The sequence below is a fragment of the Sycon ciliatum genome, chromosome 8 (genome assembly GCF_964019385.1).
Source record: "Sycon ciliatum chromosome 8, ocSycCili1.1, whole genome shotgun sequence".
Lineage (NCBI taxonomy): Eukaryota > Metazoa > Porifera > Calcarea > Leucosolenida > Sycettidae > Sycon > Sycon ciliatum.
Genome location: NC_088650.1, coordinates 27,229,104 through 27,300,504, shown reverse-complemented (window position 1 = coordinate 27,300,504; position 71,401 = coordinate 27,229,104). Strand labels below are relative to the sequence as shown.

At 46.8% G+C, this 71,401-nt stretch overlaps 3 protein-coding genes and 1 non-coding gene across 8 annotated transcripts in view; 2 read left to right on the top strand and 2 right to left on the bottom strand.

Annotated features, from left to right (window-relative positions):
• LOC135822548 (bifunctional glutamate/proline--tRNA ligase-like) overlaps nt 1–19,397 on the bottom strand; it is a 25,423-nt gene extending 6,026 nt beyond the window's left edge. Inside the window, exons 1-31 of one of the 2 annotated variants that reach the window (XM_065335347.1) lie at nt 19,206–19,397; nt 17,358–17,445; nt 16,906–17,005; nt 15,841–15,982; nt 15,379–15,521; nt 14,679–14,770; nt 13,984–14,110; nt 13,344–13,448; nt 12,922–13,009; nt 12,346–12,517; nt 11,622–11,746; nt 11,176–11,284; nt 10,503–10,898; nt 10,186–10,237; nt 9,209–9,361; nt 8,916–9,028; nt 8,622–8,727; nt 7,888–7,923; nt 7,326–7,358; nt 7,094–7,144; nt 6,442–6,570; nt 5,581–5,622; nt 4,192–4,220; nt 3,291–3,342; nt 2,882–2,975; nt 2,603–2,718; nt 2,202–2,274; nt 1,722–1,801; nt 826–927; nt 471–626; nt 195–266 (exon numbers count right to left, since the gene is read on the bottom strand). In XM_065335347.1, the coding sequence (XP_065191419.1) occupies nt 195–266; nt 471–626; nt 826–927; nt 1,722–1,801; nt 2,202–2,274; nt 2,603–2,718; nt 2,882–2,975; nt 3,291–3,342; nt 4,192–4,220; nt 5,581–5,622; nt 6,442–6,570; nt 7,094–7,144; nt 7,326–7,358; nt 7,888–7,923; nt 8,622–8,727; nt 8,916–9,028; nt 9,209–9,361; nt 10,186–10,237; nt 10,503–10,898; nt 11,176–11,284; nt 11,622–11,746; nt 12,346–12,517; nt 12,922–13,009; nt 13,344–13,448; nt 13,984–14,110; nt 14,679–14,770; nt 15,379–15,521; nt 15,841–15,982; nt 16,906–17,005; nt 17,358–17,445; nt 19,206–19,245 (3,216 nt within the window). In that variant the 5' untranslated portion in view covers nt 19,246–19,397. The remainder of the gene's footprint in view (nt 1–194; nt 267–470; nt 627–825; nt 928–1,721; nt 1,802–2,201; nt 2,275–2,602; nt 2,719–2,881; nt 2,976–3,290; nt 3,343–4,191; nt 4,221–5,580; nt 5,623–6,441; nt 6,571–7,093; nt 7,145–7,325; nt 7,359–7,887; nt 7,924–8,621; nt 8,728–8,915; nt 9,029–9,208; nt 9,362–10,185; nt 10,238–10,502; nt 10,899–11,175; nt 11,285–11,621; nt 11,747–12,345; nt 12,518–12,921; nt 13,010–13,343; nt 13,449–13,983; nt 14,111–14,678; nt 14,771–15,378; nt 15,522–15,840; nt 15,983–16,905; nt 17,006–17,357; nt 17,446–19,205) is intronic. The other variant, XM_065335350.1, reaches the window with a different exon arrangement.
• A 371-nt stretch (nt 19,398–19,768) lies between these two features.
• Nucleotides 19,769–19,840, top strand: Trnaq-cug (transfer RNA glutamine (anticodon CUG)). The gene has a single exon. It is a non-coding gene; the product is annotated as a tRNA-Gln (tRNA).
• Nucleotides 19,841–39,896: 20,056 nt separating this feature from the next.
• On the top strand, nt 39,897–49,433 carry LOC135822547 (calumenin-A-like). Its single transcript, XM_065335346.1, has 8 exons — nt 39,897–40,239; nt 41,918–42,004; nt 42,199–42,314; nt 42,742–42,902; nt 45,913–45,973; nt 46,501–46,607; nt 46,842–46,931; nt 49,044–49,433. Exons 1-8 carry the CDS (start codon nt 40,019–40,021, stop codon nt 49,140–49,142), a joined length of 942 nt encoding a protein of 313 aa, XP_065191418.1. The 5' UTR covers nt 39,897–40,018; the 3' UTR covers nt 49,143–49,433.
• A 1,322-nt stretch (nt 49,434–50,755) lies between these two features.
• LOC135822546 (uncharacterized) lies at nt 50,756–62,268 on the bottom strand. Of its 4 annotated transcripts, none has more exons than XM_065335342.1 (14): nt 61,924–62,268; nt 59,926–60,062; nt 59,286–59,366; nt 58,902–59,001; nt 58,211–58,452; nt 57,151–57,304; nt 56,632–56,687; nt 56,056–56,136; nt 55,557–55,683; nt 54,628–54,903; nt 53,620–53,810; nt 53,146–53,248; nt 52,795–52,978; nt 50,756–51,995 (listed from the first exon to the last, which is right to left on the bottom strand). In XM_065335342.1, the coding sequence occupies exons 1-14, from the start codon at nt 62,144–62,146 to the stop codon at nt 51,839–51,841; spliced, it is 2,112 nt and encodes a 703-aa protein (XP_065191414.1). In that variant the 5' UTR covers nt 62,147–62,268; the 3' UTR covers nt 50,756–51,838. The 4 variants fall into 4 exon arrangements, with proteins under 4 accessions (XP_065191414.1, XP_065191415.1, XP_065191416.1 ...); XM_065335343.1 differs by having other exon boundaries at nt 58,211–58,449; XM_065335344.1 differs by having other exon boundaries at nt 54,628–54,777; nt 61,924–62,267.
• Nucleotides 62,269–71,401: the final 9,133 nt, after the last annotated feature.

The window sequence follows — 71,401 nt, the reverse complement described above, 5'->3', positions numbered from 1 at the left end:
ATCACTCCTAACACTTTCGAACATTCAACACAAGCAGGACATGCACGCACGCACACGCACGCACACGCACACACGCACACACAAACGCAGTCGCACACTTAGAGGATGCCAACTAACGAGCTAAACTGCGAGGGTAGATTCACAAAGTGAGCCCCATCAGACCATAGTGGGTGAGCAAGGAATAAGATGCATACCTTCTTCGGGTCCTCGATGATAATGTCAAACATCTTGGCAAAGTTCTGTCCCAGGTGATGTGAAGTTGCGCCCTACAACAGTGGGAGTAGAGATTTTCACGGAGAAAAGCATACCATTGGAAACGTCTCTCTACACAGACGAATGATACCAAGCACACACACACATGCATACCACATACAAGCTCATACTCAGTCATGTGCCAGGAGAGACAGAGAGGCAGTCAGAAACACGCACGCACAACACACACACACACACACACACACACACACACCTACCTGGATGCCTCTGCCGCTGGTGGGAATGAACGCCTCGACGGTAGTGGTGAAGTCACCACCGGCGAACTTCTCCTTCTCACTCTTGCGTCCTTTGACGACTGGCACGGCCATCAACTCTTCATACACACGAGCATACAGATCGAGGATGGTGAACACCTGTACAAATAGAAGCAAAGCACACACACACACACACACACACACACACACATGTTCACAAACGCTGGGAAAGAGCACGCTCAACGTCTGCTCAACTCTCAACTGGCCTAACGGGATGCATGCAAACCTAGTGCAATGAATGCCGGCCAGAGCAACAACATCAGAGAGAAGTGCTTTGTGACACGCCGCTCTGACTCACCTCCTCTTCGGCATCCGACTTCTCTGCATAGACCGTGTGTCCTTCTTGCCAGAGGAACTCACGAGTTCTCAGGAACGGCTGTGGGTGCTTGAACTCCCAGCGCTACATGGCAGCACCATAGAACAAGAGCAGAGTACATTCGAGTGTGTCAGCATGCAGCATGCACATAGAAACCATGAGCAGCAGACAAGACATGACCAGTGTGAACCCTGGACATGCAGCATGCGTCTAGAAACCATGAGCAGCAGACACGGCATGACCAGCGTGAACCCTGAACATACGCACAGTGCAATCTTACACCGGGTGGTCCTGTTTCTTGTTGCCGAGGCTCCAAACTTGCATATACGGGTCTGTTTTCCTGTTGGCCTTCCCTAACTTTATTAATTTTTCAATCGTTCTACAGCTAAGCGAAATTAATTCGTTTGCTACCATCAAAAGACCATACATGGTCATGACAGACAGCACATGTACTACTTTGGTAGTCGTGCCCAATACAACTCTGGCCCATGAAATAGGCTGGACCCTGCACCAACACGCAGCACAGTGTTTGCAGACCGGCGGCTGCTGCACAGTGCACAGTGCACGACGGCACACAAGGTGTCTAGCGATGCTTGGATTTCATTGAGCAGCTGTGTACCTACTGTTTTTCCCTTAGTCATCATGACAAGTAAAAGACCTTTACAATGTAGATTTGGGAGTAATAAAGTACCTAAAATAATGGGTATTTACTAAACAGTGAAAAAATAACTTAACGCGAAAAGAAAAAAAGGAAAAAGATATCCCCAGAAAGCGCTACATACAAAAGAAGAAAAAGGGAAATCATAAGTCACACAGCGCTAGAATTACACCACTGTACAATGTGGCCAGTAACTAGCACTGGCGTCCGCTACACTTACCACGACGTTGTTCCACTGGTTGATCTTGAGTGGCAGGTCACGATGCGACTGGATCCATTTAGCATAGCATGGATACATACCTAGGTAGGACAGTCAACAACACACAACATGCCAACCGCATCAACACACAAGTAGTTTACTAAACCTCGTCAAAGCACAATACACAAACATCTATCAGTGCCACGCCGTCAAACCGGTGTTCGGCGGCAACACCAAGATACACAGAAAACTGTCTTCATGCCAACAAAAAACAGGTGTTCTACAGCTAGAGATGACCAGTGTGACCACAGGTAAATACATAAGTGTGAGTAGCTACATGTACATGTACACTGCTGATCTAAGCCACAGTAGATTGTTTATTGGTGGCAAAGTTTCCTTGATCTTCAGTTGGAGAAGACTACTCTACCCGGTTCTTGAGCAGATTATGAGGAAAAAACGTCCAGCTGGGCATTACAGGAACGACAGTAGCAGAATACGTACCCGTCTCGGAGGTTGGACGGATGGCAATTGGTTCAGCAAGATCGGACTGGCCAGACTTAGTGACCCATGCGACCTACACATGATAGACACACACGGACACATTGGAAAGTTACTGGCAAAGAACTTACACCACCAGGCCCGTAACATCACAGCATCATTCTGGATAGGCAGACAGAGAGTGAGAGAGGCTGTGTGCACTGTGTGTGTGTGTGTGTGTGTGTGTGTGTGTGTGTGTGTGTGTGTGTGTGTATGCATGTGTGTGCAAGCGTGCGCGTGTGCACGTACGTATGTGCGTGTGTGCACATGCATGTGATCACATGTGTGTGTGTATGCGTGGACAAAATGGCCAGCAAAGGAGAACAATTAGTAAAGGGAAAGATGCAGAATATGATCAAGCTTACCTCTGGAGCAAAATCGGCAATATGGTCCTTCTCACGTTCCAAGGCAGCTTGTGACACAAACATGGGGAATGAGGCGTTCCTCACGCCAAGCTTCTTGATCTCCGAGTCAAAGAAATCTACACAGAAGAAGAAACAACGCAAAGAGAACTTAGATAATGTGTCTTGTCTCAGAACATACATATACTTCAATAGACGACGAGTTCATTCAACTATGATTGTAGTCGAGTACAGCACCAACCAGCTATATGTTACACTGAAAACCATCTCTTGTCATAGTACCTTTGATGAGCTCCCAGATGCTGTACGCCCATGGACGGATGACATAACAGCCAGACACGTCGTAGTACTCGATCATCTGAGACTTTGTGATCACCTGTGCAACACCCAATAAGAACACACACACACACACACACGCACACATGCACAGACGGGTGGCAAACAGAGAGGACACCAGGTGAGTCTTTGCGGAAGCAGCAAACTAACTACAAGGAAGCGCAACGACACGTTACAAGTGAGCACAAAACTCCAAAGGACGTACTATCGGGTACAATCCTAAACTAATCAGACTAAGCAGTTACATGTACCCAACTGGAACACACTGTTTGGCTTGTGGTAAAATCGACTATAGAGTACAAGCAGAGAGACATTGCAGATAGATGACATGGTCAAAGCTGCTAGTCACACATACCTGCGTGTACCATTCAGCAAAGTCTTCGTTTTTCTTCACCTCCATTCCAAGTCTGAACATACACAAACACACGCACACACACACACACACACACAAAAGGCGAGCAGTTACAGACCAGCACACCGAACATACTTGTGACACTTGCCAAGCCGGTCTCAATAAGAACAACCCAGCTGAGGCAAGCGCAGTTCTGCTTACATGTATGAGTGCATGGAGCAATACGCACACAGTACGATGGAGCCATGGAAGTGTCTAGCACAAGGCTGCAGGGCGATTCAGGTTCACATGACCCTGAGGCGACAATCATGCACTCCGTGCGGCCAGAACACATATCCCAGGCGCGCACGTGTGTACATACCTGCATGTGGGTACTAGAGTAAGTGAGAGACGGAACTTGCACTTGTCCATTTGCCGAAACCGGTCAAGTGGGTCTCCCCGGGAGAGGGGAGGGAGATTCACAGGGAATCTTGGAAAGATGACTCGATCGGCTATTGAGCCGCCCAACGGCCGACACCCCCTGAAATACCCACACTATGGGTGGACTTGGAAATGATCCCACTGATGGGCTCACCACACCTCAGTAAGCGGGCGAGGACAAGGTGCAGAAAAAAGGAGTGGCGACATCAGGGTATCCGCCCCGGGATCCAACTGCATTCTCATCCTTGCCCCGAGTGAAGGCAATACTTGCTACTAGTGTGGGTGGCTAAACCAGAGTGGATCTGATATAAGCTTCACTAGCACCATTGACTACACAAGAGTTAATCTAGCCAGAAGTACAGTAGTCCATCGTTAACAGGACAGACAGACAGACAGACAGAAGAGAAAGAGAGTCTGTGTGTGAGAGAAAGAGCGGGGGGGGGGGGGGGGGGGAGAGGGAGAGAATAAGACCGAGAGGGCTTACCGAGACACTTTCTTGCTGTCGGCAGCAGCTACAGCAATACAAGGTTCAAGAAAAGACAAGGTGAAATGAAGACAAGCACAGGAACATTCAAAGTCAGAGGGTTGTAGCAATCAACTCAGAAACCAGACGAGTACACCCAAAATGCAACACAATCAATGGTCAAAAATCACAGCATGCAGCACAAGAAATGCAGATAATCGCCGGCAAATCCATCACACGAAGCACCATGGATTAGGTGGATGACAATCACACGGTTGGCCTGTGGTACTGACAAAGGTGTGCGCGAACACGGGAGCTACACACATTGGGAGCACTGATCAGGAATATGATGACCATACGATCCAAATTACTCACCCTGAACACACACAAAACAGAAAAATGAACACAAGAAAAACTCATAGATTAGTTAATGGAACCAGACACAGAGTCGAGCATTTTTTTTAATACCGTACTGGCAATATATGTTGCCGCAGTGAGGCCATGAAGCGTTACATTGGCACATGTTTGCCGCACGCAGGGCGTTACATGCAAAGTCGCACAGGAGCCGTTACACAGGTTTCTATATTGCCGCAGTCCTTTTTTTGCTATTGCCGCATCACTTTTTTGCTATTGCCGCATCATTCTTTTGCTTTTGCCGCATCATTTTTTTCTTTTCATCCACATTGAAGGCACAGAAATTCAGTTGCTATCCAACTGTTACAAACCCGACGCCAAAGGGCGACAACGATATCAATAGAAGATTGTATATTTTAACTATCAGAGTGATCTGTTCACAAAAAGATCATCAAAAGGAAAGTGACATAGGGGAAGAGCGCTTCCTCCAAAAGCTACTTTTCACCACGCGGTACACGTGCTTTCACAGTTTCAGCCTTTTTTTTGCAATGCAAACTGCAATTAAAAGATCGCCGCACCCCGCCGGACGCGCGTTACGAACTCAACGAAAATTTGTCGCACTAGCCTGGTCGCGCGTTACGCCGCACCCCCTGCGTTACGCGTTACGCGGCAACATATATTGCCAGTACGGTATATAAACAACGTGTGTACACCCACACACATGTACACACACGTGTGTGTGTGTGTGTGTGTATGTATGTATGTATGTATGTATGTATGTATGTGTGTGTGTGTGTGTGTGTGTGTGTGTGTGTGTGTGTTTGTGGATTTGTGTAAAGGTCTGGAGGTTTGACAAGCCCCCGAGTGGATTTAGAACATCGCACGGTGAAAATAGAAATGTGTTGCAGAGAAGAGAGGGAGACAACGTCCAATGTCATCATGATGCATGCTCCATCTTCCTCTCTCATGCCCCTCCAGGCCCCACGTGACCCCTGTGGCAGTGGCTCTAGAGGACAGGACAGGCACACGTGTGCGTGTGTGTATGCGTGTGTTTACCTTGGCGGCCTTCGCCTCCTTCTTCTGGCTAGCCGCTGCAGCCTATCACCATGACAACACAGCACACAGGCAAATCACCATGACAACACAGCACTCTGGCAAATAAACAAATCTGTACCGTAAAGTACCGCCAGAGCGCCCCACCATCTCGTCCTTTCGTGGTCGTATTGTGGAGGTGGTCTGCTGTCTGTAGGTCATGCGACACGAACTTTGTACACATATTGCACCTTCTGCATACAACCCGTACCTTCAAGCGAACACGGGCTCCACACAAAAACCTGCATAGTGTGACCTTAGTACACTATTAAAGGCTTACACAAGGTGCAAACTTTGTTGCACTCTGCCATACGATTTTTCCTTTCCCTGGCTGTAAATCAGGGTGGGGCGCTCTCGCGAGACGGGGCGCTCTGGCGGTACTTTACGGTATTACTACCGGTATTAGCAGTGAAACCAGTAAGTTCCGATGAAGCAACAATGATGACCTTTTGCTTGTGTCGGGAATCTACTTTCATAAGTATCTTTTTCCACCACTACAAACTCCGTATACACACCTATAGTACTGCATGACTTTCCTTGCATGTGCGTACTCACGCAGGTACACATTTTCACACAAAACCTCACCATTTTTAATTTAGAACACTTTCTCAGCCCCTATTGCCCTTGGGGCCGCTGGCCTATGGGTGGCCCACTTGTGTGTTACAGTTTGATCTACGGCATTCTTCCAGTCTGCGGAGCTCTAACGAACTTATGCAAGTCGGCTGTGCCGTTTCCCTAACATGCACCTGCTCACCCATGCTAAGAAACAAACAACTGCCCAAATGACTAGCTAGTCAGCAGATACTAGTATCATGAACTTCATACCTTGGCAGCCTTCTTCTCCTCTTTCTTCTTAGTCTTTTCCTCGTCTGTCTTCGTAGCGGAGGTGGCAGCAGCAGCCGCAGCAGCTGGAGCAGCCGCAGCAGCTGGAGCAGCCTCAGCAGCGGCGGGCTTCTGTATAACAGAGCAATTGTTCCGTGGGCAAATCGAAATACAACCAAAAAACGGATTAGATGATTAGATCACACACACACGCGCGCGCGCGCACACGCACACACAACACAAACCATTTCCCAGCACATAAAACAAGGGCTTGCACCAAACCATTTCCCAGCACTGGCTAAATCAGCCTCAAGATGAGATCTCTTCACAGTTCATTGTGCATGCGCATAAACTGCAGACGTGCTGTTCCGCTGAAACTATGGGAGTACTTGTGCTGACAACAGTGACACAAAAGGATGGCAGCGGCACCAACACTGATTCGGATAGATGTCACAGTTCTGATTGAGCCAGTCTCTCATGGAATATTAGTCAAGATGCTCACCCGAAAGAACTGCATTTTCGTGTAGCCATGACATGACGACTGTCACTCTCAAAGCAAAAACCAACATTTGCTGGAGTGCTAGAGTGACAGTGCTTTATGCTGGCAAGAGCAAGGGACGAGGCAGCACGCAACAAAACACATCAAATCACTTACAGCCTCTGCGGCAGCAGCCTTGGGCTCAGCCTTCTTGCCATTGTCCTTCTTCTGTGGAGGGAAAGTGGATAAATACATAAAACGAAAAGTTCACAAGGCAAGGCCAACGATTCTGAGCTAATTTGACTGAAGCTATCACATGTCTGGTGTGCTCTGCATCACTACGCTCTGCGTCACTTGTGCAAACCAGTCAAGCAAACACAGTCTGAGACAGTTCTCTGCAAGTTCTTACCTTTGCTGCCTTCTCTTTCTTTGCTCCCTCATCCTGAACGCAGAAAGTGGAAACAAACATGGCGTTCAGGGTTGGGTCACAATATTGGCACCGGGGGGGGGGGGGGGGGGGTACCGGCAGTGACCCAGCCCCGGTCCTAGTCGGAGATCAAATACACACGGTTCGAATGCTGGCACAGTACCAAGCGCACTACAAAGTAATATAAAATGTGTCCGCGGAGAGAGAGAGAGAGAGAGAGAGAGAGAGAGAGAGAGAGAGAGAGAGAGAGAGAGAGAGAGAGAGACACACACACACACACACAGAGAGAGAGAGAGAGAGAGAGAGAGAGAGAGAGAGAGAGAGAGAGAGAGAGAGAGAGAGAGAGAGAGAGAGAGAGAGAGCAGACAGAGAAACAGACACAGAGAGGCAGTCCCGGCGTGTGTCATCGATATCTGAACAAAACCCTTGTCAGTCACTTCCAGCAGAGCACGAGGCTGCCGACAAACGCCACTCCAAAGCCAAGATGAAAGGTATAAACTACCAAACACTATAAGTTTCAACTTATCACCTATCATCATCATACCTTGCTGGCAGCATCCTTCTTCCGTGCAGATCCACCCTAAACCACCACAAGCCAACAATATAGCCCACACAGCTGTGGATCAGCAGCTCAAGTAAAAGAGTAAAGAACACGACAAGACAGCCCCTACGATGAAATTTAAAACATTCCCTGTGACATAGCATCAAGAGTGTAGTAGACGGACTTTCTCCTACACAAACCTTATGTCACAGTGGCCAGTGATGCGTAACTGCCTTGCTTACATTTAGAGATCGCTAGCTAGCGCTGGGAGTTGTAACTAGACTTACCGTGCCGTATATCGATATAGACTTACCATACCGTATATAGATATAGATTTACCGTACTGTATTATAGATCCGTCTGTCAGTTTCCCAGTTCAGTTGTTGCAGTCTTTACTTCCGTTTTCTTAGTCTTCCTGTGCTAATAACATTGTGTCTTCGTGCAATCACTTAGCGCAATATTGTTCCCTGAGATACTACTTGTGTTTAGAGTCGGAGAGACTGAACCAGTTTTGCCTTGTCACTCGGTCGCGTACAACAAAGAGAAAGCGCTTCAGCACCACCGGACAAGTCGAAGGCAGAGTGGTCCCCATAACACACAACCAGGAAGTTGTGGCGTCTTTAGAGGGGAAACGGTATAGGATCAACGACTGTGAACAGCAAAAGATATTATGATGTCTGCACCCAAGGCTATGTATGACCTATACTACATGTGTCCTGCGACCCATTCACACCAACCTTAGAGGCAGCAGCACCATCGGTTTTCGGGCCAGACGTGGCCTTGGACTTGCTGTGGCCATCGGGAATGGCATACAGAACGCATGGGCTGGCTGGGGCATCGCCGCTGAACACAAACAAACACGCAATACATACAAATGCACAAGAAGTAAAGGAGCAATAATTTTCTGCCAGTCAACGTCAAGCACTCAGGGTCAGCCGACACCCGTCAACATCAAATACCAGCAAGTGTCAGCCGCACCATGGAAAACCAATTGTGACACGTGCACACACACACACACACACACTGCTTACCTTGCTGGCACGAACGCCTTGTCGCAGATGAAGTAGCCACGACGCTGCAACTGAATGATCTCACCCTTCTTGACGTCAGCTAGGCACGGGTCGCCCACCATAGTTTCTTCCCACTGAGCAAGAACAGAAAACAAAGGCAGCACGCGTCACAAACACAAAATGGAACGGTATGCTAGAACATGCTCAGATCACAACATAGTCACATAGCCAGAGTCAAAATACAGGAACAGCAAATAGAAAGATCTACTTGTTCCAGCAATACACTATGAGATGCAAAGGCAGCTTGCACACACCTTGGTCTTCGCGTTGATGTAGTCCTTGAAGTTGTCGTCCTTCGTCAGCACTTCCTTGGTGATCAGGTTGTCAAAGTAGGTGCAGATAGTGGCTGGCGGGGCCTGACCATCAACCTGCGCCAGCCAAGTAAGCTTGACGGTGTCCTTGAAGTTCTGCACAACATGGGAGGATAAGAATAATCACAACACACCACACACGACGCAGACACACAGAAATAAATACACAATACTGCACACTAGATAGGCCAACAGCTAGGCTCTTGCGGCAATGTGCCACTCCCTAATCCAAGGCATTCCACACATACAAACGAAGGTAGAGTGTTCAAACCGGACTGAGCTCCGCACCACGTGCATTGAGAGCTTAGAGCAGTGGCTGAGGTTCCTTGGTCATGTACAAGTGGGGGTCCGAAGGAAGGGGAGTAAAACAGAAGCAGTAACATCAACAACAGAGGTAGCAGCAGCAGCACCATCCACACCACCCACACCATCCACACCACCCACACCACCCACACCATCCACACCACCCACACCATCACTACAGCAAACAACATGCACATGGTAAGAGCAACAGCAACAGCTCTCTTTGTTATACTGCACACAACATACTGAACATAGGCATGGTCAGAACCGGTCATGTCGGAGGTGGTACAACTTTGTAACGGCCATTCCGGCTGCATTTTCAAGGCTATCGTCAAGATGGAGATGTCCCAATTCTGATTGAGCAAGTCTATCACAGGATTAAAGTCAAGCTGCTCACCCGAAAGAACTGATCTTTCTGTAGCCAAAGACATGACGACTGTCACTCTCAAAGCAACGCCAACACGAGTTGAAGTGCTAGAATGACAGTGCTTTATGCTGGCAATGTGCAACGGTGATGACAATGGCATCAACAGCAGTACGGCGACATCAATCACACCGCGTGAAAGCAACGATGACTCGCAGCGCAACAAACCCAGTGCAACAGAATCTGCATTTACCTTGTCGTCGAGAAGAAGCTTTGCCTTGAGCTCAGTGACCTTGCCTCCATCCCTTGACAAGAATGAGCAAACAATAGAAAAAGTATGCGCGTAAGCAGAGATCAGGTAAACCCAAGCCCATTGAGTCTCAGCCACAAAAATAGCTCGCTACTGTTGCCCCCCCCCCGTGTTTCCTGATATATTCTGATTGTTACGTTGAAATTGAGTTTCTGGTTAGGTCCAGAAACAATCTGACCACAGAATTTTGACTATGGGCTACCTTGACATTAACCTTTACTAGAAACATTAGAAAAAGGTCATGCGGAGTGCAGACTCACCTGGTGACGCCAGTAATGGATGCGTTGCCCCAGTTGATGAGAGTGACACGGTCACCCTCCTTCAGACTCTCGGCATCGGCACCTTCCAGCAGTACGCGCTTGTTGAACCACACCGTCTTCTTGCCCACCTCGGCGTTCTTCGGATGGCGCTCCATGGACTTGCTGTGCGCGTCGACGCTGTCTTCCAGGACGAGCGGCACGGCGTCCTTCTCCAACAGAGCAGTGTAGCGCGGTGCCACGGGGTCGATCACGCGACGGTTCACCGCCCAGATCTTGTCCCACTCCATGTGGACGTTGGCGCGCGAGGATCCCTGCGAGATGATGAACTGCTTGAGACCCTCGACGGTCAGGCCACGGCGCAGGATACCGCGTACAGTGGGGAAACGAGGATCATCCCTGCAGGTCAGGGCACAATGGAGAAGATCAGACAACACCTGTTAGAGTTTAGGCGGAGAGCTTGCATTCGGCAAGACAAACTTAAAGCAGGATAGAAACTTCAGTACAATACATTCAAGGTGAAGATGATATTGTAACGACTTTGGCAGCATTGGTTGCGAAGATGCCGGCAATAGCATACCATGATGGTGCTAAGCAACTGCATAAACTGCGAGCAAGCAGTGCTGAGCCCCCCTCCCCCACGCACACACCCCAAACACACCACTCATTGCCTTACCATCCATCGACACGGCCTTCCTCGACAAACCACTTGAGCTTTCTCTTGCTCATGACCGTGTGAACCATAGTCAGTCTGCTGTACTCCCAGACATTGACATGACGCAGCTCTGCACTCCACGCCAACACACAGTGTGCACACAAGAAGAAACATGAAGCCTGTCAGCACACATTGACATCACACAGCTCTACAGCAACAATAGAACACACAACACAAAAACAACATGAAGCGTGTTGTTGACTTGCCTGGTTCTCTCTGTCTCTGTCTCTGTCTGTCCGTCTGTCTCTCTCACACACACACACACACACACACACACACACACACACACACACACACACACACACACACACACACACACACACACACACACACTCTTTCAACATAAAAAAGTAGGGCACCGGTAACAAATACAGTCGAGGCCTGTACATCATCATCAAACAACTCACCGAGGTGCTTGAGGAACCACTCAAACTGGTCATCGCGATCATGGTACTCAGTAGTACGGAGTGCATGTGTCACACCCTCACGGCTGTCTACGATGGGGCATGCAAAGTCATATGTCGGATACACCCTGCAATGGTGCAAGAATAGAGGAAATAAGACATAGTCAGATGTCAGCTGCGATGCACCATAATATCTATAAATCCAAATATTGCCATTGCCACTGTCACTACATTATACTACTGGTTTATTGCTACACACAGGCACAGACACACAAGAGTGTGCAACTCGACTATGGGTGCCGTCCCGACAGAATTTCAAGTTGACATCATTTTTATGATGCAATGCATCTGTACACAGATTATCAGACGAATCCGGATCCTGTGGTGGACCAAAGCCATTCTGATCCTGTACAAAATTATTGCAAAGAAAAACGCGTGATGCGTTGACACCCGTACAGATGCTGTAAATCACTGGTGCAAGGAGCATTGCGTCATAAATAATGACGTCAACTTGAAATTCTGTCGGGACAGCAGGGTACTTAGTATGTGGGAGTTGCACACTCTTGCGGGGGGGGGTATGTACTCTTGGTCACATGATATCGGCCATGTTGGTTCCACTGTCCACATGCCATGATCACTTTCTATACAAATTTAGTCACATGACAAACTGATGTGAACACCACTCTACACAGTGAAGAGGCAAAGGCGAGTGCAGCTCACGACATACTTGTACTTGGTGCCTGTTTTGACGTGAGGCTCGCTGCGGCATCGGTAGATGGTTGGGTCGCGCATGCACCCGTTGTCAGACTTGTAGTCGATCTTGGCACGCAGGCACCAGCGCTGGCCCTCCGCACTGCCCGTCTCCATCTCGGCAAAGCGCTTCAGATTCTCCTCCACACCTGCATGCACAAAGCAAGCACAGCACAAAGAAAGCACATGCGCGTGTAGGGTTAGATCTTAGTACAAAGCAGCAAGGAGATAGGCACTTTTCTATTGGCAGAAAGCTGAGGCTGCCAAGTCCCAACGGTGGAGCGCATGCCAAATGCTAACTGACTGACATGACTGACATCCGATACCAAAGATAGAACAGTAAATGTGCAAACTGCACTGGCGATCCTGGGAGTGTGAATGATGAATGGCATTCCCTACCAGTCAGCTGCTGCTGCTGCAGTGGAGCCAACGAGCTGTGAAGAGAATCAGATGCCCCACCCTAAAGCCCACACCTCAACACGCAGGAATTTACACGCCTGAAGTCAATAAAGGTCCCCAAAGCAATGCAATTTACAGGTAACCATTAACTCACCGGAGTCGCGATGCTTGGACGGCTCTTTCTTCTCACGGACCAGCTTCATCTCTTCCGGTTCAGTGTCATCACAGAAAGCAAGGCCGGCCTAGAAACAACCGTTGTCGAAACAAACAGATACATATGCACGTCACACCTTGAGTCTGGGAGACATAGGACACACTACTGCATACTCTTTGTTTATTGGACTGGTCAAGTGCTTTTCACTCAATAGATTTTGCTTGCTGGTGTACAAAAAAGAAGCAAAGAAGCTATGTCTTTCAAACTAAGAAAGGTAAGGTCAAGCTGAATCGACTGTGACTACCTGGGACAAGTCTCCAAGCTATTGCTGGTCCTAGTCAAGCACGCATATATACGTGCAGCACCGCTCATCCCTCAATGCAGGGCTGGGGAGCCAAACTGAGCACTTTGCTCGTACTGACCTTGATGAGCTTCCTGGCGTAATCCAAGATCACATCAAAATGGTCTGACGTACAGGTGAAGATATCTGGCTTAATGTTCAGCAGCTTGACGTCGTCAAGAATCACCTATAGAACATGCACAAACACACACGCGCACACACACACACACCACACACACGCACACACACACACACACACACACACACACACACAAACACACAGATACACACACATTGACATATAGTCAGGCTGGGATACAACACAATTGCTAAATAACACAAAAATATCACAAACAACGATGAGAAATGATGCCCGCAGCACAGAGTGTGTATCCAGGACACCAAGATCGGCTACAGTGAAATATAGGAAATAAGAACATGCGTTGCTTGCCTCCCACAGCTTTAGGAGCTGCATCCGCGCTTTAGACCTTTGCAGAGTGGTGGTGTTCCTACGGATGCTGAAACAGCAGGCAAACGAAAAATTCACAGTTCGCTTGAGTCTCAAGCGAAATGTGAATTTTTCGTTTGCCTGCTGGAGTATCATTACATGGGTATCCACACTTCATTGAAGTGAAATAAGTGACATTGCGGGCAGGCACACTTCATTCAAGAAAACGGCCAATGTGCCAATGCGCGAGAATGCAGCCGTGTACGAACAGTACCTGCTCGAAATGCTCGTCCTCCTTTGCCGGGTTGGTGTCGTCGAATCGCATCACAAGCTTGCCCTTGTAGTTCAGCTGATAGTACTGGTTGAGAAGTGCAGCCTTGGCATGGCCAATGTGGAGATAGCTGTGTGGGGAAAGGCAAGCACAACAACAAAACACACTCAGCGCCTGGGAACACGATACTGCGGCCATAACAGACAGAAACTGCCGGTTCCCCTGCAAGAAGTGACGTCCAGCATTGCGGCGACAGAAGCCAAGCACTACAAACACACAATAGGACTAAGAAAACACTTCCCCCACCGGTTTCCATCTGAGGAGACAAACCCAAGCCAGCATTTGCAAACTTCTCACAGCAGGCACAGCAGAGGAATACGGTGGCACAATCATTCCCACAATCTTCCCCACTGCCTGAACGGTGTATAAAACAGCACCAAAGATAGTGAGTGATTTAGATTTTGCCCACGAATCGATGTTGAATCCATTCATGAATTACCCCTGGCTAGTCACATTACCCCATGTGAATAGGGTGAACGGATTCCGAACCGATTCCAGGGCTCATGACATGAAAATCGAACGACTTGAATGCACGAGATTCCATTCATGAATCGATTCATGGGCGTAATCGAATGCACTTAGCATGCTAAGCCTACATGGACAGGACTCTTCAACACCAAACAGCTCACTAAGCTTACCCACTGGCCTCCGGTGGAAAACGCACGACGACTTCACCCATCTTGGCTCCGGGCAGCTCGATGAATTTGCCACCCTCGTCCTTTTTCGTTGCCTGCGTGTAACGATAGCACGCAAACCACACGGACTCACATACGGCCCAACCATGCCATGACATGTATGTATGCTAGAAGGAATTATAAAACACCAGCAAGCCAATGTCATGCTGGTGTTCTGTTTCAGCTTGTGACTTCTACCCTAAATCCAACGGAAACACCAAGTATTCACTAATTGGCCTCCGCCGCCATTCGTCCCACTGGAGCAAATCCAGTAGGCCGAGGCGCAACAAAGTCAAGGTCAACTCAACTGGATCCTGCGTGTTACAAACTAGCACAGCTGCCAAGATCAGTAAGACCTAGGTAGAGTCAGTACTGTACAAGGCAAACAAATGCACATTGGAGTGGACACATACTGTAGAAAATGTAATTTCATGTGTATTAGAATTTCAGTGTCAGGGACCCGACAGGTTCCAGGTGTAATTAATTTCAGAAATAGGTGAGCAGCATTCCCATCATACACAGTGCATACTCTAGTGCCTCTTCGCTGCAAGTGAAATTTACGCGCCTGGTTTCTCTATTGAAATTACCGAAATTTAAGTTACACCGAACAGAATCCGTTCTAACGTTACAGTACACATTACTATCTACTTGAAATCGCACTCACACTGCCAGCAGAAGCGGCGGCAGATGCAGCGGCGGTTGCCTGCTGAGGGACTGTGCTAAGTGCTGCCTTGACCATCGCCTGCGCTGAGAGGCACGTGAACCATCGCTGCAACTCGGTGCACTTTGCCACCTGAGCCTGATTGCCTGTGTGCAATCAAGGTTGAAAACAAAGAGAATAAACACATGAGCTCCATACCGAGTCCATTGCAAACAAAAGAGGGCCGAATTCACTTCAAGTGCACACACACACACACACACACACACACACACGCGCAAAATGCACAAACACAAACACACACGTGCACACACACGTGCACACACACACACACACACGTGCACACACACACACACACACACACACACACACAAACGTGGGCACGCGCACACAGGAAAAGTGAGCTACAGGCTGATTGGACAGAGTCTCCACAGAGATTCTCCGACTGCTGAACCTACATGTACGTACCATGAACAAATGCAAACACGGCAAGATCTGCCAGAGTGACGCCGTGTCCAACCAAGAAAGTCCGGCTAGCGAGTGCTGCGTCGACCTCCTTCAGCAGACCGGGGTGAAACTTTCGCTGACTGAAATCAATCCACTGGTCCACCTGTGCACCAGGACAAAGTCAAGTCCCAGTAAACTTAGGGCTGGTTGTGAGGGGGGAGGGAGAGGGCACCTTCACGCATACAATCAACTAAACTTGCTGTAAGAGTTGAATCTCTAACGGAGGCACAAAGTCTAACGATGTTATAACGAGAAAAATCCATCGTTGACTCAAGAAACATTACTGGAATGCTATTCCTTCTCTTCTCTGCACAACAGGAAAAAAAGATGGGTGTGTAGTGGCAGGGTCGTTGAACTTTGTGCCTGCTAAGAGGGGAAAATTGCAAATCGTTAAACTTTACACTCGTCCCACTTTCAACTCTTGCAGTATCACGAACCCGGATGTAGTGAATTTTGTGATGTAGCGGACCATTGTCCATGTCCCTGTTTTGACCCGCACAAAAACCGACCCTTTGCAGCGAACTGCTTTTGTTTATAACAAACCATGTCTGTTGCGGAGCATGTGAACAAGTGCACTTGTGCAGTCAAGGGCAGTATGCCAAGTTTCACATGTTGCCTGCATAGTGTGAGTACATTTCCGCTATACAGAACTTCGGCTATAAAGTACAAATTCTCTTGCACACTGGGGCTCTGTACATCCAGAATCGACTGTATGTGTGAATTTGAGGCAGCCATTGACTAAAAGAAACCACTACCTGATGATGCACAGGGTCAACAGCATCATAGTACAAGACACATAAAGCAGTCCACAAGGCATTGCATGCCAGCTGACCCCGTGAACATACACCGCACTGAGCCAGCAGTTGTGCCCGTACACACAGATGTGTGGAAAAATCCCACGCAAATAAGCAAGTAACGTCAGACGCCACTCGAGTGTAGGACATGTGGTGCAAACATCTTTCTTTCTTTTCATCTGAGGGAATTACAATATGATCACCATCAGCAGCAGTGGCGCGAAAGACTCACCTGCGCAGACTCCAGTGGCCCACCACCGTACAGACCGCACTGTGGACAGGAGCGAGCGACAAACCGGAGGATCGTGCTTGCTTCAGACACCTTGCCACCACTAGCAACAACAGCACACGACAAATGCAAGCAGAGTTGCATACGAAACGGCATCACAACTGGTGTTGCAATAACAACACTAATAACAATACCCATACGCAAAGCGAGCTAGGAAAGGATCACATTGTGCAAACTCATACCCATACGCAAAGCGAGCTAGGAAAGGATCACATTGTGCAAACTCGACCCTAATGCCAGTATTCTAAGAACAGACGGGCACAGACAAATGAGAAGCAACAAGAGAGAAGCAATGGGCACTTGTGGAAATGTAGCCACCCACAGCATGCAGTTGAGGGTAGGGACATTACAGAAGAAGCTCTCTTCCACACGGCAATTGAACCCTTTTACCCTACCTTGCGAGCGTGAGGCTGGTCGAGTCACCCCACTGCAGTGTTACATCCTTGGACTTTTCAGAGGCGTACTGAACAGCAAGGACGATGGCTACACACAAGGAAGAAGATAATAGCAAGGCAAGAGTTAGACAGAGAGATGCACTCTAGTGCTTGGATTCTGGCAAGGAAAAACACTTTCTTCATTCTCCCAACAAGGGACATGACACAAATCCCACTCGGAGCAGAAGTGCAAAACATCTGTGGGTGTTGTTACAGGAAAGTTGGTTACTCCCCAACACTACACACTACCAAAGTATCACTCTCAAGAAGAGAACAAGCTTTAGGCTCCTCACAGTCAACATATTTGAAGTTTTCCCACTAGCATTTCGATTGCCTTCTCATCAGGTGGAATACAGGCAAAAAATGAAATTGAACAAGCGCAATGAATTATATACAGCAGGGATGTGATAGGAACAGTGCAAAAGAAGAGTAACCAAAAACAACACAGTGGACTGCAGAACAATATGCGCACAGAAGGAACGAAGATCAGGTGCAAGTGTGAGTGTGAAGAAACCAAACAAGCGTGCGATGCTTTGCGACAACAATAGACAACCAGTCGACAAAACTAGCAAGTTGTTGACGGCCTACCAGACAGCCCACATGCGAATTTAATTTGCTTCGGTTGGCATATGTTAGGCTACATACTAGTGTGAACGTAAACAGCTTCTAAAGCATTTAACCTAGCACTGTGTACACGTTTGAACATCGTAAAACAAATCATCTGAGTACTTGTACACAGCATATGACATTCCAGATGCTCAGACATTCTACCAGATGAGAGAAGGCAAAGTACTAGTGGATATCTTTTAAAAATGTTGATTATGAGGAGGCTGGAATTTGTTCTTTGCTTGAGGGTGATTGCATTTTCTGCGTCCACTTCACCACCACCACCGTATACGTGATTGCATTTTATTCTAAAAAAAACTATACTGATCATCAATTTGTTTATACGCACAGCCTATACACCATGAAGTACCGATGATCCGGCCCTTCTACAATTCCTGCTCACCGTGTCGATTTTCTATCCGAGCGTCAAAAAATCATGGCGTAGAACTGACGCAGGGATTGCTGCTCCCAATATACAAGTATGCCAGTGCCGGTACTCCAATGAATGGAACTACGCGCATGAAAACCCATCATTCTGTAGGTTTGGTGCTAAATCTCTGTATGACAAGGCGATAATGGGAAATCGCGTTCACTGTGGTAACTTGGTGATATGGCAAAATGAACATGTATGTGAACTGGTGTGAGATGCCGCAAAGGTGTGTCACTACGACCTAAACAGTAAATAAACAACTTCACCGTGGGGTGATTCTCCCGGATTTGCACACTTTGGCTTATGTGCTTTTGTTATTATGGTGCACGCAACTGCTGTACGTGAAAATGCAGAAAATTCGAAGAAAAAATCTCCAATGCAGAAGCTACGATAGTTCACCTAACAAACAGAGTGCAGCGTCTAAGCTATTAAGTATTATACTGGAAATCTGCATGGCTCATTTCGATCACATCCCAAACTTCTTGTCCTGGTGCCAAACCTGAGCCTCAACCAGGAAATCGAAATGTTTTTAGCAGTGTAGATCAACTGCGAAACTGCAAAATACATGTGCAGGTACTGAGATGTATATGATCACAAACTCGTGAGAGTGGATCAAACATTACTCTGGGGCAGGGAGAACTTTTAAAATGACAGACAGCAAATCACACAATCACTTCTCCTTCAGCCAACGTCAATAATGGGAAATATGAAAGTCACCTTCATGCCCACAACATCAACACAACAAACAAATTGCCATAAAAAAAGCAACTCACCAAGTGGGGGGTTCTTCTTGCTGACTACGACCTGCGCCATCCTTGTGATCACACCGTCTTCTGGGGAAAAGATAGCGGTAACCCCAGCCTTTGCAGCCGAGAAGAAACAAAGCTCACTTGCACTCAAGCCAAGAACAACAAACTTTGCAAACGCAAAGGACAAAGAAGTGTCGTCAGCTGATCAGCTCAGTGTTATCATGGTTATGTGCATCATATCATGCACCCACTCAAAACAAAAGGAAAAAAAATTATTGAAAAACGGCGAATGACTCGATGTTCAAATCAGGGAGTAGTACAATACCATATTGTACTACTCCCTGGTTCAAATCGCAAAGATTTCATGATGGATTGTAATGGATCGCCATATTTGACATGGTAACAATGTTACATGAAGCAAGATGAGTCTTGATCATCTTGATGTGCCAAGTCTGCCGAGTGCCGACGTGCGACGTCACGTGGGGTACCCGGGACCCGGGTCGCACATAGTCATTACATCATACATGTGTCACTGCATGCATGCACACACATCAAAACTGTGCGCTCCCGATGCATTGAACGGGAAAGGTTCTATGGTGTAATGGTTAGCACTCAGGACTCTGAATCCTGCGATCCGAGTTCAAATCTCGGTAGAACCTGACTTTTTGTTTTTTTGTTTTTTTGCTTGCACTTTTTCCTGCGGCTCCATCACTCAGGCATCAGTGAGTCGACGTTTGGCGTCTCCCTGGTCTTTGGCCAGTGGCTATCGTCTCTCAAGACAATCTGCCATTCACGAACTTTCAAAGGCCGACACGTTAGCTACATTAAATTTTAGCTCGACGCATAGTCGATGGGAGTAGTTGCGACTCTGCATCGAGCTGTTGACGGGATGTTGGCTGCGGTGGCTGCGTGATGTAGCTGGCTATTCATCGTCCTTCATTACTTTTATATTTACGGAGTCGCTCAACATTTAAGGCCACACTTTGTTTTTTCTATGTTTCTCGTCATCGCCCGCGTAGGTTTTCAGAAATTTTGGAAGAAAAAAAAAAGTTCATACTACGTACATGTGTACATGTATGTACGCTGCACATGCTGCAGCAGCTAGATGCGTCAATCAATAATCGTAAACGTTTGCACCACAGCATGCAGCAAAGGAGCGCTCCTCGTCCGTTCTCTGCGATGAAGGCTGTCATGACGAAGCTTTCACTTTCAGTCGTTCACTGGCTGAGCTGAGCCTCGTGGGTCCCAGGAACAGTAAGTTGGACGAGTTCCGCGGCAACTGGCGTCTGTGGAATGATGTCGTAGGCAGAAAATCCAAGCAATAGACGCATGGCAAGGAAAAGATGAGCAGCATGGAGACAAGAGTTTGATAGCAGAGACAAGAGTTTGATAAGCGGACACAAGAACGTTGAAGTAACAAAACCAAAAATTAATGACGAGTGGGAAACGTTTGTTGATGCGATAGCAGATAAATGTATTGTTCTCTTCGCCATCTCGTAATCAAAAAGCTCTCATTGACATTGTTGCAGTTTGCCTGATATTCGTGGGCTGATGTGATAATGTAGTGCAATCATGTATGGGACTACAGTGCATTTCAAAACTATAGACGCGTAGTGTTTTGCAAAATTCGATGGGATTTATTTAAATATTTTTAGTTTTTTCTCCAGATTCCGTCTCTGCATCGCTTCACAATTCTGGCTATACTTTGTTTTCGCTACAATTGAAGTTTATTTTTAGGCCAGGTTTTCCGGTTTTACATGTAATTTCTGTTTTGAAGGGTTTGACCAGTTTGTTTTAAGGGTTTGACCAGTTTGTTTAGGATTTTTGCTCCTGCTGAGACAGTGCTGCCAGACCATAGGTGGAATTCTCTGCCTGTCTCGTGTCGTCAGGTTGAGCATCTATCCGTTTTTGTTTCGCTCTGTAAAGAGCACTTAGGGTTCCCTGTAACAAGACGGCAACGTCTGTAGGGCCTTCCCTATCAAAATAATAAATTCTACTACTACTACTACTACTACCATCGCGGGTGCATTTTTGTACGGGTCCTGGTAGCCTCGTGGTTTCGATCCGTGATTTCCAGTACAAGTGTGGGGCATTCGAATCCCATCACGCCTCCTGCCTTTTTTTTCTCTTCTTTTCTGCATGTTTTGGATCTTGTTGGGTGAAATACAGTAGAGATGATAATTATATTTTCTCTTTTTGATTTGATTTGAGCCTCCCTGTTCCCTTCGCCTGACACAACGAGTGACAGTGGTTTCACTCACGCCAGTTGCAAGGTGAGTTCGACGACGAGGATTTCGGATACTCAAGCGTCAATCAAAATCCAGCTCTTGTTCGAAGAAACAATGAACACGACTAATCATATCTTTCTCGGCATCACTGAGATTCTTACGGGCCTTGGAAGCCATTACAGTCAGGCACTCAGAAAATGCAAACAAGAAGAAGATTCATTTGAGACTTTCATTTCTTTTGAGACTTTCCCCACACCTTTTCATTTGCGACTTTGCGTGTTTTGCATCTTTTGTATTTCCCGCGGCGACGAAGAAAAACCTGAAAAACACATCTGAAAACCAGAAAACACTCATGCAAAACTCACGGCTGTCGTGCGCTACAGTACGTACGGCTCGTACGTATGAGTTCACGCGTCTATAGTTTTGAAATGGACTGTACATGTACATGATTGTACAATGTAGTACTGTATACATGGTATACGCAGTGTCTTGTATCAATCACGCATAATAATTATGCGTGATTGATACAAGACACTGTGTATACCATGTATACATGTACATTGTAAAATGTATACAGTTCTCAGTAGAAATTGTTCTTGTTTTTTCCTTGGCTTTTGTTTTTTTCCGCCCGCCCGCGTACCTTTCGTTAAAATTTGCCGACGAGAAAAATAGAAAAAACAAAGTGTGGCCTTACTTGTAGACTGCAAACGGATAGCTGCTCTTCAAGCAGACAAGACCGGAGAAGCATACAGCTGTGTCATGTCTTGGATTCGCTGCAAATTCAGTTTTTTTTGGCCAACTCCGGTACAGCGTTATGACTTGTGTTTTGCACGGATCCCGGAATCTACGGCTGGTGCAGTAACCAGTTACAGTAAAACCTGTCAAAGGCGATCACTCTGATAAGGCGATCACCATAACCAGAACCGTTTTCAACCAGGACGTCGACGGTCGACCAAGGGATGCTTTTTGCAGCCAAATGACCCTGGATAAGGAGACCACCTGGCAACAGAGACCACATTTTGCAGGTCCCTTGAGCGGTCGTATTAGACAGGTTTCACTGTTGTTGAACTCACCTCCCACCTTGGCGGTTAGTTGCCGAGGCTGGCATTCGTATCTGATAGCATTTGCCAGGGAGTCGTATTTTACGACTCCCTGATTGGCTGGTTTTGTCCGTTTCGTTTGCTGACTTTTCATCCACCGATCCGTACGACGGTACATGCACGCAGGTGTTGTACAACACCTGTGTACAGTAGAGTCGCGCGCCCAAGAACGTTGTTTCCAAGGGGTTAGCCTGGGACGTTCTTATTTTGTCAGCAATCCGTACGAACTCGTACTGGATCACATGTATTCCACAAGCTGCCAGAAAACCAACACATCGCCGTTCTTGGGCTCCACGTTCTTCAGCGCGCGATTCTACTGTACTGCTACCTGTGACTAGCATGACCAAGAGTCCATAACCCAGTGGGTTATGGACTCTTGGCATGACTGGTCACGGTTGGAAAATATTTTTTGAAGTCCCCACGGCCCACAGCAAAAGTGCAATGTAGATCTACATAGACTAGTCTGCTGTCCAAACGAAACAAGATTAGGGAGGTTCTGCTATACGTGAAACGTAGAGAAATCACGTAGAGAGCAGGTGTCTGGGTTTTTTTTTTTTTTTTTTTTTTTTTTTCCCCTGTTAGTTTTTGGGTTAGAGTCTACGGCTTCGCGTGTTTTGGCTCCAGATTTCTACGCGGAGATGGGGTTCTCTACGTTGTGGCACACGCAGAGAAAATGCGTACGGATTTGCTGGGTATCGATCAACTCACATGCAGAAAACTGCCAAATATGGAAGGGAAAATCCCAGTACACATTCCACGTGACTTCTCTAGGTGAAACGTAGAGCAGAACAGCATTTCTTTACGTTACGGGAACGCGAAGAAAGTTCGCGTGATTCTTTGCGTCTCGTTCCCAAAACGTAGAGCAGAACCTCCCTAATGGAAGACTTCAAACCCCGAATCAATCTCAAACCATTTTCGTTATCTTTTTCTTTGTTACTTTGTAGGGTAGATCTACCCCATCAACTCCTGTTTGTAACTACATGCAACTTGAACACTACATTGTATTACCAAGAGCTAGTACAAGCTTGGGAGCTGGTTTACTCTTGCAAGATAACTTCGTTCTGCGCAGCCTGCTTTGCACGCATAATGGTATCTAGCATTTCATGCACATACAGTTTACAAGCAAACAATGTGCTAACGTCTGCTGCTACGGAAGTGACAGGAGGGAGCAAACCATCTCGAAGGACTGCTCAAGTCTACGAGTTTGAGGGAAGGAAGAACGACTGCAAATGCCATGGACTCGAGGAGTACAGACATATTAGGCGTATTGATCCGAAAGCCTCACAAGCTGGATACATGTACATGTATACAGCAGTCATGACATTGTAATTCTTATAGAACATTTTTCACAGCCATAAACATGATATCCGAGTATGCACTCCGAAAACGGCAGAACTGAGCTCAAAAGACAAAGCAAAAGACTACAAGATGTAGCAATGAAGCACAAACCAGGCGAAAAAGCTTTCAGCGGGGACTAAGGAGAATAAAATATAGGCACGACCAAACACAGCCCCGTGCACTTATCAAGCGGCCATGAAGCAAAACGGCAGGATAGGGCTGAAGCAACATCGCGTATGGGACAGGATAAAATCACTTCTTTGATTATACAATCTTAGTAATGGGATTGAAAGAAAATTCAAGCAGCAACTACGGATCGTCAAGCTGATATAGGTTATTTGGTTGGTGAAATTCAGAAAATATACAGCGAGTTTCAGTTGAAAGGTTCTTACAGTTTCTTGTCAACTTGTCCAAGGCCTTCCGACTTTGCCTTGGGTGCGTTGACAGCAGTTTGAACAGCCATAGCGTCACCACCAAGACCGCTGGTACCGCCGACACCCTTTCCGTATTCGAGATTCTTGTCAGCTACCTTGGGGACATTTTTCGCTGACTCAATACCGACAGCGCCATCTCCGTAAGTTGATTGCCCGCCGACGCCCTTGCCGTATTGTAGACTGGCGGCGTTGGTAGCTGCACCAGATTGTTGAGTGGCGTGGCTCACATTGATGGCACCAGCTCCGTAGGAATTTCCTGACAGGGAAGAGTTGATTTTTCCAAGAGGCATTCTGCTAATTGGATGTTGGAAAACGGCAGAAGAAGGTGATCTCACTGTAGGTGAACTTGGGCAAGAAGTGATTGGTGAGAGTGTGTGAGCATGAATTTCAACTGGCCTGGAAGCTTGGGATATGGCGATGGGGCGCATGCGGGCTGAATGTTTGCCGTACTTCGCCGCGCCGTACACTTGCATTTGTACAAAGTCATGCCACTGCCACATTTTCCCCGGGTCCCCCTGGTTTGTCTGGTTGTGTGGCTAGCTCGCGCATTTGTTCCTGCATGCACAGCACGTGGTGATGTGCGGGGCGCATGGCTTGGGTACACATGGCCATATATATGGTACATGTACGCGTCCACCGTATATCATGTATTATTATTATTATTATTATTATTATTATTATTATTATTATTATTATCAAATTTTTGATAGGGCAATGTAGTACTAGTATACGACAGATCTGCCATCCATCCACACCATGTACCAGGGAGTAGTGGTAGTGGTATTGTACTACTCCCTGATCCACACTGCACTGCACTGGCAACATGCAAGGAGAAGGATTGCCAAGGAGAAAGATAGCCACATCAAACAACAGGAGACGTGGAGAACGTTCATTCAGTAGAGTGTCCTGTGTAGTCTTCGCCAGATCTACCTTTTGTAGAGTGCTGATATCCATATACATGTACATGTATGTCCGTAATTGTCTTATTAGTATGCAGGCTCCAGCCAAGTTCTACTAGTATGCTTTTTAGCCGAATATAGACTATAGAGTATTTCTACATAATTTGTCACCGTCACTACAACATTTGTACAAACTGTACACGTACATAATTATGTACATGATTGTATATATGTATTCAGTTGTGCATGTGTGACTCCCCATATGACTCACCATGTGTGCTGCCGAATATGGGCTAGGGTATTTATTTTCAAGAGTACATGTACATAACCCCCGGGGCCCCCGAGGGGTTCAGTACTCTTGGTATTTTCAATTGAAGTACAAGAGGCGGTTTGGAATCCCTTGAATCCTTTGTAAAAAAAAACCAATAATTCCAATGTTGGTACTAGTATAGTACCGGTATTTGCCGTTGTATTTGTAAATACCAAGTATCGGTACTTGTATTATGAGTGAGCAAGATATTGTGTACTGGCAGTAGTAGAAACATTGTACATCATAGAACACCATGTTTGATGGATCTACATATACAGTACATTAAAGTCACTATTACTTGTACACTGTTATGATGGCTGCAATCCGTCAATCAGTAAAATACTCGTAGTATTAAAACTGTTTATGATTCGTGCGTGCCTTCCGATGCTCCAAATATGGTCAACACGATGGCACTCCAAATATGGTCGACACGATGGCACGTTGTAGGTAGTAGTAGTACGAGGTGAATAGCAATTTCTGGACATGAAAATAAAATAGAGGCCCACTGCACTGGCTGTGTGTTTTACATTTTTCATTATTATTATTATTATTATTATCAAATTTTTGATAGGGCAATCCCCACAGGCCTAAGGCCTTCTTACAGGGTACCCTAGAAATGAAAGTACTGAATTACGGAATAGATGCAGGGAAGAGCATAAGCGGACTGCAGCGGGGAGGGCATTCCAACGGTCGGAACCGATGAAAGAAACTGAAAAGAGACCGAAACGAGTTTTAGCCTTGGGTAGAGTCACAGACGAAGATACCTGGGAGCGAGTGCAGGAATTGGTACGAGTAGAAGTAGAACGAAGGCAAAAGCAATCAGTAAGGAGAGTGGTAGTTAACTGATTCAGGACACGAAACACTAAGATATAGAGTTTGAACTGATAGCGCACAGACAAAGGGAGAATGTGATGGCGTGCATTAATAAGGGATACGTCAGAAAAACGAGGCATACTGAACACAATGCGTAGAGCTCTATTACTAAGACGGACTAGACGGTCATGCAGAGTTACTGACAAGCAGTGAGCAAATGAGTTGCTCCCATACTCGAGTACTGTCTGAATAGAACAAATGTAAAATGCACGCTTTGCAGTTACCGTCATGTGATCTCGGACCTTTCTGAACATGGCTAACTTACTTCCAACTTTCCGCTCTAGTTGCCTAACGTGCTCTCCAAAGGAGAGATGTTCGTCGAGTATAATGCCAAGGTATCGAATGTGTGCACTAGGGTTGATTGTGACCTCACCCAGCTGTAGAGCGACGCTAGGGTCAAGGGGCTTGCACTTTGACCTGAACACGACAAACTGCGTCTTGGAAGGATTCAGCAGTAAGCCTCTGGCCGCCAAGAACTCTTTCACTTTCACAATGTCTTCTGTCAACTCCTTGCACAATCGTTTGACGTTCTTGCCAGCTTTGTACAGGGAGACGTCGTCCGCGTACTGTCGAGCCTTGCAGTGCTGGGGTACAGATGGGAGCTTTCTGACTGACAGATTGAAGAGAGAGGGCCCCAAGACAGAGCCTTGCGGAACCCCCCTGTTGCTGCTATATGTAAGGCCTTGCTGTGTCTTGGTGACCACACGTTGCTTCCTGTGGGTAAGGTAGCTACAGAACCACTGCAAGGCAGTACCACCGACACCGATTTCCAGAAGTTCACTCAGTAGAACTTCATGACTAACTGTGTCGAATGCCTTAGACATGTCTAGAAAGGCAGCTACGACATAATCACCATTGTCCAAGGAGAGCATCCAGTCGTTGATCACGGGAGTGAGCAAGTCCTCGCAGGAGTGGCCTCTGCGGTAGGCAAATTGCTCAGCAGGGAGGGGTAACAGTGGTGGTGGTGCATTATAGATATAGTACATTAGTTGGTCGTGTACAATATGTTCCAGTAGCTTAGACATGTGGGACAGGAGTGATATTGGTCTATAGTTGGATGGGACTGACTTATCTCCACGCTTGTAGATAGGCCGCACGTTTGCTAGTTTGTATGTCGATGGAAAATCTCCAGACGTAAGAGACTTGGTAAATAGCTTGGCTAAAGATGGGGCGATCTCATCTTTGATGAGCTTGTAGGCCTGGGCGGGGATGTTATCAGGTCCTGTGGCTTTACGACTGTTCATTCTCTGGATATGGAGTTGGACTTGTGGAACAGTGACTGGTGTGAACTGTGTCAGGGAGTATTCCGATACAGGGCCATTAGGAGTGCGTAGTGTACTGCCAGAAAGTGATGTATCGTTGACAACGTTTGTAAATGTCTTTGTGATGTCGGCTACTTCGGCAGCAGGTTCCTGGTTGATTTTAATTCTACCCAGTAGATTGTTCATGACACTCCATTGCTCTCTTGGGTGGTTTCGATGATTGATTAGTTGTTGCTGGAAGTATGTAGACCGTTTCTTCCTAGTTAAAAGTTTACATTGTCTTCGTAGAGTTCGGAATTGTTGCAGCAGGTCTGAGCGATCAGGACGTTTTATCATTGCACGGTGTGCTCGTTTACGCTTGAATAAAGTCTGCCGGAGCTCGTCGTCTACCCAAGGCGATGGAGTATAGCTCTTCTTGGCGTTAACAGTCTTTAGTGGGCAGTACTCATTCAATGCATCACTGACTGCATCCTGCCAGTGTTCAGTATAACTGTCTAGAGACATCTGTGATGAACTGCATGTGATCTATTTGTATCTATTGTATGGCCTAATCCTTCATCTTTCCAAATATGTGACAATTGCTCATGCTGTGATCCCAGAGACTTTATAGCAGGATGTTTTCGACAGGCCAATTTTTTGGCCTAAATTTCAGTGTATGGAATTCTGGACATGAAAGTAAAATAGCGTCAATAGGCATCCTATACTGCACCATTTTTGTTATTTTTTCTATTGGTGGACTGCAGTTGGCCTCTTCACACTTCCAGCCAACAGGTCCAAGACTATACAGCGTCTGAAGTGGAGTGCACATGGGGAAGCCAACGATTCGTCCATTACTTCTTATTTTACTCAAAATTCAAAATTCTCAGGCGACATAGTACCACAAAACTCGTTGAAATGCCTCCCACGAAAAGGCTATCAACAAGGCACCGACACGAGGAGAAACTACAACAGCCCAGCTGTCAACTACAACAAGAAAAAACTTCATCAACCTGACTGACTTGACTCTACACGCGACGAAAAATTATTTTACTCGAAATGTCCAGAAATGTCCAATGTCCAGAAATAGCAATTCACCTCGTAGTAGAAGTAGAAGTAGTAGTAGAATTTATTATTTTGATAGGGAAGGCCCTACAGACGAGTAGTAGTAGTGTAGTAGTATTTATTATTTTTGTTTGGGAAATCCCTACAGACGTTGCCCTCTCTTTACAGGGAACCCTAACTTAGCCTAGGTGGTAGCAGACACGATCAATAGACAGTACGAGTAGCAGTAGCAGCCGGGCGCAGAAGCACTGAGCACGCGAAGCGTGCGAATCATGTAGCCACCTAGCCTAGGCCATACATGTAGGTAGCACTAGCAGCCGCACAAGCGCTGCGGACCACGTGAACCGTTCTCTGCAAATAGAAACATCTGCAACAAAAGGATACAAAAGATCTGCACTGACTGCATAGTCTCACAGTTTCTCCCGCACACTCGCTGATGTCAACCCTTCTATTCCTTTCTTTTCATTTCGCTGACTCGTACAGCTCTATCTTTTGTTTTTGGTGCGTGTTTTTGGCCGTGATGCCGAGACCTCAGGTCGGCAGAGCCATCAATGCCCCACCATCACTGCTGCGTCTCGGTGCAGCCCCTGCTCAATAGTTGTCACGTTCGTCCTAGTCTCAGTATCATTGTCTTTCTTTATTATTTTCGAGCTGGGAGTGTGAACATAGTAAAAAAAAATTAAAAAATAAAATAAAATCTGCATCTGATCTGCAGTGAAGAGCGCATCGCACTTTTGTTCGTAACTAGTATTAGTTTATGAATTTTTTGAGCCGCTTCATCCGCCACCAGGTGATGGACAACCCTGACCAGCCTCCCGAAGGCGTAACAGACGTCCCTCCTTCTCCTTCCAACGATGAAGAACCTCCCTCACCAGGACTTCAGCGGTCTGGCCACCACCACGTGCTGAGCACGTGTGCTGTTCATGTACTTGCTTCATGAATTCACCCGCATGCCACATTCGGCCAGGCAACGCTGGCCGGTGGTGCTGCTAGTTATTGATAATTTTGTCACGGGGGAGGTGGCATCGTACACCCTTGTCGCGAAGAGCCCGAAACTTCGGGACTAAGTCCTTCCGTCGTCGTTGTTCTTGTCGGGTTAGGTCGTGTTGGATGTAGACGTTGTCTCCTTTGTATTGTGCTGACGTTTTGTTGCGTAGAAGTAAATTCCCAAGGATCGGTCGAAACCAGGGCCCGGAGTCGCCTGTAGCCTTGTCATGACCATAATACCTTCCATGTCCCTGATGATGCCCTTGTAACTGCTCTTCGCCTTCCCTAGCTAGCTCTATCTTCTTTACCAGTAAGGGGTCGTCCACAAAATTAATATCGAAAAATATCGAAACTCCATCTATGGACGGGCACTGTGCAAACATGTACATAATTATAGTTGATAACCTACACAAAGTGAAAGTCAACCTCGTGAACATAGCCACGGCAAGGTTGTGCGACCGTGGCAACATAAACCTACATGTACAGGTACATGTAGGTGTATGGTGAATTATTTAGAGTTGCAGCTGGTCACGTTTCATGAGGAGATTGCACTTCATTAAAAAAATATCGATCCTCTGCATAAACATGTGTATGTCCGTTTTGAGAGGGGGGGGGGGGAACTTGCAGGCACCGGCGGATTATGCCGGCATAATTATTGGCATAATTTGGTGGTTGAAAATTTGGAGCATAATTTGGCATCCTTTCGGAGGTAGGAGCATAACTACATCTAGTCCATCGGCCAAGTCTCAAAATCGAAAGTGGTGATGCACTGAGCTTCCAACTAAACGCGACCATACCCAGCACGTAGAGAATATATCAGAGAACACTATTCCGTTTGTTGGACGTGCCGAATTCAGTCCAGGGCGTCGATACGAAGCGTTCTTCGTCGCCGAGTTTTTTACTGTGCGCTCCATTTGAGAGTGCGCAGAGTTCTGATCGAGAGTTTTTTGAGCAGATTTTCAAATTTTTGAGGCTGTCAGCTGACAGCTGTCAACCCTAAATGGCACTTAGTATGTGACAGGCAATAGGTTTTGGTGCCTCCGTATGCCTTCTAATAAGTTCTATCTTCCTTCGTTTCACTTCGCCCACCACCTCAGGAGATGACAGCGTACCTGCACTATAGTACTAGTCAGCTCTCGCTAACCCTGTCTCTCTTTCTCCGTCTTAGCGCTCGTCATTCGTGTCCTTCTGCTGGGGCGAGCTTGATACTGTTGTGTCGTAGTTTTTAGGCAATAGTGGCTGTTGTTCGCGTGACGATCAGGATTTATGGAGAAAGACGACGACTCGCCAAGTTCCCATGCAGCCACAGACGGCGTAGCAATCCTTACCGCCAACCCTTCGAGCAACGGAACCGGCCTGAGTTGGAAATCGTGTCTGTGTAATTGTGCCACGATACGGATGAAACACACAGGCTCACATGTGACGAGATGAAGATAATCTCAACAGGCTGACGGAAATCCAACAGGCTCACGGGAACGCTGCAGTTATGGTCGGAGACGCGGAGTTATTTAGTCACTGGTAAATGTTGCATCGAGTGCTGTGTGCTCTAACACAATTGTAAAAATCATGAAAAAGCGAAAATAATGCAATGGTGGGGCTGAGTGGTGTTCTGTGGAGGAGACCTCGCTGTCTCAGTATTCAACGCCGGACCCTGTATTTCAAGTCTGTGGTCATGCTCGATCATAAGTTCCTGTATGGCTCCAGTGCCTTCTCAGCATTGTTGGCGGGTAAGCACCTGGATCGTGTCCAAGTACTGCGGCTCTGGTGGCTTGAGGGATGTACGGGTGCTCGCCGTGCACCCCTGTCGGCAATCTGCTAGTGAAGCTTGGTACCTACTGTGTCCGGGAGATTTTCATCCAGAAGCTGATCTTCCTAGGCTGGAGCTGCTGCTACTCCTGTGCTAGCCCTCAACCACTGGCGCTCTTACTCGGCTCCAGTGTGGGCCATTACCCACCCTGCCCGATTTCGCACTGTTGCTATTCCACACCGTCAGCATTTAACTCTGAGGTCAGACCTTGATCTCTCCCACCATATGCTATCTGTCTGTCTGCCTCTCTCTCTCACACACAGATGTGCACGCATACACACAAACACACACAGCGACACAAACATACACATAGCCAATTTCTCTGTGTTTGGTGATCATCATCTGTTTTCTGATGTGCAAGCTCACCTCTGATGCCGATTACTTCCTTGCTTAGACCCGGTCTGCTCTCCCTTCACTCGCTTGTAAATCCTACTTGGAGCAGTAAGGTTGTGTCACTGCTCCTACTGATGTCATTGTTGTGAAAGCAATATCATCGCCATTGGTGGTAATTTTCCACTGTGCATGAATCATTAACAATCATCATCTATGTGTCACGGCCTAACCATCCTCATAACTCCCCTCATCGTGACTAGTGCTGTACCGTTGAAACCTACTTTGCTTCAGTGTATATTCGCTCCAAAGCTCTTAATTGTTTTGTTGCATAGTGATCTGACGCAGTGTGCTATACTAGTAGCCTATCGGGTAATATGGATAAGATTAGTACAGTCGGCATCGCCTATCGAGTGACCAGGTACATGTATAAGGATACTAGTAGTACATGTATACCGGCTTAATGATATCGGAACACAAATAGCACTATGTCTGCAATATTCCATTCTAAGCTCACGCTGTGCGGTGCAGATAGGTCATGTGTCGTTGCCAACTTGCCGCATGTGCATGTGCAGCAGGAAGGCACCACATGTCGACTACTACTTATACTGTACAGCATTGTGTGCTTACATGATGCATCTACGGCCTTGTGGATGCAATTGAGTCTCACATATGTCCAGAGCCAACTCAAGTCCTGTATTATTTATGACCATGACAACAAGACTTCCGGGCTGAAATTCTTCTATGACAGGCATGAACACTTGCCTTACAATTGTTCGTGATTGTACGAAGTACATATTCGCTGTTGCATCAATTTTGCACCATTTACATTGTAGTGCCACTAGTGGTATCACCTGCATGCGTATTGAGTCAAACAAGGTTACCTCTGTATAATTATGCGTATCGTGGCTATCAAGAGCTTCGATGCAAATTCCCAGCTGACGAATGGTGTCCAGCTTGTGTTCAGCTCAGCTGGCACTCACAACTCATAATAATTGCGTTCTAGACGCCAGATGAGATGTTTCAGCTTCAATGTAGACAAAACGTCCGTGTTCAAGAAAGCCGTCACCTCATCTTCTGTCCATCCTCAATAGCACGTTCAAGCAAATACGTCTGAAACACAGTAGCGACAATCCGACAGCGGCGACACGCCGTCTTCTCCGAATGAGCTTCTACCGTTCTAATTCAGATTCCCCCAAAAATGTCAAAATAAATAATAGATTTCCACCAAGCTCGCTAGAATCTTGCGAACCGTCAACATGCAGGCATTTCAAGTGTTCGAGCGTGCGTAGATTCTGCTCAGCGGCTCAAGAACATTCGCCAAGCGAAAAAAAGTCGATGAGAAAGATGTAATGGTGGACGAAATTACGAAAATCGGAAGAAGGTATTCGACCCAGTTCGACTATCCTGGACTGGATTGGCAACGTCCAACAAACGGATTCGTATTCTATGGGGTCTCATGAGCTAGTGTGCCAAAGGGCGTTTAGTTGGAGCTTCAGTGCATCACCTTCGCCGAAAGAGGCCCTTTCTGAGATTTGGCCGATGGACTAATCGGATTGTACTACAGTTCTAGTATGTAGGCTACATAATTGTGTGCAATGCACATGATTGGTGCTGGTGGTCTACATGGTAAAGGGTTCGGAGGTCATGCAGATAGTGTTTTCAATGAAAAGCAGGGTAGAAATCATGGCAATACATTATTGTATGCTCGAACTAGTCTTCTTCAAAGTTCTTTCTCACACTGATACAGTACATGGAGCAGAAGATGCGAGTGGATCAGCCTTTATCAGGTATCCCGGGGGCCGGGGCGAACAAGATAGTGACGGGTAGTCCTCAAAACGCCGCGTACATGTACATATGCATGTTATTGTTACGAAGTCATGACCTCTGGATTTTAGCAGCCATGACTGCGCATGCTATGGATATTGTTCAAATGATTAAACAAACTTTAATAGGTATAGTTGATGTTCGGTCATGATGGAAGTAGAGGCGGAGCTACGGGAGAGATGAGCTGATTAATCGCAGGGTGAGGTTGACATCGGTTGGATGAGTATGACGATTGCGAAGACAGTTGAACCGTGATGATAATTTTCAAAGGTAACTCAAACTAATTTGGCAATTAAAAAAATATTTTTACGAAAGAAGTCAACTATTGAATAGAAGAAGTAATGTTTTCTCTTTTCCATGTTGATCTCTAGCATGGATGGACACCTTGGTATGGGGATACTCATGTATTTTGTTGTACTTATGGCCACTTGCAAGTACGGAAAAGGTACAATTTTCCGAACTTTGAGGCTCCATAAGTACAACAAAGTGGATATGTATCACCGAGTGCCAAAGCATAGTGCGAGGATTTTGCGAGCATAATGCGAGAATCCATGAAAGCATAATTCCATGATTTCGCGAGCATAATCCGCCGGAGCCTACGGCGGGTAGGGTCCAGCGGATAATGCCGGCATTATGAGACTATCGGAGCATCAGAGCATTATGGAGCATTAGAAAGGAACAAGACGAGCATTATGTGAGGTTTGAGCGACATAACGAGTTTCATAGTGAACGATGTCGGAAAATCTCAGGTTTTGGCAACAATCGGCTAAAGGTATGATGTACCAAGAGTACATAACCCCCCGTTATAATTATGTACTCTTGATTGTACCCGCACATGACTTTGTGATTGTGGAGAAACGTAACACCTTTAGCACTAATGCTACATTTACCTGTAAATGTACGTGATTGTGATGTAGCATGCCCAACGTTACATATGATGTGACTTCTGAGGCTGTTACACAAAACCCGTAAGGATGATTTACGAGATTTTTTGGAAATCATGGAGAGCCAGGATCCGGAGAGTAGACCATGGTAGACGTACGCGAAGTGAATATAAAACAGACGAAGAGGAGTTTCCTGTTATGCCATGGCATAAGCTCTGGCCATAGCACTTCTAGCGATACTGAAGTAAACACTGATCCATTGATAAATTTGGACCGGGATGAAGGAGCGGCTATAAACCGTGAAAGAGCTTGTTCCAAATAACTGCCTTTGCCGAGTCCAGCTCAGCAGGCTCGAAAAGAACTAGAATTTCTCATGGACGCAGTACCAAGTCGATTTGAGTGCTCAGCAGCGCGTGTCTTACTTTCCTGGTGAAGCACGTACAGTTTGTCGTAGACGGTTGTAATGCAAGGCCTACACTCAAGTACTATCAGAAAAGAAGAGAATTGTGGCCAACCATTTGTCTCCACGCAACCTAAGGAGAAGAGGACAGCGCAAGCAGAGGATGTGGATCTCTAGTCTAGAGCGGCAAAATAACGTCTGGCCACGTGTTTTCAGGATTTCCGCATATGGGAGGATCTCGATCTGAGATCGTCTATCAGGAACTGGCCTCACGTGAGCTGTTTCAGAGGAAGACATTATTCAGAGAGTGGATCCATTGAAGCAGTGGCAGTTTGTCTGCAGGCAGGAATACTATTTCCCAAGACAAACTTCATCCCAGCGATGACCTGCAATAATGGATTCACCTCTCACTACATGGATAAGCAAGGGAGAAGATTTGATACCCCCACTATTCAACCAAAGCCCTGCATCAAAGTTGCAATGGAGAGCAGCCAATGGAGACGCGATCATGTCTTATAGTGCTAAGAAGTGGTGGAGCTCGAGAGAGATATTGCAGCAGCTTCAGAGGCACATCGACAATATGCATACTTTCCTGGAAGTTTGATAATGTGCAGCTGTTACTAAGAAAAGCTCACTAAAGGGAACGCACACTCACACAGTGACACATTCCACATTCGTGCACAACGGAAAGCGATTCGAAGAAACAATAACCTTGAACTTTCTACATGAACTCCGAAAAGCAACTGTTCACACCAACTAGTCTAAAACACTACTAAAAGTCCAACAACCAGGAACTAAACAAAAGCAGCGCAGCACAGCGCGGCGCAAGCTCCGGTGCATGCATCCGGGAACTCGCGAGACAGAAGCATGCACGTGACCGCTCAGGTCTACAGTCAATGCTACCATGAATGCAAGCATACTAGAAGCAGATGCGTAGCAGTACAGCACAACCATGCATGTGACATAATTATAGTCGTTGGTTCAGACCTCGGGATCTTCTGAACAGCAGCCTTCTTCCATTTTTGTTCCAAGCCAAGAGCATTATAGCCCTTGTTGAAGCATTATAATCAGCATTTAATATAAGGTAGTTTTTGGGGCATTATGATTAGCATTATACATGTATGAACATTTTCGGAGCATTATCCGCTGGACCCTAGTGACTAGTGTGCATACATGTATTATGCGCACGTAGGGTGGAGATGTACGAGTATGCAGAAAAATTGGCAGATAATGGCAGTCCTAGCCTGGTATATTTTCTGGTACTAGTACATGTACATGTACATGTATGGTATGATATAACCTAACACTGGTTAAAAACCACACCTTCACCAGCTGCCGGTCAATCTAACAGTTTAGTACATGTATGTACAATGTACATGTATGTATGTATGTATGTATGTATGTATGTATGTATATTTTTATTTGAATTCGCAAGTACACACGGGCTACAAGCCTAATTACATGGAAGCGAATGCCATAATGAGGCCAATTAAGAAAAAAAGGTGGAGGAAGGAGGAGGACGGTAGCAAAGCAACAGGGAGGACAATGTACATGTACATGTACAATGTAACTTTGTAAGCCTATGGACGCCGGGTTGACAGCATGTTACAAGGCGGAAGTAGTATGAGGAGTAGAGCTACTAGAGCGATACTGGATACTACTGGCGGCCCTGAGGACGCACGAGTATTGACTATTGTGTCGAAAACAGTGCTTCAGTTTTACATTTGTGTACAGTGAAACCTGTCTAAGACGACCGCTCAAGGGACCCTTCAAAACGTGGTCTACATTACCAGGTGGTTCCTTATCCAGGGTCGTTTGACTCAGGGAAATAGCATCCCTTGCTCCTGGTTTCAGTGATCTTCTAGGACAGGTGGTGACTGGTAGTAGTAGCAGTAGTAGAATTTAATATTTTGAAAGGGAACGCCCTACAGACGTTGCCGTCTTGTTACAGGGAACCCTAAGTGCTCTTTACAGAGCGGAACAAAAACGGATAGATGCTCAACCTGACGACACGAGACAGGCAGAGAATTCCACCTATCAGCGCCAAGGAAAGAAATACAGAACATGCCATATCTAGTGGTAGCAGCGTCACCTTATCCGAGTGGTCGCCTTCACAGGTTTTACTGTATGTACGCGTACATGTACATGTACAGCAAAACTGAACCATCATCGGTTGCAAGGCTGGGGCTCTGCCAACCAATGAATGGTATGTGGATAAAGAAATGGAGCAGAATTCAAGGATGTGCCTGCCATAGAATGATAAGCCGGTTTGTATTGTTCTGCCATTTCGCTAGGCCTTGACGGATTATGCTAGCATAATTTTTCGCATAATTCCTACCAAAATCGAATAATCGCATAATTCGAGGCAAATTGCATACGAATCGCATAAAATTGTAATAATCCGCCTGTTCGCATCAAATTCCATACAGTTGTACATGTTCTACAAGTACAAGTACAAGTAGATGCACTAGGAAGTTGTAGGTTTACGACTCCCTTGGTAACATGTCCAGTCCACTACAATCAGTGATGGTCGTAGCTAGGTCGGACGGTGCGTTGACCCCGTTGAACTTTTGCTATTACAGTACAACGCCCTCTACAAAAAAATTCCCCTGTTATTTTGCACAGAACCATTATGCATTAGCAGCATATGTGAGCATAATGCGGCATAATATGGTAACTTTTAGCATAAAAATAGCATAATTCTGCAATTTTTTCAGCAATGCGAAAAGCATAATTTCACGAAAATATTAGCATAATCCGTCAAGGCCTACATTTCGCTGCTTTTCGAGCGGAATCTGACCAAGCATTCAAGTATCCGCTGCCAATGGCAATACAGTAAACCTGTCAAGGCGACCACCTCCTGTCCTAGAAGTTGATAAATATGGTGTCCTAGAAGACCACTGAAACCGGGACCAAGGGATCCTCGGATGTCAGTCGAATGACCCTGGATAAGGAAACCACCTGGTAACAGAGACCACGCTTTGAAGGTCCCTTGAGTGGTCGGCTTAGACAGGTTTCACTGTACAAAGTCATTGACTACAGTACTCAGTAGTCTTTGCAAGTCTCAGCCATACCAGTCCAGGGCCCAGGGGCCAGGTGCCGGAGGATGATCCGACCACGACGGACGTACCTGAGCTTAGTGAGCTAGCTACAGCTGAGGTGTGACGACTCTGAGTCTGAGACGCGTCGACGACATGCAGTCAGTGAGGTCATGGCGTTCATCTGACCATCCAGGCTGACATGACTGTACTCCTTCCAAAACTCGCGCGGGAGTCGGGACCTATGCTGGAGACAGTGGAGTCATCGACACCTAGTACCAAGAGTAGATAAACAAGAGTGTGCAACTCCAGCTATGGGGTCTGCGACGGCAGAACTTCACATCACGTGATGAACCCGTGCACTCTAGTGCATGATAGATACTGGGTTGTACGCAGCCCAGCTTTGGGTACAACTCTCTTGTGGTCACTTTGCACTGTTTGCCAGCATAACCTTTTGAACCATGTCACGTGATGTGAAGTTCTGCCGTCGCAGCACAGCATAGAGGTTGTGCAGGCAGTTGCACACTCTTGTTTATCTACTCTTGCTAGTACCAAGAGTCCATAACCCAAGAGTATGCAACTGTGATCTCTTTTCTATGGGCCAACCGCGCGGCGCGCTGCCTTCATTACATCATTCAGCTGCAGTCCGCGCACTGCGGAAAATCAAACACCGCACTTTCCCTCTAGTTTGAAATGAACTTTCGTACGGAACTGGAGTTCACGCGCCAGAATTCAGAGATTGTGTAGGTACTGGAACGAATCGAGCAAAAACGGATGGGCTCGTGCGAGAAATTGAGAGTTTGAATGCATGCTTTCAGAGCGTGATGAAGGCAAGTTACGTAATGAAGGCAGCGCGCCACGCATGCACCCATAATCACAGTTGCATACTCTTGGGTTATGGACTCTTGCTAGTACTAGTAGTACCTACAGTCCATTCATAAAAAAAAATGGGTCCTGGCTCTGGCGAGCTCCCGTATTTGGCGATTTTTCGTGATTTCATCGTACACAGTGCAGTGCTGCGAACTTTGAAATTTGAAAAAGGGTCCAAAAAGGGTGCCTGAACTGGGGTTCGAACCGCAGAATGCACTGTTGCAGGCGGGGTCAAACGGCCTGGATTTTGATGGTTTTTCCCAATTCAGTGCTTTTGGGGCAAAACCTGGCCGAAATCCTATTCTTGCTATGGCTTGCTTTTTGGACAAAAAAACTTCAGAAACATAATTGGAAGAGGATTCCATATGGGATTGCAGAAAAAAATTCTAAAAAAACTCAACGTTTGACCCATTTATGGCCAAAAGCTAGAAGTTCATTTTTTTCTGAATGGACTGTAGTACCTGTTGTCTGTACCGTCCCAGCTGGCTTGCGCAGTGGCTAGCACTGAGCGCTGAGCAGTCTGTCACGACACTAGTCACTAGTCTAGTGGCGGCACTAGTGCACTGAGGAGTCAGCACGACCACGGACCAGGCCATGGCAGGGCTAGGGAGCTACAATTATTGCACTAGTGCACTGAGGAGTCAGCACGACCACGGACCAGGCCATGGCAGGGCTAGGCTAGGGAGCTACAATTATTTGTAGACGTACAACATGTGTAGGCTGTAGATCTACAGCAGTCTCAGCTGAGGCTGTAGCCTCAGATCGATCAGAGTGTAGGCGCGCTAGGCCCTGGCCAAGGCAAATAAAAATGAAAATTAATAATGTCACCATGATCACTGACAAGACACAGATGCATGGTGGAGTACCGGTAGTACAGCTAGCAGCTATAAAACGGTGCATGCATGGACCGGTACGCGGTACGGTAGCGCTTCTGCACCATGTACCATGCATATGCGCATGCAGTGCCAGTAGGCCGGTTTTTGGCTTTTTTTTCAATCGTCAGATTTTTCCACGTCAGCTTTGCAAACACTACCGGTACGCTGCACACATTCTACGGACACGTGTGCTTGAAACGCGTCCATTTGGAACGTGGAGAGCAAAGAAAGTGTACGACTCCCTGGTGGAAAGTCTTGTTCAGTTGATTTCTCAAATCGGCTTCTGAAGTTCTGGAAGGTCAATCAATTTCCAGTCGAGGCCAGTGTATTCACCATGTCGTTGCTAAAACTTAGTGCAGTCGTGCTGGTCGCTTTCTGCGCAGTTACCTTGGCTGCGGATCCCAACGACCGACTCCACTCACACCTTGGTGGTGACGAGGAGCATGTTACTTCTGAAGGCGATCACAATCCAGATTTCGATCATGAAGCATTCGCAGGCAGTGAGAACCAGGAGTTCTCCCAGCTTCCACCAGAGCAAGCCAAAGAAAAACTCCGGTAAACCATCTTGTAGCATAACATCTTGACTGCACTTCTCTCTTTTACTTGTTGAAAACAAGCTGAAGGGAATCGAATTTTATACAAAAAGAACCACAATTTTTGTAGTGGTTTTGTTTTGCAGCACTCCTAGTATGTACTAATGCATATCCCAGTAGGTCAATATATATGATGTTCGACTACATGTACTTCAAAAATGAAATAAAATTGCCAAAGAAGAAGAATGTTTGCGGCCGCCTGTGATTCTCGAAGCAGCTGGCTACTAGCGTGCTTTAGAACGGCGTGCCAATCCAGCACCACAGACTACAGGTCATTATGCGGCAACTATGGGGTGGTACAACTTTGTAATGTAGTACATTTTCAACATCATGTACTATTTTCTTGAACGAGTGGAGTATGCGGGTTTTATGCATAGTTTCTCGAAAACGTGCATGAAAGCCAATAACGCGGAAAATTGCGTGCCCGCGTAATCGCATTATCCTGTTGGGAGGATATTCATGCTCCCAAGTTCGAGGGAGTTGAAACGGGAAAAGTCTGAAAAAAAATGGGCTGTCACCACCAGGACTCGAACCAGGGACCCTCACTGGTGGACTGCGATGCTCTACCACTAGGCTACGGTGTAGTCGTCACCTTAGCAGCGACTGTTCAACCACCCTGCCCATCTTAGGATGGGCAAAATCGGTGGACGGGACAGAACACATACAGTCAACTTCGCTAATAGGCCTTATGCGCATTGTACAGATGCACGAAATCTCGTAGAATTTGTAGAATCCCGTAGACCCGGTTGGGTGTTGAATGTGCAGAGCCCTATTGTGGTTTCTTCAATTTCCACTAAGAAATGGGCTCTGAAGGCATTTCATACGAAAACTTTTTTTCTGACTAAGATCTAGCTAGTTTTTAGTTCTAACCAAAGTGAAAAGCTGGAAAAGCGATTGTTTGCCATTAATTATGAGGCTAAAATTGGTCAAATGTGCATGCATAGCACACAATGAACACCCAACCGGGTCTGTACACACCTACGGTCCTAGTACAGAACTTTGTACATCTGTACAATGTGCATAAGGCCTATAATGACTGCGGATATAACGACAATTCGCGAATAACGACAGAATTTCCATGCCCAGAGCAAAGTCCATTCTACCTGTATACATACAATGAGACGTCGGGTATAACGACACTTCGCGAATAAGGACACTTTCTGATGCCCGGCCGAATGTCGTTATACGCAAAGTTGACTGTATTCACTTGAAGACATGTAGCTCACGGGACTGCTCAAGTAGGTACTCTAAAACCGGAAAATTTCGGTGGAGTTTTATTTTCAGTACTTCAGAAACTTCGGTATAGGTATTTTTCACCTAAAATAAAACGCACTGAAAATATATGTACATGCATTGCGGAAAACTATTTTACCGAAATTTTCGCTCTACTGAACCGTTGATTTTGGGAAAAATACCGAAAATATTACACCACCGCAAATATCCTGGTTTTACCGTACATGAACATGGGTGTCCAAAACATGTCAAAGAATGATTTTCAGAGTCTGACTATGCACACATTGCTTATGCCAACGACAGTCTGTTATGCTGGTCATGCAGTCTGTTTGATGTTGAAAGAGGTTTTGACGATCAAGGGCGTGATTGTACGTGGCTGTTCTGTCCCCTTTCTGTTCCCTTTGCAGTATCATGGCAATGAAGGTTGATGTGGACGGCAATGGACGCGTCACCAAGGCTGAGCTGACCACCTGGATTGTCAAGCAGATGAAGAGGTAGATGATCAGACTAGTAGTACCCTGCAGATGTCCAGATGGGTCATGCATGGCCTTGGCCTTTACCCTGATCTTGAAATGCACTATGAAGCAGAGCTCATCAGGCACTATGACTACATATCAATCGATATATAAGGTACTTCTTAGAATTTCTTGAAAAAGGTGTGTGTATGTGTGTCCCTGAATTTCTGTAGATATGTGGAAGATGATGCTGACCAACAGTGGAAGAACTTGAACTTCAACGAGGACGAGCTCGTGTCATGGGCAGAGTACAAGAACGGAACGTATGGATCCATGTCTGAAGATGGTGGTGAGTTGAAACTGTTATTGGTGTCTGTGTGTGTGTTCGTGTGTGCGCGTGCATGTGTGTATATGTGTGTATTATGATAATGAACATTTGTACAGATGCATATGCTGGCCAGCGTAGCTTTTATTGTACCCAATGCTCCAGTCTACGCATGTAATCTTTTTAAATCGACAAACACACAATGTGTTTTGTTTTCTTTCTGTGTGTGTGTGTGTATGTGTGTATATGTGTGTATGTGTGTGTGTGCATGTGTGTGTATGTGTGTACATGTGTGTGCATGTGTGTGTATATGTGTGTGTGTATATGTGTGTGTGTATATATATGTGTGTGTGTGTGTGTGTGTGTGTGTGTGTGTGTGTGTGTGTGTGTGTGTGTGTGTGTGTGTGTGTGTGTGTGTGGCTGCATCACCCACCAACGCTGTACCACGCAGCCGAGGGCGAGGAAGACCAGTCGTTCAGTGACCTGCTGACCCGCGATCGTCGTCGCTACGACCATGCTGATATCAACAATGACGGCGTCCTGAGCCGTGTGGAGTTCTCTTCCTTCCTTCACCCCGAGGAGGATGAGCATATGAGACCATTGGTTGTTGAGGTATGTTCTGATCTGGACACATGGTCATGTTCCTTGTATTTAAATAAGGTTGATACAAGTGAATGTAAATAATCGACGCGGAGACAACAATTTTATAATAGCTATAAAGAGAACAAATTCTGCTGTCATCGCCACACTACAACAAAGTCATGAAGGTTTACCAAAATCGATTTTCTTGTCACAATCATCAGTGGAAAGCCGTGACTGAAGAATAACCATGCCAAATCAATAATTTATATACATTCAATAATGTGTTACGAGAACAAAACAAAGTGCTAAAAATAGAATGAGGGAAGGTGAGACAATAGAAGTAAAGTGAGAGCTAAGTGCAACAGGGGTGAGTTCTAGACGTCCTTGTGGAAAAGTCTAGTCAGGGTACAGTAACATCTGTGTACAGAAAGCCTACATTCACCGGCCAGTACATAATGTTTGACTCGTATTGTTCGTACCAATACAAGGTGAATTTAGTGCGTAACTTGGTGGATCGAGCAAACCGTATTTGCTCCTCTTCCAAACTGGCTGAGGAACTGGACTTCCTAAAGTCAGTTTTTCTAAAGAACGGGTATCCCGACGATCTCTTGAAGGAGCTCATGAGCGAAAGGCTGCATAGAAAGGAAATACGTTTTGGCCCGGACAAATGTCCCACGTATCTTTCTCTCCCTTGGAAAGGTAACCTCTCATTATCCATGAGTCGCGTAGTCCGCAAAATTGTACAACAAACGTATTACGCGGTACATTTTGTACCGGTTTTCACAACTGTACGTGCGTTCACGGTGAGGAAGGATGTCCTACCAACCCAACTCGCATCTAAATTGGTATACCAATTTGAGTGCCGACAATGCGGTAGTCGGTACGTTGGTAGGACTCTTCAACATCTGAACGCACGTATCAAGCAGCACGTTCCACTGCACATGCTGACTGGCTCGGCACGGGCACTGCGACCCAAACGCGGCAGGCCACCTAAGAACCCTCGATCAGAGCCATCGTTAGCACAATTGCCGTCGACGGCAATAGTGCCTCCATTACCCGTATCGAGAGCCGTGGAGATGGATAATGTGCACATTGTCACTAACGTTATAACACAATGCACCATAACAACACAAGAAAGTACACCACAACAACATCCAGCTCAAGACCAAAGTGGACGCTGCGGCGAGGTGATCATGGTGATGCCCCCATCGCCATCGTTGCCGTTGCCTCCCCCAGAACCGCCACCTGCATCTGCCATCGGCAGTGCTGGGGCTGAGTCTGTGGTGTCGCTGGCACGGGCAAATATGGATGAGGTAAGCACTGAACATGAACAAGAAGAAAGAAGGCTGAAGGAAACGGAATTCAACAGAGAAAACAACACGATCAACATTCAAAGACCTAGACGATCAACGGCTAATTATTCAATGAATTATTACAGTACTGGATGTCAAGCACCGGCGAAGACACTGGGAACAGAAGATTTAGCAACAACAGGAACAACAACAATGACAACAACAACAATGGTAACAAATTACCATCAAGATCAAAGGAGGAGTCAACGAACAGAGGTTCAGCAACGTGAAGCGAGCCTGGGACCGATCGGTGGTGATGGGGAGAATGACACGGAGGACGACACTGAGGACGAGTTGGAAGATGAGACGGGGGACGAGGTTGCGGTTGGTGGAGACGAGGAATCGGATGGTGATTGTGATCGTAAGAAGTCTGCCGTTTTTCTTCATCTGTTGTCTCACCCTAAGTGTCTGCAGGTGTATGATGATTGTAGTTTTTCTGTTCTTTGTCGTGCACGGTACGCTAGTCAATTGAAAGTACTTGAGGCTGTTTGTATTCGTTTGCATAAGCCTAATCTTTGTAAGCAGAAGAAACATGTAGTTGCGTTAAGATTGTTTTCGTAGGTGCACAGCATGATTGTTTGTCTCACTACACAGTTCTAGCGTTGCAATTAGTTCCTCACCCCTGTTGCACTTAGCTCTCACTTTACTTCTATTGTCTCACCTTCCTTCATTCTATTTTTAGCACTTTGTTTTGTTCTCGTAACACATTATTGAATGTATATAAATTATTGATTTGGCATGGTTATTCTTCAGTCACGGCTTTCCACTGATGATTGTGACAAGAAAATCGATTTTGGTAAACCTTCATGACTTTGTTGTAGTGTGGCGATGACAGCAGAATTTGTTCTCTTTATAGCTATTACAAGTGAATGTACAGTCAATTTCGTGTTTAACGACCTCGGGTGTAACAACAACTCGCGATTAACGACACGGTCTTCAGACATAGTGATCATTTTGCTGCATACTTTGAACCTCACGAGCAACGGCAATTTGAAATCTTTTAATACCGACACTTTTCAACTCATGATCGAGGATCGTTGTTCCCAAGTTTGACTGTATACGGAATCAAGAGTACATAACCCCCCAGAGTGTGCAACGCCTGATCCAGCTCTGCATAGGGTCTTGGTCGAGCGGAATCAGATCTTTGCGTCATAATACCGTACGTACGCATCTGAGGGGAACCCGGGGAGTCGCGGGTACTCTCGGACCAAAAACTATGGTGCTCTGCCTCGAGACCGGCCTTGCGCTGGTGTGGAGTGTACGCATGACAGAAGATCCGATTCCGCTCGACCAAGACCCTATGCAGAGCTGGATCGGCGTTGCACACTCTGGGGGGTTATGTACTCTTGACGGAATGTTAGTCCTCGCTCAGTTTTTGAAAACATACTCTTGTAATAGTACTTCGAATAACCCAGAGCATTCGTTTATGCATCATGTGTTCATCTCCTACGGACTTCAGCAATGTCAGAGTGTGCAGAACGAGAGAGAGAGACAGAGATACAGACCAAGACACAAACGACCCTCAAATCAATCTTCAGAATTAGACAGCTACATGCAGGTCATTTTGGTGTGTTGTAACCAACTTGTATGTCGGTGCTATTGTGGTTCCATCAAACCTGGAGAGCCTGCCTTCATTTGATTGACCCATGTCGTGCGTGAACTTGTGTGGTGTGCTTCTAACTGTACAGGAGACCCTGTCTGACCTCGACAGGAATAAGGATGGATTTCTGACTTTGGAGGAATACATTGGTATGTTACATGGCCATGGTATTGTTACTGGTGCAAGTTGTGCATGCACATGTATGCCTGTGTCCGTGTGTGTGTGTCTGTCTGTGTGGTTGTCTCGCATGGTGCAGTGGTATGTGTACATGTGTACTAGTACTCCATGAAAAGGAAAACAACGAAAAGAAAACTAGAAAGTTGGGCTTCACTGGCCAGAAAAACACTTGAAGCTGTGTGGTACAGGTTGACGTCAATTCTTCATCCTTGCAAGCTGTTGAATGGTTCAATCTTAGCACAGGTGGCTGTGTTCTGTGTGTCTGTGTTTGTGTGCCTGTGTGTGTGTGGGGGGGGGGGGGGGGGGGGGTCTGGTTACTCCAGCAAGTGCAAGGTTTGAGAGGGTGTGTGTGCATGTGCGCGTGGGTGCTACAAGGATCTTCTGTCTGTCAGACTCTATTATTGTATCTATCTCTTTCCCGTGCACTCGTACGGGTTCACCTTTTCACTTTTCAGACATCTCATTTTCTCTTCACGTATTTGTGTCTCTCCCGCATTAGGCGAGGTTCACAAGGAGGAGGATGGCTCGGAACCTGAATGGGTGCAGGGTGAGCGTGAGCAATTCAATGAGCACCGCGACCTCAACAAGGATGGAAAAATGGATAAGGTAAGAGGAGCAGAAGCTGGCATGTTGCTACCTGGGGCTCTGGAGCTCAGCTTTTTGCCGCATTCCTTGTATTTTAAGTGCCCCTGTAAGAAGACTAGGCCGTGTTAAATTTAACCGCTAGCCTCTCTCGAGATCTCCCTCATTGGCTCGCTCATTTTTTACTCACACGTTTCTACTTTCTCGCCATGTCTCACAGTCGTATCTGACTTTAACATGCCGTTGTTTGTGGAACAGGATGAAGTGGCTAAGTGGATCCTGCCCCATGAGGACGGACATGCAGATGAGGAGGCAGCTCACTTGATGACATCGGCAGACACAAACAAGGTGAGAGCTAGTTGATGCGTTTTTTTCTTCCAATACTTATGTTCTTTCTTCTTTTCTTCTTTTGCCGTGGCTGGCTAACGCCCCTTCCTTTGTATTGGCTTTTGCCATTGGACGGTGAAGTAAAATTAATAAAATAATTACAAGCCATATCAGCCAAATACCGTAAAATCCCGCCAGAGCGCCCCGTCTCTCCCATCCGCCCCTCCCTGACTTCTTGTCAGGGACGTGATTTATTGTATCCTCGTATGACTCTGTCGCAGTCTGTGATGCCGTACTGTACTGCAGACGCGTGCTCCACCCCGTTGGAAATGTATGCAACAGTGCCCACCCTCTTGACCAGGGATCGCACAAACCCTGCGTTTTGTTGGGTCTGTACGACTCCTGGCTCTTGACCTTTGGTCGGTGTACGAGATGCACGAACAGTTTTCGTAGGGTGAGTACTTTTTCATGTAGCACTGAATGCGGCAAGTAGGACTCGCCCATCCGCCCCTCCCCACCTGAAGCGTCGAGGAGGTAGGGGCGCTCTGGCGGGATTTTACGGTAGTTGCAAAATGACTTCCTTTGAAAAACTTTGTGGCTTTTTTATTCACTTTCTATGGAGTTACTGTGCTCAAGAAATTTGATTTAGTGAAACGAAAACACTTCCAAGCCTGGGTGGATATACGTTTTTGAAGTATGTACACTATCACTTTGAAGTGGAAAAGAAATTGGCACCCTTGGAGTCTCACTCGGAGGCACCATCACTTGTTTCCTCAGAGCTCAATTCACCAAATCCTAAAAGATATATAGGATTTTTTGAAAAATTTCCAATAATCATGACCATGCTTCCACCCGGGATAAGCTGTGTGCCTAAATTGTATTGTACGGTGTTAGGGCAGGATCAGTAGGTTCTCTTCAGAAGTTTTCAAGAGTGCCAGTATTATCACTGCTGGACTTATAGGGCTGTTTTAGAGAGGACATGTCAGTTTTTTGTCGGATCCTATGTTATAATATAGGATTTGAGTGTTCTGCATTATCCAGAGTGTTGTAATGGACGCAGATGATGATAGAATGCTTAGTATGCTGAATAAGTACATAATATATACCATGAATAGATGTTTGTGATTGATTGGGGAGCACTTGCCCAGGTTGGCATATCTAGTACTTTTAACTGTACTACAGCGGAAGTTTCACCCCGAAAATTGGCCGATCGGCTTGAAATTTGGATTATTCCTACGAAAGTGTATGGAAAACAGGTCCACACACCTCATGAAACCCATTTCATCAATTTGCATAGGTAGTTTAGCCAAATCCTTTAGCCAGAAACCAAATCCTATTATATAGGATTTGCTGGTGAGATGGAAAATAAAAAGGACCCAGGAACTACAAGCTATGCTAAAATGTCCAAGAACACCACCAGCTACTAAGCAATCAGCTCATGCGATAACATTGCGCGACATTGACCGACGGTACTGACGTTCTGCAACTAACTGGCTATCAGCTCTAGCACATCTTGGATGCGCACTCCAACAGCCTTCCAGCTTTGATGGTTCTAAGTTGTTATGATAACATAGGAGGGGGAGGTGAGCGCAACCAAGACAAGCACGAGCTGAAAGTCTTCCCCTCCTATGTTATCATAATAACTTAGAACCTTCCAAGTTGTAAGGCTGTAGGAGTGCACATCCAAGATGTGCTAGAGCTGATAGCCAGTTCGTTGTAGAATGTCAGTACTGGCGGTTAGTGTCGTGCAATGTTATCGCATCAGCTGATTGTTTAGTAGCTGGTGGTGTTCGTGGACATTTTAGTGTAGCTTGTAGTTCCTTGGTCCTTTTCTTTTCTATAAATGTCCCCTTGGCTCTCCATCCGAGTCCATTCTTGCACACCTGATGAGCCGTCCTTATCTATACGGTGAAATGATCGTCGTGTGAAACTGTTGCTTGTTACCACTGCTTATTGCTCATCTAAATAGTCGAAGAACAGTGCTGTTTTACTGAGGCGTTCGGTTTTGCATATTTCTTGTTCGCATAGCTTCCCCTTTAATTGATCTTTTCATCTTTGAGCCACACAAGTTGTGTGGAATGTTGTGTACCGTACAGTGTATTTACGTTCGCCGTGTTTGTGTTTCGCCTTCAGGACGAGGAGCTGACCATCGACGAGATTGTCGACAACCACGACGTGTTTGTCGGAAGTCAAGCCACCAACTACGGTAGTCTTCTTCACGAAGAGCTCTAACTGCCGCGCTGCCAGCAATGAAATGCGCGCTGGTGTGCATTTGTGTTCTTCTGCGGCTTCATATAACCTACGGCGCTGTATGTTCTGCTGTGCGGTTCTTTGCCGCCTTCATTTTACTTTTATTCCCTACCTGCATCCTTCCCCTTTTGAACAAATTCTATTGGAAATATGTTTTGACTTATGCTTTGGTACTAGCACCGTGCTAGGTTGCGGTTTCCTGCATTCAAAGGGTTCAATTTGCACTAGTACTGAAATCACCGAACGACCGCGACGTGCGGCATGTGCTTGTGACATGCACTCGTGCCGCATTGTTGGACTCTATGCGGCACCCTTTGCGCTGTATTGTGCAGCTGGTTTGTGTGTATGCCACCAGGCTGCAGGGACTATTCCCTGTATGCCGGCCCACTGTCCTGTCCGCGGGGGAAATTGCGATTCCAAGGGTGCAAATGTCACCGCGATTTTGAAGACCGTGGTGGGTCTGATCTACTCACCTCCCACCTTTTAGGAGCTGCATCTGCGCCTTTGATCCTAAACCGTGATTTCTCCAAAGTGTCCCCCCGTTTTTAAGTTCTTGTTGCATGGAAACATCAAAAGGCTGTCCTTGCATCATGATCGAGGTCTTGGCACTCCCGAGTCTGTGCATCTGAGTAGCAGCCCCATCCCTTGAGGACTGAAATGCATGTTTTGTGATGTAATCATTCCATTTTCTCAACCCTCTTTTTCATGAAGAAATAGGCAGTTTTCTGCCAGGCAAAGCATTAGATTGGCCATTGCACTTGCAAATTCACCAAAAAAACTGTCACGAACTCCGCACAAAATTTAATAATTGTACCGCGAATTTTGTGCTTTTCTTCCGTCATTTCCCCACAGACGGTCGAAAGCAAGGTGACCCCACAGATGTCCAGAGTATACCACTAAAATTAATGACAAATGCCACAATTCAGTTTCCTCTGAGACAAAAATGCCATAATACTCATAATATTATAATCACTTCAGGCTCTTTACAAACATCAATGAGAAGGCTTGAAAGTATACTTGTGAAACCAAAAGGTGTTCGTAAAGAGCCTGAAGTGTGTCCTTTTTATGAGTATTGCCACAATTCACCTACGAATAAGACGTTGCGAGGCTACAGGACTAGTCGACTGTGTTGTTCACTTGAATTGTTCATAATGCATGGTGCATGCATGGCAGTACTACCAGTAGATTACAAGTACTACGGTAAGTACTCAACTAAGTATGTCCACCAGGGAGTACAAACTGAAACACCTTTTAGCACCCCTGGTGTCCATGCACATGGTCTCTAAACCGCCCACTGATATTCGCCTCATAATGTATTTTGTGATCACTCAGAACCAGCGAGTTTACGATGGCAAGTGTTCGCAGAGCACTGTGGCCACGCATGAACACCCGAAGTTTGTTTTCACAATGATTAATTTATGTTCTTCTCGCAAAATTAGCAAACATACGCCGCAACCTTAGGCAGTTTACAGTAGAGAGAACTTGATTCAAACTCACCCATCACCGCACAAGCATGCACACACACACACACACACACACACAAACCCACACACACACACACAACGCATCTTACACCGACACGCTGGCGCCAAAGATCAAAGTTTAGCGACTCTGCCGAGGGCAAGGCGAAAAAAAATCACTGCCACAAGAACCCGCTAGGTGGGGCATACACAAGCAAAGTAGAGCAAAGCAACACACGGCACGTAGAAAAGAGTGAGTCTGAGATAAGATAAGAGCACAGCTAGCTGAGCCTACGAGGTGAGAGAATACAAACAAGGCAACACGCGGGACACTAGACATTAATTTTGCTCGGCAACCTAGAAAAAGCACAAACAACAGCAACACGATAGTAACAGGCAGGAAGAAAAAAACTCGTTTCCAACACTGTAGGAAGCGTATGGACATGTACCTTAGCACACAGCTAAAGCTAACAAACAACATTATGGTCATCATCATCGTCATCACGGATAAAACACTCGAAACAAAAACAAAAACCCAGAGCAGTGCTCCTGAAGAATGCAGCGATTTCCACAGACAGGTTCATCAGTGGTTGCAACAAACGCAGGGCCCTGTGGCTGACCAGGTGAGCGAGCAGGCGAGCCAAGCAAACAGCGGGTACATGGTAGCAATGCATGGCAGAGTCGGAAACGGGTACAGCACCAGAAGAGGATAACAGCCGATATGACAGGGAACGACGAGTGTGCTTCTCAGCGTTTACCGTGACTAAAGCTATGTAATAAAACACACAAGTAGTGTAAACGTGACACCGTCACACAGAGTGCCAGGAAAGTCACGGGCAGCAGAGGCAGTGAAAGCGCACACAAAGCCATTGAAGCAAGGACTACGCTACCGGGTTAGAGAGCAGCCAGGGTCAGCAACAGCGTGGGTAGGGAGCAAAAAGCACAGAGCCAATAGCAGGGACACATGCACGGCCTACACGGCTACAGACAGGACGTCAACACTTCCCTGACGTCAGGAGCCCGGCAAACTCAGAGCAATGCCGGGAAAACTACTAAGAAGAAGCGCATGCACGTGAGAAGGGCTAACTTCGGACGACTACCACTGGCGACAGTAATGAATGCAGGACACCCAGGATGAAACGTAGACTAGTTCACACACGCTCGGTAACGCACAGCCCGTTCACATGCCCAAGGCAAGAGCCAGCAAGTCTGATCTAACTAAGTCTCTGTTGTGGACTCGATGACGACGTTCAGCGGTACAGTCTCGGTGATAAGCGAGTCCACAGATGTCACATAGTTGTTGATGATGGCGTCATTAGACGCTGCCGTTGTCGCCGCTGTTGTGGTTGTTGTCACTGAAAGCTCTTCGGCAGTTCTGGTGAGCACAAGGAAGGGCACAGGACAAGCAGGACTGTCAACATCCCGGCAGGAATGAAATACACAACAAGCTTCTGTGGAAGCAGCACGCAGAACTAGCGCGGAGTCGGGTAGCATTTTCTTCGGGCATCGGGGGTAGTTTTCCACGGGTACCCGATCGGGTAATGTTTCCATGGCACCACCACAATGCACCCCTTCCCTTACACACTGGGTAGACATGCAGAGATGACATGAATAATTTGTACAGGTGCACTAGCTGTACATGTCATATGATGTTAACCGCGACTTCGGGTTTTCGGGTGCTATTCTGTACCTGACTATTCGAGGTCCTCACGGGTACCCGACTACCCGTGCACACCCCTAAGCAGAACAGATCCCATAACAGCCATACTCACTCCACCCGTAACACCAAGAGTACATAACCTCCCAGAGTGTGCAACGCCTGATCCAGCTCTGCATAGGGTCTTGGTCGAGTGTAATCGAATCTTTGCGCCATAATACCGTACACATCTGAGGGGAACCCGGGGAGTCGCGGGTACTCTCAGATCAAAAACAACGGTGCCCTGCCTCGAGACCGGCCTTGCGCTGGTGTGAAGTGTACGCATGACATCAGAAGATCCAACTACGCTCGGCCAAGACCCTATGCAGAGCTGGATCAGGCATTGCACGCTCTGGGGGGGGGGGGGGGGGTATGTACTCTTGGCAACACCCATACCCACCCCATCCACAACACCCATACCCACCCCATCCACAACACCCACCCACCACTTTCCACTTGCAAGCAACAAATAGCTTACTGTTCAGTTTTCGTAACCGGCAAGAAAACGACACGCTCCAGCTCTTTGACCACAGCTCGAAGTTGTTCAGGCGAGTAGAGTTTCGGGCGTTGCAATGCAACACCATCTGGCAGACCATAGACCACAATGTTCTCGAGTGCATGAGAATCCTCATAAGGAATGGTCTTCACACCCGTCGCTGCCTCTGCACAAACAACAGAACAACAGAACAAGGGCAGTTGACACAGTTGAGGTTGAGATCAGAAAGCGGTGTTAACAACACTGGAATGATGCCCAGCAAGCTGGGTGGCAATTAGAATGCAAAAACAACACAACCGCTACAGAGCAATGTCCGTCACCAGCCGCACGTACCATACTTTGCGTTAAAAGTGTTGCGAATCAGCATCACCATATGATCGACACTCAGGTCGGATACATCCGGATTGGCTTCCACTTCCTGAGATCCAACCGTAATCTACAATGCAGAAGAATGAAAGCATTAGAAAACAGAGCGCATGCAATGGACCAGCTTCGACACACACATTAGCAACCAGGAGCATGTCATCAAGAGACAATAACTGCCAGGGTGTGCGACTGTAGTGTAGAGGGGTGGCGAAGGTATAGTGTGACTGTAGTGTAGAGGGATGGCAAAGGTATAGTGTGACTGTAGTGTAGAGGGGTGGCAAAGGTGTGTAAGAGTTGAAAGCGTGAGGAGTCCAAAGTTACACGATTAGCAATGTTTTTCCACTTGGCGCGCACAAAGCTTAACGACCTCTCAGCTCGGCCCAGACCCTGTGCAAGGCGCCAGGAGCGGTGGTGATACGCCCGTTATTGGTGGCCACTCACCTCACTCGTTGGAGGCTCCATTGGGCCAGGTTGAACGTCACCAATCGCTGCAGTGACTGTTGTGCCACTGGCGGCAGCAGCAGCACTTGCTAGGGAAGCCATAGAGGCAACGGCATCCAGGTTGAGAGCAGGAATGGCCATCAAGGGATTGCCTAGTCCAGCCGCACCAGGAACAAGGTTCTTTCTCGGACCTGGGCAACAAGGAAAGATGTGTCAGACCACAATGAACTCTGAGAACAGAAACGGGATAAGTCGTAGAAATATCAAAGTCTGCATACTTCAGAAGTACATTTTTGTTGTTGTTGGATGGATCGTAATTTTAGTTCCATTCATTTTTAATCATCACACTCTTCGGCTCCGGCCATTTTGCTTTCCTCGACCGCAGATCAGATTCGTCACTGTGCAATCCTCGAGTCAGTCACACAAGTGCGACCGTGGGCACAATTGAGTAAAAGGTCTGGAAATGGTCACAACTCAAGTCACACACAGTACCCTGAAAAGGAGCGCCAGATTGTTTTTGCTCCCACCCGTAAATTTCATCTCCCACTTGGATAGCTATAAGCCACAAGGAGACAATACTAACGCTATGAATAAGATGAGGTGTGCAGTCATAACTGGTACACACATAAACACACACAATGAAAAGGGACATTTTGGTATCCAAAAACACGTCTTAAAATTAGATTGTCAAATCTGAGCTGGTTTTGACCGAGTCGGGATCTGTTGATGTTTCCCATTTGAACTCTACCAGGGTGGCATGCCGAGAGTAGAGAGGTCCAGCAAGTTGTAAACCGAGTTCATCATCAGTGGGCTGGCTTGTTACCACACCTTACAGTCAGGCCTGCTTGCTGAGGGATTCCCGAGTGTACAGAGAGTTCAGATCTAATCACACTCGAGACTCTAGACTTTTGCCACACTTTCTCCCCCCCCCCCCCCCCCCCCCCCCCCAAGGGGCCACAACCTAGTAGTTAAGACGTAGACACATGCACGTGCTGCTGCTAAACTTACGTCCACGCTTGGCTATATGGCCAGTGTCGAGGCGGTGGGCCCTCAGGAAATGCGGACTAGTGGCCACGTATGGGCAAATGTAACCATCAGCAGTCTGATAGCGGCAGGCATTGCCAGTTGGTGACACCACTGATGGTCCCAATGAGGAGGCTAATGATAAGGGCAGTGTGGAGGGAACAGCAGTACCAGTACCAGCAGGGTTAAAAGCCATATCTAGAGCACAGGGCACTAAGCCTAATGCAGCTGCATCGGCAACGCTTTCTGCCGACTCGATAGCTGCCAGCAATAACAACAACAAACAGGACGGGAGGAGGAGGGAAAGGAGGAGACGGGCAGGAGGACATGGAGGGGGAGGAGAGGAAGGGAGGTGAAGGGATAACACAAACGCAATACATTGATTAAAAATCCGACACGGGAACAAAGCAGTCAAGAACATTGATATCAATGTGCGCCAAAATCTACAGACAAATCCTCCAGTTAAAGGTCATGTCATCCCCAACCCAAGGCCTGCGGTCTTAATCCCCTAGAGAACGGTTCTGACTGTTACGACTTATGACCGTATTCCCAGACTGGTCAGTGTGCAAGGGGTACCATTGGCAGTAGCTCACTAAAGACGTTCCATCATATTGTTGCAGTTTCTCATAGAAAACCTACTGATGACCGTAATCCCACTGGATACAGGATACACATGCTGGACGCATACTTCTATCTGTAAGTTTACAAACCACCATAGCAATCTCAATCAAGTTCAAGTAAATGTAAAAGAGGCATAGAGAAGGCAGGATACAAATATTAATACGAATATAATTCTCGGATGTCGTGACTTATTGGTTCTTTGTCTTTACTCAATACAATTCTGTGCATGTTCTAGAAGCACAGCGGCAGGCAGCAGTGCAGCTGTTCGGGGCGACAGATGGGAGGCCACTCACCAGTTGAAGCCTCGGCGCTGGTGACGGGTGTAGCACTGCCAGCGCCAGGGGTGGGTTGCTGGGACAGAGCAGTGCTCAGCACAAAGCGAGAGAACGCCGTGTACACCGACAGCGCTTCTGGGCCACTCTGCACACCAGAATGTAATCAAACGTAATAATAAACGTCATGCACTTGGTAAAAAATTCTTCAGACTTTTCCCTTTTGCACTCCCCCAACCAGTGAATATTCAATGCACTTGTTCTTGCACAGCTGAGTACATTCGACTTGGTCGCTCTCGTCACAGTACCGGAACAGGACACATGACCAAAGCACAACTATACGTCATGCAAACGGAATGCCAAGCCCATCGGCCATGGTAGTGCACATATCGGCCAGTACATAAAAGCCAGAGAGAGCCAGCGCCCGTGCATGCCATCCACCATCCGTTTCCATTTCAAATCAGAGGAATAGCGGCATTATCTTTCCATAAAGTCTAGCTATGAGGGAGCCTGGACAAACCTGATCTTGGGATGCTTGCTCGGCTGTATCCATCGGTGTTTCACCGGACTGGATGGTCCCCGATGCCTGTGCGTTGCTCACCTAACCAGCCGAACGTACCCAAAACATCACACGCACACATTACCCACATATCTGTAAAGGGCATATAAAAGATTTCCGAAGGAGGAATGCAGATCCGCAAAACAGTACAGCTGCGGCAAAGAGCTTCAGTTCAATCATGCGAGATGTAGAATCGTGAAAATATTTCCACAACGTCCTGAGTGGCCATCAAAAGTATGAACATTCGCAAGAAAAAGGATTTTCTTCGCCACGTCTCTCGAAATCCGAACAAACGTTATATTGCATAACGTGTGGATCCAACTCAATTCTGGCCAGAAATGAGGTCCGTCTCGAAGCCCTCAGAGTCATTTTTGATCTGATCGGATTGAACACAGTGATACATTATTTTTCCAAAGAACACATGACTCGGAACTTCATGTGGTGATTGCGTGTGTGTGTGGGGGGGTGGGGGGGTGGGGGGGGGGGGGCGTAGGCGCAAGCCGCAATGGTGCCAGATAGGCTAAGGTACAGACTTACAGATCCTTCCTCGGTAGACGATGCACCAGCTGAATCAGATGATTCTGTCGTAGAGCCTGGCACAGCGGAGCAAACACAAACGGCAACACTGACGTGCTATCCCCTATATCATTTTGGCTCATCACAATGGCATTCTTTTCAGGGATGATAGAACTATAATTAGGGTTGCTACAATTCTCGATGTGCAAATCAATCTGTGAGAAAACTAGAGGTATGCCTGCATTGGAGACGGTCTCCCTATTTATTCTAGTGCATGCATGCAGTGTGCTTTATATGAAACGTGACTTTAGTAGAGACTGTCCTGAAGGTAAAGAATCTGCGGAAAGCAGAAAAGGGTGACATTCGAACAGATGTGCCATTAGTTCACACAAATGTGGAACCTGCCCTCAATGTACAGCAAACAAATCTGTCTTCAGCAGCTTTCTCATTGTCAGTAGAAGCCGGTTTTCCAGACCAGACGCGATCACAAGCATGCTCAAATGCAAGCTGAAACACAACACTGTTCCTGTGCTTTAATACCTGTTGCAGTGTCATCCGAGGGGGGCTGTTGGTGGGTCTGCTGCTGCTGGTGGAACTGCTGGCCGAGTGCAGACGCTAAAGTGTGCGTCTTCATCTGGATGGGATCTACCAAGAGACAATAGCTGTGTACTCCCACCTGATCGAGCCTTTCCAACTGGATACCGCAAAAGAACATCATAACAAAAGGGACAAGGACCCAATAAGAGCACAAACAATCACCAGCTCTGTGGGCCACAAGCAGTCCACAATCCAGCCCTGCTGAAACAGTACAGTCATATAGCGCTACAGCAGCAACACTTGCCAGCATGCTTAACCCTTTGCATGCTGGCCTGTTTTCCACAGTAATCTGGCACTCCAGAGTACGGACTCTCCTGGTGGAGTTTGGGTGCACTGCTCGGAACCAAATTTATTCTCATTTCAGTTCACCTGGATGGAATTTCCTCATCCTGGGCTTGTTGGAAAGATCAGGACCAAGCGAATCCATCCTGGAAGCTCTCAGCTCCACCAGGGCCACTTCCATGACCTCTCCAAACTGGCCCACCATGCCTCGGAACGAAACAACAACTCAGTCACAATTCTTTATCGGCTCCTTGCTCAAATTCAACCGATTTTCACGATTCAAACTGCTCTGCAAAGCTGAGATCAACGCGCTTCATTTGATGTCCATAACGAATGCGCAGGGCAAAAGGGAAATCCCCTGGCACGCTCCAAAAAACTGCGAAGTCACGAACAAAAAAATTCGCAATCACTCCAGCCTCCAGCCCGTGATTTCCGTGTTCATTTTGTCGCAGCTCAGTGAATCTTTATCCTATCGCGAAGAACTTTATATCTCTGGAAAGCTGAGCTCAATACCTTTCCAACGGTGTATCGTATGTGGAGATCGGATACCCTTTCACAGAGTAACGGAACTTTGTACACTGGTCTATTCACCACGTACACGACGCAACCGAAGCGCATGTATACACGTCCTCAGAGAACTGGCATGGGGTTCAGGCGCGTGTATACACGTCATCCGCACGCAAAGGTTAACAACTCAATGCCAGTGATAGACAAGACTTACGCATGACTGCAGAAGACTGACGGCGTAGGACACAATGCGATCCCGACCTTCCACGGTCGTCGGAGGAGTCGCAGTCGGTGATGTGGCCGTGGCGGTGGCCGGCGCTGTAGCAACGGCAGGAGAAGCCGGTGCAGCTGCACCCCGTTGCTGTGATTCGTATAGCCGAGCCCGCTGGTGCCAATCCACACGCTCCTCGTCGGACATGTTGCGCCATCGGGCAGCTATATCTGTTTTATGTTCTGCTAAAGCAGCACAGCACACGTATACATGACAACAAGAAGGTGTCAATGTTAGAAATATATACCCTGCTGGTGCTAGTATGCAAAGGCACATTTTTGGTGCAAGAATGCACCAATGTGCACAGCTTTTCTCTGTCTGTCACACACACACACACACACACACTGTGTAGGTAAGAAAAAGGAGAAGCGTACTTTGCCAAATTATGGTTGAAAAGCTATCGGCGTCTATTCGTGTACCCGACGCACAATGAACTGTGCATTTAGTCCATGTACTCGTGCATTGTGTCCAACAACAAACAAGGAAAGACAAACAGAACAAGTTAGTAAGTTAGTCATGTATCAAGACACGGCACGTGCCATTGTAGACACGCATACTTAGACCGCTAACCGAGGACCTCATTGTGACGGCATTGAAGTTGCTCAGCCATCAAGGTCCAATATCTAGTGCTTACCTAATGATGGTTCAGGACTGTCCTTCAATGTCTCTGCCAAAAATAAACTGTAGCCGGAAAGTGAGCGTTTTCGCTTCGCAGGTGGAGCACCAACTGGAGTCTGAAAAAGTGGAATAAAGCAAAATAACAGTAACCAGTCGATTCTAGGAACTCTCCTGTGACTTGCACACAGATCTGGGCATGTGAACGCACGGCAGGGATAAGCTGTTCGTAAACTTGATCAACACATGGAACATGCCATGCTGCTACTAAGCACGGGGCCAATTGCTAACAGCAGAGAGCATTGCGCTCTACTCTCATAGCTCAACATTATCAATACGAAAATAGGAAAGCATGCACCGAATGCAACAAGGATAAAGACAACTATTTATAACGGAGCCTTACCGATCCTGCACTGCCAGGCTTTCCACCAGCTACAGCCAAAGCTTGCCGCTTGCGCCGCACAGTCTCTGCACCAATCCAGTTCTGCAATCCCCCCCCCCCCCCACACACACACACACGCACGCACGCACACACACACACACACACACACACACACACACACACACACACACCAACCCATTAATCAAAGGCGTAACATCAACTAGCAAACAGAGTGCTGAATGCAAAGGCAGCATTGTTGACAGAACTGCAACTACAGTACTATTGGGTGCCGAAGAACGGAGTGCCGAAGATGGACCAGGCTAGAATTTTACCAAGTACAGCATACTAATGTATACACGGCGAATCAACTGGGCATAGACTGTAACACATGAAAATAAGAACGGTCTAGGCTAAGAGGCTCCCCAGTTCTTCGGCGACCGACATTACTGTACTGCAATATGTACATCGAACTTGCTGCGGAACAGAAAGCGGCAGTTTGGAACAGAGAAAAATCGACGGGAGCACTATCAATATGATCACACTTTACTGCTTGCACATTACAACTCTTTCCAGAAAAGGCTCCTCAAAAATGTTTCTTTGCTGACAAGTAGACGATCAACTGGCACTAGTGACAATGTCTTCGATGACGAATGATCCTAACCTTGACTTTGTCAGCAGAGACGCCGACCTCTTGTGCTGCATCATCGACTAGTTCCTTATTGCGTCGATGTGTAGAGTTCATGCCATTGTCATAGAATCGCTCAAGGATGGCCGACTGCTCTCGGTCAAATACACGACCTGCAGATTGTTAACATCAACAGAGGGAGAAAATCAAGGCTGGGTAAGACATAATAATATTATAACTATTATATGTCAGCGGTCCAGATTCAGAGCAACAGAACTGCAACTACGGTCTGCCGGATTTTCAGGGATAATAAATTCACCACACTCCTTTTGGGAGGCAACACATCGCTTTCAAATTTGCAACCACGTGTATCACAAACAACAGTTTACAGTCAATAGAGCCGGAGTAGGATAATTTGGGGGAGAGGACCAACTGCACTTGCGGCAAGTGAAACCCAGATCCGGATGTATATTTTTAACGCCACAATCCGATTTTGATCGCTTCATGTACACGTGAGAGGTGCATGCACTTTGGGCGTTGCCGTGAGTGCACGTCGGTCCGAGTTTCACTTGCAAAACTGTAGTTAGTCCTTTATCTAGAGGGTTTGGTGGGGCATACGGCAGGCTGTGAAAGGCGGAGAACACACTGCACAGAATCTACTATGGGTAAGTAAAGCCTCAGATCACAAACAACAGTTTACAGTCAATAGAGCCGGAGTAGGATAATTTGGGGGAGAGGACCAACTGCACTTGCGGCAAGTGAAACCCAGATCCGGATGTATATTTTTAACGCCACAATCCGATTTTGATCGCTTCATGTACACGTGAGAGGTGCATGCACTTTGGGCGTTGCCGTGAGTGCACGTCGGTCCGAGTTTCACTTGCAAAACTGTAGTTAGTCCTTTATCTAGAGGGTTTGGTGGGGCATACGGCAGGCTGTGAAAGGCGGAGAACACACTGCACAGAATCTACTATGGGTAAGTAAAGCCTCAGTCTATGCAACCATATGAACTGTCGGGATAGTGTCGAGAAGGAAAGCATATATTTATTCGCCGTGCCTAGCGTTATTATTTGCCTGCACAGAAATTCCCAATATTTCAAGATGCCCTACAAAGCGAGGTTATAATACTAAGTACTTCAAAGCACAAAGCTGACCTATTCCTATCAACTTTTCAGAGTGTGCAGATAAAGGAGATAAACCAATATTGAAAAGATATTCCAAAATCAGTATAACTGTTGGAACAAACTTTTAGATCCGTTCATGGATGCGTACCCCATATTCAAGAACGTTTTACTCCACTGAAACAAATATCACACGTTCACTGCCTGAGAACCTGGTGAAGAATTGAAAGAGCCAGGTAAATTCAAGCTCCACCAAGTTGATTCGATCTCGTACAAAAGATTCCTTTGCCTGGAGTACAAAAGATCCTTTCCGAAGGATTTTCGCGCAAGGCGACATGGTGCAAATTGGAACCTCACGCCGATCAAGGTTTCGCGTTTTATTTCGCATATCTACACAACGTCGACAGTCAATTAGTTGAGAGCTCGTCAAGAGAAAAGAGAGTCGGCTTGAACAGCGAAGTGAGACTAAAGAATACTCAAATAATTTTTCGATTTGCAAGAGGACGACGCCCGCCAATATCGGCAACAACAATGACACGCCGAGGAGTCTCAGCGGACTAAATTTGAATATAGAAGCGGCGGACGACAGGAAATATTATGAACGAAAGAGAACTAAAAAAAAGCACAAGTTCTAAATCAATAATATTCTGGCATTTTGCATCTTACTTTTAGCACTCATGGCCGATTTCAAGGCCGCGCGCAGCACGCCAGAGCAACCGCAACCCTCCAAACCAAACAAGCTAAACTGCTGCCGAGGCCGCTTTCCAGCAGACAGATGTACTCAATGTGTCATGAGTTGGAATGAGCACAAGAACGAACTCCTATCGGAGCGCCGAAAGAAACTGGTGAATTCTCCGAGGTAAATACACAAAAAAAAACTCTGATACCGAATATCAAAACGAATTTTCCTTACGCTTCATCGGATTATCACCATACGGGTCCGCTGCTTGGGAGTTCTGCCGAGAAGCAGAAGGAGAACTTGCAGATCCACTGCCATCGCCCTCTGCGCTCTCTCCCGCGAGATCATCTCCATTGTGAACCTCGTAGACCCCGGCTAACTCAGTGGCTTCGCCTTCTGCATCGAAAACGCCACCAGCTGCAGTCACAACATTGCTCACACAGCTTTCTACATCCATTTCGTAAAAATTCCTTCCCTGAAAATGATTCCCTGAGTTTTTTGTTGAGCAGACACGCAAATGCTTTCTTTCCGAGCGCAAAATCTTGCCTTCATTCTCGGTTGCCTTTTTGCACACTTTTTGCAGCTTTTGTGTAGGAGCTTCGAAGGTCGATCATTGCGCCTTGCACAATCCTTCGCGCATGCTCAAACTTGCACCTCTTCCAAAAAAAGTGACCAGTGCGCGCGCGCGCGACCAGGTCCGCTTCAACTGAACTGAGCTGCTACTACGAGTCCAGTGACTGTACTAGTGCTAGCATGCTATGCCTATGCCTATGCCTACGGCTATGGACTCGCCTTCTTCTGCCGTTCTTGCCTTCGCAGCAGTGCAGAGCTACATTAAAGGGGAAGTTCACCCTAAAATCAAATTTTCACAGTTTGTAGATTTCGAGGCGCTGATTTCGGTGGTGAAGGTCCCATCGCCGTGCGATACGCCGTTCTGGAGATATTTGAATTTGAAATTTACCATGACGTCATGCAAAATGACGTCATGCGGCCGGGGCACACCCCCTCCACACCCTGTGACGTCAAAGAGATACAGGTTCCCGGTCTGCTTGCTTTTCAGTGAGCGAGAAAGAGTGGCGTTTGTGGAGTTTCTTTCTTGCGACCTGAACAATTTCAACCACGATGACGGTTTGCTGTGCTGTCGGCTGCTCTAACCTGTCTGGTAAGCCCCTGGGACCACGGTGCATCGTATTCCGCGGGATAAAGCTCTCCGAGCGGAATGGGTTGCAGCGATTCACCGCGAGAATTTGCCACCTTGTAAGTTTGAGGAGAGCTGTGCAATTTGTTCGGCACATTTTGAGGAGATGCCTTCCAGAGGAACTTGCACGGAGAGATGGGCAAAACGTGCCGCCGAAAGCTGAAAGCAGACGCTGTGCCATCGATTTTCCCGGACAGGTGTCCCCCAGCGAAGCGAAGGATGTCGCAGTATCAGGAGAGGCAGAAGAGAGAAGAGGTGAGTGAATGGTTCTGGTGATTTCGTGCTTTGAGAGCGTGTTGAAATTTTGTCTGTACATCGCGAGTTGGAGAGGGCAGTTTCATCCCCTGTGTTGAGTACATCGTATACTTGTAGAGAAAATTATTTACAGATACCGGTACAAAGCTGTTTGCAGTGTGTTGATTGCAAGGTACTAGTATTGAATGAAGACAGAAGATCGTGCAATATATTTTTGTTTTATTTCAATTCAAGTTTTACATGTCGTGAAAAGGCATACAGTGGTCACTAGCTCTGTCCTCTGCTTGGTAAGTTTCAATTCCAAGAAAGTCTTTATTGTGTTGCATTGTCACTGTTATCTGCTTGTATTTTGCGAGTATGATCCTAGCTCAAGCCTATGCTGAGCCGTATGCCGCAGCTTTTCGGTCTCCAGTTGCATGCGCATTGAGTCCAGACGATGGCATGATATCTGCTGATGCGTGCACACAGACCCCCGTCAGCACACGGGAAATTTAGAGGTGATGTTATGGTACCCACTGTGTAGATCAAATCCACACGTACATATGCTTGCAACACTGGCAGTACATTCTCATGACTATTCTTTTGCTATAAACACACACACGCGCGCGCGCACACACACACACACACACCTTTGACGCCAATCGCCGGAGGCAATGATGGCAATGCTACGGCAGAAGCCATAGCAACTTGTGCTGGAATTGCACCATTCAACAGCTTGCAAGGCTGAAGAATTGACCGTCACAATTCAGCCTGGTCTACACCATACAGCTACACACACACACACACGTGCAAGCACCTGGCTGACTACAAATAGTGACAGCTTATGATTGCTTTGCCGTTTGTCCATTATGCAGGTGTTCCACAGGACTCCTCGGCCAAGTTTTCCGAACATCAGCCATATGTATTGTCGGTATGCTGCGTAACGGTGCGAGCTGCTTTGGGGAACAGGGGAGTAGATCTTCCTGCTGTTAGTCTCACATGTCAACGTACATTTCAGTGCAACAGCAGCACACTACAACAACAAATTTCTGAAGAAGTATACAAGCCAATATCCTGGTTATATTTTTGCACCATGGAACAGTATTTAATTTTGATGAGAAAATACAGTTCTCCGATGCAAAATCGACGACAGTATTACACTATTAGCACGTACCGGTTTCCAAACTCAGATGGCTTCGATCCGGCCTGCTGATGGATCTTGCCCAAATAGCCACGCAGTACAATGTACAGTGCGTGCTGGTTGCTGCAGCCTTCCTCGAACTGTGAGGTGCAAGTAATGCAGCCAGACTCAGTAACCAATCCGCGGCTGCCGATTCCGAAACATCTTTGCAGCAAATGCAGTCGTTCCGCAATAATTGAACGACGCATTTGCCACATTCACACCAGGATGTATTGCCAACGCGATCGGCAGGTGGCCAGCAGTCCTCTAAGCAAGCAGCAGGGTCAGTGTCGGCAGCAGCCGCTGCAGTTTCGTCAGCATTTACACCAACTTGCTCCGCACTCGCCATCTGCATGATCTCATCCTCGGTATACTCCGGTTCCTTCGCTGGCGTCCAACTCGCTCTCCTCGGAGTCACTGTCATCTCCTGACAAGGAGGTAGACCTACCCTGAATCGTCTCCGCTCTGAGCCTCATACTGCTTGACTTTCCGCCTTGGACATTCACGACTTCACTTTCTTCTCCGTCCAACTCCAAGTAAAAGTTCCGAGCTCCAGGAGCTCCTCTATCTCTTTGACGTCACAGATTCGTGACGCCATGGCGGCGCCAAAAACCGGGGATCAAAGTGATATTTCAGTTGCGTATATCTCCGGTTATAGTCACCGGATGAAGACGAGACATACACCAATCGACTCAGCTGATTTTTCCCAATAACATATCTGATTTTGATTTTAGGGTGAACTTCCCCTTTAACGTAACAATGTAGCTGGTTATCTGGACAAAAAGGACAGGAGCTAGCATGAGCTGAGCCGAGGAGGACGTGCATTGAGAGTATGTCTTCGTCGCGATGTAGCCTTTGTTACGTTTGTAGGCCAGGCCACTACTGACATGCATAAGTACTTGTGCAGCCATGCTATCATCTACACTACACTGTCTACAGCAGTAGTACTACTAGATCTGCTGAGTAGACTCTATAGTCTATTGCAGTACTGGCAGAATTTGTCTTCTAACACTAACACTAGTAGTAGATCTACATGAATCATGATACTCGCTGCCACCCACTCTAGCTCTACTGTACTGTCTCTAGTACTATACTACAGACAGTAGTTGAGTATGCATTATGTGGCGGCGGCTTATCATGATCATCATGATCATGGCCACAACTAAATTACTTGGCACAAGTAGAGGACGGAGACATGAGTCTCTGTGGCTGAATGAGTGACTCTCATCGTGTTGATACCATGGATGGCATGCGATCGAGGCGATCACAGAAAGGACACGGCCAGGCCCAAAATCTTCGAAAACTTGGCCTCCAGTTCAGGATCTAAAATAAATATTATTATCATCCAGGCGAGTGGTAATCCGCTCAAGCCAGTGGATTTCCTTGACAGACATCACACTGGACCAACATGTACGATGACAACACTGGCTAGCATCGAGTATACCGGAGGCCGAACGATGGTTCGGAAGGGTTGAAATTTCCCTGTATCCAGGCAGGTTCATCCGGTGACATCCAAGAAATCCACCACCTTCAAGTAGTAAATAGTTAGTTCGCTTCGATGGCAATCTCACTGGCCCATTGCCCACCATCCTCCAAGTCCTGGCACCTCCACCCATCTGCTGTGCACTACCTCCCCATTGCCTCTGCCCGCGCTTTCATGCTCACCCCTGCCTGTTGCCCGCCACCTTCCTGGCACTTCTACTGTCGCGCCTTGGACGGCGCCAGCTTTCTCCCCATATCTTACACTAGATTTAGCGCTAAATTTGTTTATTCTTATGGCCCTATGTCACATTATAGTATGTGTATATAAGCATACTGCTGGGTAGATCCGAGTATCAGTTGTCTGATGATTGCCTAGCGGCATGAAACTCAGAGTTACAACCAACCTGAACGTCCTCAGCTGAGTCTGCTATGAAGTACATGTTATGTACATGCATCTGTACACCACGAGCCCAACCACCCACCGTAATGACTATGATTGTATTCATCTGATCATGATCAAAACGTTACTTGCCCTCTTCCTAATCCATCATGGCAACCGTCAACAACTTACTTTAATACTACTAAACAGACATTTCAAAGGATCGAGGGACATTTCCAGGACGCGTCCTAAACTAGGCATTGGCGGATAATGCTCGAAAAGGTGGCAGATTCTGCTCGAAAAGCAGTGAAATTGGCAGAACAATACAAACCTTATGGCGGGCAATTCCTCGAATTCGGCTCCATTTCTTTATCCACATACCAAACATGCATGAAACTTACCAGAAAAAGTACCGAATTCTGCCAATTTTTCTGCCGGCATTATCCGCATATGGGTACCCTGTAAGAAGGCCTTAGGCCTGTGGGGATTGCCCTATCAAAAATTTAATAATAATAATAATAATATGCCTAGTCCTAACTGTCACAGTACAACAAATTACACTGATGCACTCGGAGATAGCGGATATATTAACGAGTCGGAGACAGTCCAGTCGGAAAAAATGGAAGAAAGAGAGAAAGTAGAAACGAAGGAGTCTTCACCGGAATGTCACATGGTTTACAAATATGTAACCCACCTTTTAGCAAGAATTTGTCGGCGAGTATCGGCCAACGGTTAAATTCTGCATCTCGTGAACAAACATTTCCACAAAGGACGCAAACAGGATAACCCGGATATCCAACCGGGACCCTCTAAAGGACAGCTACAGCTGCATACCAAATTGCAGTACCATTGGTCAAGAGACATGACAATCTACAGCGACCAACCGGGAACAAGACTACCCCGGGATCCTGATCCGACACCGGCAGGACCAAGGAACTACAAGTTACACTATAATGTCCACTAACACCACCAGTTACTAAACAATCAGCTCATGCGATAACATTGCACGACACTGACCGACGGTACTGACGTTCTACAACTACTGGGTAACAGCTCTATCACATCTTGGATGCGCACTTCAACAGCCTTCCAACTTTGGAAGGTTCTAAGATATAATTACATGTGAGACTTTCAGCTCGTGCTTGTTTTGGTTGCTCACCTTCCCCTCTTATGTTATCCTAATAACTTAGAACCTTCCAAGTTGGAAGGCTGTTGGAGTGCGCATCCAAGATGTGATAGAGCTGTTAGCCAGTTAGTTGTAGAACGTCAATACCGTCGGTCATTGTCGTACAGTGTTATCGCATGAGCTGATTGTTTTAGTAACTGGTGGTGTTAGTGGACATTATAGCGCAACTTGTAGTTCCTTGGTCCTTTTTCTTTTCTATAAATTTATCCTTGGCTCTCCATCCGAGTGCATTGAAGTAAATTTGTTGAGAAACACAACCAGCTTTAAAGAATTTTCGCTCGTGCCAGGCCACCACCATGCCTCATTATACCAGCTGTTAATTTTTTTAACTAACCGTTCCAGGTACACTGTATTTCTTTTTTTACAGTACAACCGTCACTGTTCGCTCTTCTATAAAACATATTCAAAGTTTAGTTTTGACATCCGTGTGTACGTTCATTGAGTGACAGTCTGTCAATATCCCAATCATTGCCCAAATCCGATACCCGCCCCATCGTGGAGGGACAAACCAATGAGTCGTCGGCGAGATCCACGCAGCAGAAGGTGGACCTGAGCACGAAAGGTTGCGAACTGGTTGTGGATGCAAACCCATGCCATCACAGACGCGTATGACCTCCCCCACTTGTGTGCAAGCTGACTGGCCAGGCGCCGCTGGTAGGCAGCATACTCACGATGAAGTACGGCATCGGTGGAACAAACTAGAGGAGTAAACTATGCACAAGCCTCCTCGCTTACCTGGCCATACTTCTTCTTCTTTCCCACCTTCCAACCCGGCAAATTTAGATTTTGATAAAAAAAACCGATTCAAAGCCTCTCATTTGGTAATACTTGAAGTATAAATACCTTGCTCCCCCTTATGTTCTGGCTGCCCGTTTTGGATCCATCAGTTGCCTGATGATCGTAGTAATACGTGAAACTCAGAGTTGTAACAAAGCCTCCAAACTCTCTCTTGTGCAAATATAAGTAAGAATATTATACTTTCACACAAAACAAGCTCGGTGCAGCACTAATCACGGCAGGGGAACCCGACCCTCCACCATTAGGGTCCAGCGGATAATGCTCCGAAAATGTTCGTATAATGCTAACCATAATGCTCCAAAAACTGCCTTATAATGCTGATTATAATGCTTCAACAAGGGATATAATGCTCTTGGTTTGGGACAAAAATGGAAGAAAGTCTGCACATTGTCAAACTTCCAGGAAATTACCGGTATGCATATCGTCGATCTGCATCTGAAGCTGCCACCTTATCTCTCACGAGCTCCACCACTTCTTAGTAGTAGTAGTAGTAGTATTCTTTTATTTCCATCGGAAGCCTCAACAGTGATGAACACAACTCTTAAGAGGGCCAATAACAGAGTAGAGGGGTGTGGGGTGAGAAAAAATAATAATAATAAGAGATATTTAAACTAAACTAAACTGATACCTTCTTAGCACTATAAGACATGATCGCTTCTCCATTGATTGCTCTCCATTCCAACTTTGATGCAGGGTTGTGGCAGAATAGTCGGTGTATCAAATCTTTCCCCTAATTATCCATGTATGATGATGAAACCATTATTGCAGGTAGTCATTCATTGTTGGGATGAAGTTAATCTTGGCAAATAGTATTCCTGCCTGCAGACAAGCTGTCACTGTGTCCACTCTGTGAATAATGTCTTCATCTGAAACACCAGACGTGAGGCCAGCTCCTGAGATCCGATCTCAGATGGAGAGCCCTCCCATTTGCGGAAATCCTGAAAACACGTGGTCAGAAGTTATTTTGCCACTCTACATCCTTTGCTTGTGCTCTCATCTTCTCCTTGAGATGGTGTGTAGACGCATGGCTTGCCACAATACTCTTCCTTTCTGATAGCATTTGACTGTAGGCCTGGCATTACAACCATCCACAACTAACTGTACGTGCTTCATCAGGAAAGTAAGACAGGCGCTACTGAGCAATCGACTTGGTACTGAGTCCATGAGCCTTGAAATTCTAGTTCTTTTCGAGCCTCCTGAGCTGGACTCGGCAAAGGCGGTTCTTTTGGAACGAGCTCCTTCTGTTTATAGCCGCTCCTTCATCCTGGTCCAAATTTAGCAATGCATCAGTGTCTACTTCAGTATCGCTAGAGATGTTATCGCCAGAGCCTCTGGCACAACTAGACTCTTCTTCGTCTGTTTTATACTCACTTCGCGTATGTCTCCTCCACACCTCTCCATTATTCTAAAAGTAAAAGAAACCTCGTAAATAATTTCTCCGGATTTGTGACTTGAACTGCCTCGACCTCGGTTGGGCATGCTCATAAATGGCTTGACCACCTCGCTACAATCATAACGTTTTTATGAATAATTATTGGGAATTGACATGAGTAAAGCATTCGACACTGTCCGCCGCGATGTCCTGATGAAGATCCTTGAATCCTTCCTCCAAGAAAGTGAGCTCCGAATGATCCGTATACTGTTGACTGAAACCTGGCTTGAACCTCGTGTGAAAGGTGCATCGAAAAGCTCCTTCAAGACAAAATATCGGAGTCCCTCAAGGGGACAGTCTCTCTCCAGTGCTTTTCACCATTTACCTGGGGGCTGCTCTCCGGGACCTACGACAGGAGCTGCCATCTCGCCCTGCTGTGGACAATGACCTGCCGCTGGATATCGCATACGCGGATGATGTTGATTTTGTGAGCCGGGATGAGACGTTTCTCAATGAAGTTGAACAACACGCTCCAACAGTTCTTGCGAGATGGAACCTGAACGTTAATCCCTCCAAGACAGAGCATACCACCGTCGCCCGATTTCCCGATAGGAACCAAGAAACGTGGCGTACTGTCCGCAAACTAGGCTCCCTCCTGGGTGACGCCGTACAGCCTTGTCAACATCCCAAACTATAAACTTATCCGTCAAGACAGACCTGGCTTCGGTGGTGGAGTAGCGGCCTATGTACGGAGCTCACTTCATGTTACTCGGCTAGAGGACTTTGCTCGTGGTGATCTTGAACTTCTCTTTCTCCTCGTTCACGGCCTCAATGGTAAACTAATCCTCGGCACAGTCTACCGACCTCCTGGGTCGCTGGTCTCGTACTGGGACAAGCTGACTGACGCTGTGGACTCAGTCCACGCACCCAGGGCCGGGACGCCTATTGCTTTGGTCGGAGATTTCAATATCGACACATCGTCTTCCAGAGCCGCCCAGCTGACGCATCTTCAACACTTCTGCGGTAACTTTTGTATTTTGAACCACGTCACTGAATCGACGCGTGTTGGACGTGGTGGGTCCAGAACCACCATAGACCTCCTATTGGCTGAGGACGGTGCAGTGGGCTCTTGTCGCGTTCTCCCGCATAGCCTCAGTGACCACCTCCCCATCTTGGCTACCCTTGACTTCGAAATGCCAACCGTGCCAGTACTCAGATCTATTTGAAACACCAGAGGAATAAATCTTCCGCAGCTCTGCCAGGACTTGGTCAACTCTCGTCTAGAAGACTTCAGCACGGCGACATCCTTGGAAGATATGTGGCAGCTATGGTATGACAAGGTCACCTCACTCCTTGACAGGCATGCTCCTGTCCAGGAGCACTGCTTATCCAGCTCTAGACATCAGATTCTTACAAGATCCCCATGGAAAACGGCCGTTTACCATGATGCAGTCCGCGAACGAAATCATGCCCACCATCGTTGGCTCCGAAAACCTACGGACACGGAACTTTACGACACATTTTCAGATGCCCGCAAAGCAGCAAAGCGGCTTGCTCGTCAGCTGAAATCATCCTACTATACACAACTACTGGACACGTGTCAATCCAACCCCCCGTAAAACTTGGAAGGTCCTCAACGACCTCTGCGGTCGGAAGAAATCGTCAACTCCTACTCGGCTCACTGCGTCTGCCCTGAATGCCCAATTCAGTTTAGTTGTCAGTGATCCGCAGCGACCTGATGTCCTATCCCAACCTGAGGGACCGGGTTGGTTGGTTGGTTGGTTTTTATTTCACTTCGCACATTCAAACGGGATGACGACCCAATAAAATGACGGCGAAGGCTTAGCCTAGAAGTGGCTATGGAAGAACATAGTAAAAGCTAT

Coding starts and splice junctions, on each gene's coding strand:
- LOC135822547 (XM_065335346.1), top strand. CDS start 40,019: ATGTCGTTGCTAAAACTTAGTGCAGTCGTGCTGGTCGCTTTCTGCGCA. Junction 42,005..42,198: donor ATTGTCAAGCAGATGAAGAG/GTAGATGATCAG, acceptor GAATTTCTGTAG/ATATGTGGAAGATGATGCTG. Junction 45,974..46,500: donor GACTTTGGAGGAATACATTG/GTATGTTACATG, acceptor CTCCCGCATTAG/GCGAGGTTCACAAGGAGGAG.
- LOC135822546 (XM_065335342.1), bottom strand. CDS start 62,146: ATGGATGTAGAAAGCTGTGTGAGCAATGTTGTGACTGCAGCTGGTGGC. Junction 58,453..58,901: donor CAGTCCTGAACCATCATTAG/GTAAGCACTAGA, acceptor GTGCTGCTTTAG/CAGAACATAAAACAGATATA. Junction 56,137..56,631: donor CGTCTACCGAGGAAGGATCT/GTAAGTCTGTAC, acceptor TCGGCTGGTTAG/GTGAGCAACGCACAGGCATC.